The sequence below is a fragment of the Epinephelus moara genome, chromosome 6 (genome assembly GCF_006386435.1).
Source record: "Epinephelus moara isolate mb chromosome 6, YSFRI_EMoa_1.0, whole genome shotgun sequence".
In the NCBI taxonomy this organism is placed as follows: Eukaryota; Metazoa; Chordata; class Actinopteri; order Perciformes; family Serranidae; genus Epinephelus; species Epinephelus moara.
The window spans coordinates 24350641-24421120 of NC_065511.1; the positions used below are offsets into that span (position 1 = coordinate 24350641).

The following is a 70480-nucleotide window of genomic DNA, read 5'->3' on the forward strand; positions in this document are numbered from 1 at the left end:
ACACACAATCAGGCACAAACCCTGAGGTGGACAGACTTTCCTGTGTTTATGACAATGATTTTGTGCAAGATATGATGAGGCCAGCCAGAGCTCAGCAGTACCAGAACAATGCAACAGCCCCCCGAAGACAAGGCGAAATGCAGCTGCAGGCAAAGGTGCAGTAAATGCAACTAATAAAAAAATTATGTAGTGCTTCACAACAGACCGTCACTTGTATTGAGTATAAAACCCACGAACATACTATGTGTATAACAGACTGAGCCGGCATAGACCTTAACAGAAGGAACCAACTTCCAAATTAAATTTATAGCTTTTTGTGCCATTGTTTGTTTTCTCTCTACACATTGAGCATCATTTTCAAGCCATTTTCTGCAGTTGCTTTTATTGCGTAAGCCCTGACAAATAATCTTTTCCACAGAGTCTGGACTGCAGCGAGGATACCTATCTAAATTGCTGATAAGAGGACGCCTGCTGCTGCTCTCACAAAGTAGGCTCCTTGCAGTAGTTTCCCCACTTATGTGCAATGCATAAAGCAAACAAACAACCGCCACATTTATGTACTGCATTGTTTCCTTTTCTACAGTTTGTCAGACTTAAGCATGACTACTTATGTCCATGTATTTAGACTTTAATGTATTGACTTGAGTTTTGCAAAAGAACTTGAACACAGTGGTGCCTGTTACATCGACAGACATTGAGCTATCCATGTTTATTTCCTGTTGCAGTGATAACTGATACTAATGTGAATAGACTGACAGGAAGGAACTCAAAATTCAAGCTGCTCCCAAGCAACAGATAACAGATCTACTGTAGAGTTAGACTACATGTGCAGCTATTCTGTTGATGAAACCGCTGATGCCTGATATTGCTCTCTAGTATTGACGCCACACTGGACTTGAACTCAAGACGCACGTACTTACTTGAATGTCTATGTGGAGCAATAATTTGTTTATCCGAAATGATGACCTGTTCTCTGAGCTTGTGGCGTGGGCGTAACTTCAAATAAATGCAGGCTCATTGGTTGATGAAATCCAAACCTAATTATCATGTCAGAGTTTATTCCTGAAGAGATGTAGTGGGAGGAGGTCCTTCAGTTAGATGCCCATTATGAAAGTCAACACGAGTTCCAGTTTTGCATTTTAGTTCATATTAAACAATTGCTGACTGCTCATTGCTCCACACAGAGTGGGTGTCACACTTTTTACTCTCTACTTCCGGCTTATGACATTTTATATCAGCTCATCTTTGAACTCACAAGTAATAAACTGGTGATGAACTTTGCTGAAAGGCACAGGAAGGCAAACAACACGGAGCTCTAATATTTATTTTTTTGTTTTTTTTCTGAAAACATCAGCTCTTAGGTAAGTGAATATTTTTATTTGTCTAATCAAACATTACAGATCCTTTTTGCTGTTGAAATTCCACACCTGGTGTTTGGAGTCTGGCTCGTTTGTTTTGAAATCCTGTGTCATAAAAAGCCATTTATTAGCCAACTTTATTTATTTGCACATATGAAAGATAGCTGCAAACAAATGAGAAATTAACAGTATCTACAGATTACTAAGAGAAAGGTAAAGATGCTGATTTGACGTCTTCAGAATCTGTCATGTGTTTGACCAGATACCTTGAAAAAGTTGCTGATGCAGACAAACCTATAAATGCTGACACAAACTGATTATGTCGTTGATGTCTAGTGACTTTTACCTACAGAACTCACTGCCAGTTCATACCTCTCAATCAGTTGGGATTGACAGCAGGTCCCTGTTGTGTTTTTGCTGATGCGGCTGTTTACATTTAGGTGACTGGGACTTTAAAGGGGAACACCACCAAATTTCAGAATTCCAATATGTTATTTCCATGGCCTATCAATATTTGTGAACATTTGCTACTCTCTCTCAAAGCTCGAAACCAGAGAATTAAGTTTCAAACTTGTGATGTCATAGGGTACAAAGTCTGGAGCTGCTCCACAGTCAATGAATGGGAGCCTGATTCTGTGGACTCACAGAGTGTTTGTTTTCTTTTTCATACCCAAATGAGTACCCATTCATACACAAAATTCTACTGTAGTGTTCTCAGTCCTGAAACAGGAAATGTACCAATATAGGCAGATCTCCCCGTTCCTCTCAGTGATCATCGTTGCACACACAATATATGACAGTTTCTGCCCTTACTCCGAAAAAGACAGTATTCCTACTAAGGTGTTCACATGGCTAATGAAAGTGACTATTCCACTAATATTACTGTTTACATACAACCATGCATTCTCAAATGAATGTGCCCTACTGATATCCAAGTCTTTGATAATGTTTAATATGGGTGCGTTTCTTCTTCTGACCAAAAATGGGGGAGTTTCTTTAGGGCACTCACTTCTACACCATCTTCCAAACTGTTAGTGAGTTGGTTGGTTTGTGTACAATGCATCCATGACAATGCACAGAGCTGACTGTCAACAGGCAACAGGATGTGTTTTGCAAACTGCAATAAACACATCATTTGTGACGCATATTCTGAATGTGCTGTGTCCACAGAATGCTCCTAAAACCTGAGTAATACCGACGTGTCTCACATATCATAGTTGGAAAATGCTACATTCTGAATATGCTGTTTACATGACCCATATCAAATTCAGAATATTGTCATAATATTGTGATACTAGTATGCATGTAAATGTAGTCAGTGTCATCTATAACATCTCTCCCAATTTGTTGTTGAAGGAGCAGCTCAGGACTTTGCACCCAATGACGTTAAAACTTAGTACACTAGCTTTTGGATTTGGGAAAGAGTTGTTCATGTTTACCAAGAGTGTGGGGCTGTCTCAGACTTTAGGAATAACGTATGAATTTTAAAGTGGGTGTATTTCCCTTTAAGATAATGTGATCGCTCAAACATGTTCTATATTTTCCCATATTCTCTGTTTGTTATATATCAGAAACAAGCTGGGTGTTTATTTGGACCAAATCATGTACACAGACATAACCATAACCATTGTCCCTGCTATAAAAAGAATCTGTGATTTTTAACCACCTGTTTCTGTGACTTTGGAAAGTCTGACTGGTGTTTGTTTACTTCATTTGGTTTAGGTTAATAATGGAGCCAGCAGTGAGGAGTGAGGTCATTCTCTCAGTTTACATAATTTCCTTCCTCATAGGCCTGCCATCCAACCTCCTGTCTCTGTACGCCTTCAGCGTTAAGATCAACTCCAAGCCCCTGCCAACAGACATCCTGCTTCTCAACCTGACTGTCTCTGACCTGCTCTTTCTGATCATCCTTCCTCTCAAGATGTACGAGGCAGCGTCAGGCATGGAATGGCACTTGCCCAGCTTCCTGTGCTCCATCACCTCCTTCACCTTCTTCTCCACAATCTACACCAGCTCCTTGCTGCTGATGGCGGTCAGTGTGGTCCGCTACATCGGGGTAGCTTTCCCTGTCACTTATCACCAGCTGCTCAAACCTGTGTATGCAATAGTTACCAGTGCTGTTATTTGGTTGATCTCAGCAGCACACTGCAGCATCACTTTCATTATCCAGCACCACCCATCCCTGTCCAGCAAAAACTCCAGTGTGTGCTATGAGAACTTCACTGAGAAACAGCTGAAGGTCCTCCTCCCTGTTCGTTTAGAGTTTTTCTTCGTGCTGTGCCTCACACCTCTTCTGATCTGTGTTTACTGCTACATGCACTGCATCTTGATCTTGTACAGTCGCCCCAGGATATCCCGGATGCAGAAACAGAAGGCCATTGGTATGGCCATGGGGACTCTAGCTGTGTTTCTCATTTGTGTGCTGCCATACAATTTCTCCCATTTACTGGGTTACTTCATGAATGAGAGCCCAAAATGGAGGTACTACACTTTGCTACTCAGCACCTTCAACACCTGTATTGATCCCATTATCTTCTACTATTCCTCCTCCGCTTTCCACTGCAATAGTAAAAAGTCAATTTTCAGGAAGCACGTAGTCACTGTTCCAGGATTACAAAAGCAGCCCACGAGCTCTGGCTAAGTGTAAAATGCACTTTCTATACAAAATGTACATATATAGCATCAATGTTATTATTGTAATGTATATTATAGGTATTACTATAACTTTTCTTTTTTCATTATTATTTTTTTTGCACAGTCACTTGCACTAGATGTGCTCACTTTAATCCAGTGCTCATTTTTATTCACTGCTTATTATTATCCACTTCTCATCATTATTATTATTATTTATCGCCATTAATTGTATTTTGGTCCTTTATTTTGCATGCCTAGTTTTTAGTTTTAAATTTTTTGAGTTTAAATTTTAAAATTTTTAATCTGACTCTCTCTCCTTGACTGCTGTAACACTGGAATTTCTCAATTGTGGGATCAGTAAAGGTGTATCTTATCTTATCTTATCTTATCTTATTATATCAGATATATTTGTAATGCTGTACAGACTGATCTAATAGTTTAGTTCATTTGTAAAATAATGTCACACATCTGGGTTTTGCTGGTCACTGAGTAACAACATTTTTGTTGATCTTATCGTGCTCAAAGAGTCTGAACTGCTTTTCATACCAAACAACCATAGATCATTATATGACAAACCACAGGACATGTATGATGCATATGCAAAATTCCAAATTTTTATTATTTTACAGTAAGTTCTCTATTCTCTATTTTTGAGCGGGAATTGATATCCTGTGCAGCCTTGACACGTTATTTCCTGCTTACTTTAACGTGGGCCGGCCACTCTTCTGCACTCATGCATCCTGTAGGCACACATGTAGAATATACCTGCAGAACAAAACATAGGTCCTTTGGTGTTGAATTATCACAAAGGCTGTTTCTGTAGTACACAGACATGTAAAGTACAAGATAATGGCACAATGACAAACTATTGTACCTGTACAGTAAAAAAAGCGTTTGGATGGTAAGAGATATTTTTGAATTTTCTAGTGTAAATGTTACTGATGTGTGAGACTGAAAATATATAGTGGGCATCTTAATGAGTGCAAAGCTGATGGGACTGCAAGGATTTTCTGTAAATAAAATTTCAATAAAAGTACAATGTCCATGTTTTACAAGATTTGACAGCTGTTGTAAGCTGTTTTCCTCAGTTTGTGATAACTGTGTAACATTCATACAAGGACTCAAACTGATTCTGTTTACTATCAGCAAAAACATTATCACACCAAACTCTGCTGCACTCTTTTATTTGAACAAACCTGCAAAGAAGGTCATGAGCAGTGCCACCCAGCCTAGTATATAGGACCAAGAGAAGCGCCAGTCACCAAAGCGCTTGCCCAAGAAGTTCACAGTCACTCCAGTGTAAATGGCCATTGCAAGCAGAACAAAGAGAGCTGGCATGGAGGGCAGAGAATGATGCAAATTGAAATTAATATCTGTAATAGTAAAGGTCATCTTTGTTGGAAGTCATGATGGTATGGCTAGTTTCCATGGCAGGCCTGGTGAACTTTATCTAAGATTTTCATAACATGCAAAGTCATTAAATAAAAACCTCATTCATGGCGATGTGATGTCAAAAAACAGAATTAGTAGGACATAATTTGGTTACTGCATGACTCACTTGAAACAAAGAACATGATCCCAGCAGCAAATGAGCGGTTGAACCTCTCGAAAGCGGAGAAGTGGGCAAAGGAGAGGATTCCTGCGATGATGCCAGCAAAGCATGACATGGCAGAGAGGATCATGAAAGCACGAGTGGCATTCCAATAAGCTGAGGAGTAGAAAGATATGTGCAGAAAGATACATAAAAAATGTCAGTTTCATACTCAAATGCAATCAATATCAACTGAAAATGGGAATGAATCTACTTTCTAACATTTCTACCCACCCATTAAACATGAACTCAGACTTTTTATTCCACACAACTTTTGCCCTTGTTCCAGTTTACTGCAGGACTCACACAGCAGCAATCATTAACACTGCCAGGGCAGGCAACCATAAAACAGTGATGGTATGCCTATCATATTGATGTCATATCATGTCTAGCAACTGCCATCAACTGGTCACATTGCACAGGGAAGTGCATTTATTTAAGTACAGTTTGAGCTCCTTTGACTATTTTAATGCATTTTTCCATGTCATTTGAACTTCTTGACCATTTATATCACTTATGTTTATCTGGCAGCAGCAGTTACTGTACCAGTGAGATTGTACATGCACTGCTGTAACTTCCCACCACTATACATATGCTTATTTCAACAAGCAGCCAACCTTAGTTTCTTTAGAAATGTTCTTTTCAGACAGTGGGACAGCATTATATAAACTGTGTTTTCTGTATTTCTTTGCTCCAAAATTCCATGACACTTATTCCTGCGCAGAATGAAATAGTCGAGGAGGAAGAAGAAGAAGAGAAGATAAAGTTATGATAAATACTACTTACAGGTCGACACAATGTTTATTTAAAACTCTAAGAGAGACAAAATCTCGTAGTGTTTTACAGTTTACTTAAAGGTCCAGTGTGTAGGAAATAGCGGCATAGTTCACAGTTTACCAAGTGCTCAGAGAGAGGAACTCACAGGCTGCTGTTTAGGCAAATGTTAAGGTCACTAATTTTGGAGCTCTGTTACTGGTATGTTATCTATGAGTAATGCAGAAGTGCAGACTGACAGAGACAGAACAAAAGAGATAATATGTGGGCAGTGAGAACGCACAGTTCGCCACAGTTTCTGGTTTCACAATTAAAATTTAAAAGTGAAACCACAAGAAGCCTCAGTCCTTTTACGTGTAATTGCCCTGTTGTCCTGTTACATGTTTACTCTGTCATTTTTCATGTGAAGCTCTCTGTGCATGTACGGTTACTGTTATTACTATGTGGGTTTTATTAGGTGTCGTATTTTGCATGAATTATTGCATTCATTACCTTTTTTGAATGCTCATTCTGTCCTTCTCATGTGAAGCTCTCAGTATGTGTAATTTCCTCACTGTAAAGCGCCCTGTGCTGCATTTGTTGTATACAAAGTGCTAAACAAATTGAGGTTTAATAATATTATTATTGTTATTGTTGCTGTCATCACCTCCAGAAATTCATACTGTACCTCAAAAGCAAGGACAGATTTAAGACACCAGTGTGCTCAGATAGGTAGACATTGACTCTTGTGAGAGCTGCTGTGCCTCAGGGGAGACCCAAGGGAATATTTAAGGGTCCAAGAAGATATTTTCCAACTTACCAATGCTGTCGGTCTGCATGTAACACTTGCCAGACATGCAGTACCTCCACAGGCCCTGATGGGCAAAGCTGCCAGACAGACGGTACTGCATCCAGTAGTCTGTGGCTGTGGAGACCACCAGCAGGATGTTCCCCACGATGGCACAAAATAGGCCCCCTCCCATGAAGCTGTGCATCATGAGTGACACTATGACAGTGGTAAAGGCTTTATGCACTGTGCAAAAAGAGAGAGAAGATGGGAGTAAGTAATGATGTTAGTCATTTTATATAACAGGGTTTGTAGCTTTAGCTTTAATGTTAATAGGAAATGGTTTCAGGAGACAGGGATGGCCTGAAGGAATGGATGCAGACTGTACGCATCTAGAGGCTGCCAAATGCAGTCAGTCTGCTGTGATATAAGTCAGCATTGCCACAGGTAAAATGGGGGCTTATCTTTGAGCTACAGTTTGGGTGACATGATTTAAGTCTCTAACAAAGGGAAAACATTCATTTTCATTTCCTGTTTAGATTTACCCTGCAGCTCTGGGGGCTTAAAACAACACCCCCCCGGCACACATCTATTCTAACCATTGCTTCACCTCCTGACAACAGAGTTGAATTTATACCACTGCATTTCCTCAGAGACAGAGATGACTCCTTCCTGTAGACTATTGGTAAGAGGGCAAACAAAGTTGATTTTTTTTTTTGTAATATGAATGTGGGGTTGTCTGCAAGCAGCAACATTTGCAGTTTCTCATTCAAGGAAGATTCTGTCTGAGGCAACCAGAGGATGTTAGAGCTAGTCTATCTATGTATGCATGTCTCTTTGTCTTGACCACACAGTTAGCTGTGACAACACAGCACAGAACTGGTCATAAAGCTGCTGGCTTGGACAGAGGATTCATACCAACCACACTATAGCTCATAGCAACATGTGAACATGTTTTTAGTAGTCCTCACTTTAGTCAAACTAGCCACAAATATGTACATTTATCTCCTATACCGACCACATTAAACCCAAATCAGAAAATAGCCTAAGAGCACCGCAGTCAAGTCACACATAACTTACAATGCTGTGAAAGACGATGATACAAATAGAGCCTTGAATTAAATGTTAAACAAGGTTTTAAAATGAAAACAATGACGGTAGCTTACAAAAATATGTCCAACTAGTCCAACTCCACAAAGACACATAAACAGGTAAACTATGGATGGATTACTACATGTGCCTACTGGGCACAGGACCAGGGGCCCAGAGTGTCAGGGGGCCCCTTGGCCTTCACTAGCACAATTTAAAATGTCAAATTAACACAAACCTACCAGGAACAGAATCAAAACGACAAAACAAGACACAAAAATGATCTCAGAGACACAAAAAACCCACAAGAAAACACAAAGTGACCACAATGAGACACAGACCCACAAAAAGATGCATAACAACAATAAATAACTACAAACCACCACAAAGTCCTGTGTGCCTTGTTTCTGTGACGGACAGGTGGTGGGGGCCTTTGCATATCTGTGCCCAGGGGCCCATTGTCTCATAATCAGCCCATGGGTTAAACCCTGTTCCCCTATGCAGCTGCACACACTGTAATTATCCATGATCTGTGTTTTGTTGCCTTTTTTAAAAATATGACAACAGCAAATTAGCCAAAGGAGTCAGTATTTCACAGCAGATATCAAACATCTGTGTCAACCGGATCCATTTTGCTCTCAGCCATCAGTTACAACATACATCATACACACTCTTGGTGGACAGTCCAAACACCATAGACGTATCTGTATATATGAAAGGAACCAGATAAATCTTGAATCCAAGTTTGGCATAAAACCTTGCGAAAGGTATCATGTATTAATTAAAAAGAATTCATGGGTAGTCCTGTGATAATATAGATGTTGAACAAAACAACACATGGAACACACATTTATACAAAATAGGCATTTTGCATGTAAACGACGTGAGATAAAATCCTGAAAGTGTGTCACTACACATGTATAGGCCCTCCGAGCCCACCTGTGAGTCATACACCCATTGGCCGCCACGGCATTATATGCAGTCTTTATGATTTTTTTTACTCCAAATTGTCATTACCTAAGTGTCACCAGCAATTAACAAAAGACGCAACATCATCTTACCTGAATTCCTCAGGATAAATCAACCCTCTTAAGTATCAGTCTTTCCTCAGGGAAAGAGTGAGAGAGAGTGCAAGCCAGGAGTGAGCGAAACGTCAAAGAGGAAGCCCTAGGCTGAATTCCAAAAAGTTATCCCCTCCACTTTTCTGTCGATGGAGGCAAAATCCTTTAAAACAATCAGCACAGAACAAATGCACTTGAGCTGGTGGGCCAAAAGCCACGTGACTCTTTCACACTGAACTACATGGGAGTATTTTGGGGGGTCAGGGGACAGGGGAGGGGTGATGGCGTTGGATGGTGATGGGGGAGGGTCTGGGATACGAGGCCGCTACACTACAGTCCTTGTCTGTTGTTCTATGAGGCATTCTGGAACTGTGGATGTGCAAAGGCTTGCAGTACTGCTGTGGTCAATGGAACATGCTGAAGCGCACACTTTCTTTCAGTGTGGCTGGGGTGTGGTTATGGGGACACATACACGCTTAGAACGGACACATGACCAAAGAGCTGCTTAAAAAAAAAAAAAAAAAAAAAGTGACACACCGCATGCAGAGTTCGCTTTACATGTTCACTCTGAATATGTAATGACACTGTGGAAACACTGACAGTAAAAGACTGTCCAATTCTGCTAATACACATATACTGAAAAATTGTACAGCTGAAGTATTAACAATATTAGTGTTAGCAGTGACAACTATTGGCATGCATCAACATGATTCACATGGCCTGCATAGTGTTTCAAAACAGTCACAGCTGCTACAGTGACTGGGTTATTTAAGGTTATTCAAGTGAAATGAGCAGCTAATGGTCTGTGGTAATATCCAGGGAACACTGATAAATATCCTGCTTGATTTACTCACAAAATTAAGGCAACTTAAATTGTATTCATATGATTTAATGTGAAAAATAAATAAATAAATTGAAAAAAAATATTGAAATTGAATAGTTGGTGTGAAAACAACACAACTTATTGTACATAAAAAAAAATTTTTTAATTAATTTTATCATGTAGATCCAGAAAGGTCGAGCATTTAATGCATTAGTACTATATTCATATTTTATTATATTAGAATATATTTAATTATTTTTATTTTATCTTATTCAGTTAGTTTACTAATTTATATTTATTTATCAGTATTTATTTATTTTATTTTTTTATTAGTATTTATATCATAGTATTAGTATTACAGACTGCTTTGCAATGATTTTGCGATGTATTTCTTAAAGTGTAATTACTTGAGATGATAGTCCATTACACATTATTTGGAAAATGTATTACACCTCCAGTTTTTATTAAGATCTATCAAATATTTGCTACTATTACAACATATACTACTTTTGTGGTGCGGTCGTTTCTTGTTCATTAAAGGCAGATGACACCAAACTCTGATTTTAATCAATCAGTTATTCAGGAACTGTGGACACCTTGACCACTATCCATAGTCACTGATACACTCCTCAAGTTCCAGGGCTCAAACGGTCCAGCACAACCCACATCACTCACAGTTCCCTATCCTGCGGCTCCTCCCTCTTTGCAATTTTATTGGAACAGAGTGAATAAAACAGGATCATTGTTTGTTGTGTGAGTGTAAGGAGATTGTCTGGGTTTACATAAATACATATCATAAAGGGAAAACATGCACAGTGTGTTGTATTTTGAACAAATAACTCTGAAACTAGATAGAAACCAGCAGTAGTAACATCATCTTTTTGTAATTAATTGCCTAATTATTCTACATATGGGATTTCTCTAAGTAATTTGATTCATTTGACAATACAATAAACATATATACAACTCACCGGGATGAAAACACACCCTAAAATGTTATTTTTTAACTTAGACAAAATCAGCATTTTGTGTATTTAAACTGCACACAGCTGTTGGGGTGTTTATTTTGCAGTCACACTGTAGCAGTATCATACATTCTTATGTGGTATTGGCACAAGCCACCTCCTGTGAACCCCTTGACTTCCCCATTCATGTAATCAACATGCCATTTACAACAGTTCTTAAGTAATGATGCATTTTGACAACACAGCTACGCTCACATGTGGTTGATGTGTCATCGGTACATTATCTGTTCAGGCACAGCTATCATCAACACTTGCCTGTCTGTGATGCAAATACATGCTTATACCAACGTCATGATCTCCCAGGTTAATTTAACAGTTACCTTGAGTGTGCAGTGATGTTCAGATGACATTGGCCTCTCACCTGATGACCTCACTCGCCACAGACATGATGTTTATGGTACGATAACTGGGCATCTAAGACAGAGAGAAAGAGATGGACACTATAGTGTGTAAACCAGAAATTCCTTTACTTTAAAAGGATATTATTACCTTTACTGAACTGGGAAGTGCAACAACCTCGACGGCACTGAAGATGGGGGTGTCTCTTAGGTGTAAACATGTTGTTGTTGGCGTCGTACCATGTCAAATAAAGGGGAGTCATGGGTTTGGAAACAGCATCACTCAGTTTAAAGCATTCATAACTGACTATGATTTAGCACCATAATCAGCTGCTCTTCCTCATGGGTGTATTGCCAGTCCACCTCCTGGGCACTGCCGAGGTGCCCTTGAGCAAGGCACCGAACCCCCCAACCGCTCGGAGCGCCTGTCATGGGCAGCCCCACTCTGACATCTCTCCACTTAGTGCATGTATAGGTCCTGTTTGTGCATGTGTGTGTTTGGACCTGTGTGTAATTGACAACAGAGTGAAAAATTGAATTTCCCCTCGGGGATTAATAAAGTATATAAAATTAAAATTAAATTAAAAATTAAATTATTATAGTATGAGAGACATATGATGGAATTTTGATCTACTCTCAAATATCATGCTGCCAAAAGATGACAGCACCTTCAAACTGTGTGACCAGCATGATAGAAAGAGCTACACAAAATGGCCGCTATGTTACAACACTAACACAAGCTAATTTGTCATGTGAATTACACTCACTTGGGTGTGTATTTAAATGTGGAAACAGGCCATCAGCACCACATAAAACCTTCATTTAGGGAGTACTCACACTCTGCACTGCTGGCCCTGCCCAGGGTGTGGACTTATATGCAGGGTAAAATGTTTTCACTGAGATGTCAGATAGTGTATATGATGATGTGTACACTCTGGTTAGGAGCTGTGAGAAGTCCACCATTCGAATTGCTCCACAGGAAGCAGCTGGCAGGTGGTTTACCATCAGTGTTACAGGCTTGAGTAAGAACACATTTGCACTAAACTGAACCGCTGTCTGGTCCAGAGAGATGTAAAGAAGGCAGAAAAGGGGAATCTGAAATTAAAGAGAAAAAAGAGACATGGGTGATGTAATTGGGGGGACGTAAGTGTAACTGAGGTAAATGATCTTGTACCCAAGGTTAACCGTTCTGGCTGGCCTGACACTTCCTCTGAAATGTCACACTTTGACCAGTTAACACAAGCCCTTCTTCATTTCATCATGATGAGAGCTTCGTCTTCCTCAAATCGAGGTTAACACTTGGAGCTAAAGATGGAAATCTGACAACCCTTTTTTAACTGCATCTTTAGACAAAACCTATTGAAACTTTTTACAGTAAGTTCTTGGTAATAGGTTTCATTCCTGTATAATTTGTGTATTAAAAGACACCAACTGGGGCGACCTCTAGCCAACTAGTAGAGTGTGCGCCTCAGGCCTTTGCAGCGGCTGGGGTTCCAACCTGTGGCTCTTTGCTGCATGTCATCCTCCATCCTTTCCCATCCGTCTTTCACTGTACTGTCATTAAAGGGTGCACAAAAAATAATCTTAAAAAACAAAACAAAACACATATTAGTTTGGAAGTTATAGCAGGTCTATCCAGTCATGCGTTTTCATCTGGATCGCGGTTTTAGTCTTTACAGTGATGTGGCTGTTAGCTTGTTTTCATTCAGTTATGGTGGTGAACTAATATTAGCATGAGTAAAAGTCAATTAGATTAAAAACAAATGAAGCAAAAAATAGAAATGCAGGCAGACAAAGGCAGTAGCAGCAACGTCGTCAGCTCTAATTGTGATTATTATCATTTATATAAAAGTATTTTCACATTCCATTGTGCCAACAGCTTAAAATCTTCTTGTGATGGGACGTCTTCAGCACCGCACAATAGCACCATCTGCTGCACAAATATAAATATGACACACATCAGATTACCATGATGGAAACACCTGACAGCTATATGAATGTGTGTTTCCTCACAACAGACAACACATCAGGGTGATACACGTACTGCAACACTGACTCACAGTTTCCTGGGTGGCGTGCTGCTCTCCTCAGCGTGAGACCTGACCTTAAAGTCTGCCACCTTTCCATGATCCTCAGCAACAAACACGATGTTGGGAGGAGGTGTCACTTATCATCTACCTGCGCTGTGCTGTTCACCACTGCTTTCACTCTGTGTGAATTTAACTCTGCGGGAGGAAGGAGATAAGGAGCAGGAGTATTTGATCTCATGGGTAAACCTGACAGCACTTCCCTCTGTGGGCTCCCGACTGACTGGCATCACTGGTTTAGCTGTTGTTCCTGTATAAAATACTTAAGGATCATTATAATGCATGCAGCCTATGTTAGAGTAAAGGACTAACAAAAGGATTTCAAGCACTTACTGGTGTTCAAACAGAAAAGAGCAGTTCAGTGCAACCAACTGATTTTGTGTGCTGCTGCAGATAAATAAAGTAGCAGTAGTGAAGTGGCTTGAAATACAGATACCAAGGAACAAGGGGTAATCTACCGAGACCGTCTCAAGTCAGTCAGGTACCTGGCTCTGCGGAGTAACTCTCCTCTTGACACCTCCCACACCATCACTGCAAACTGAAAGAAAGCTGATGAAAGCACAAGCAAATGAAACAGAATGATGGAGTGGTGAGAAAACACAGTGTGGGGCTTATAATGAGCACAGCAGCATATTACGTCGCCGGAGAAAACAAAACGGATCTGACATCCTTACAAATGCTTTGTTATGCATCCACTAATGGCCAGGACTGAATGCATGCACAGCAGCAGATCACTGTCACAAACTATGTTGAACATAGCAAATATAAATATAATATAGTTACTAAGAAACTATTTTGCAACCAGGGAAAAATTTTGAGTGACAAGGACGTGAGATCGTCTGTGTAAAGCCCACAGCCATTATCTGTTCTACGACAGAAGCATAAACAGGTTACTAGTTACTTTTGTAATGTATTTGAAGTGCAAACATTTTCCATATTCTTCAGATTCAGTTGAATTTATAAGTTAATAACAATATAAAAAATAAGGTTACCTTGGCAGTTTCTCCTCTCAACACTTTCATGTGTCTTCCAACAGGCACTGAACTGTCAGGGACTGAATTAAAGAATAATCAGAACATTACAATAATAACTCAATATATGGAAACGAAACATCTCGGCAAAGTCAATGTGACCGTTGACTGAAAGGTCAATCAGCTGTCATCCCTGTCACTGTCTTTATACCGTTAGGAAACCATGCTGAGTACGTACGGCGCAGTCTTTCAATTATAATATATATTAGTATGATGCCCCATTGTAACATACATACATAATCAAACACAGATTGTGACAACTGACATATGGCAAAACTACACCTTGAAAACATGCAAAATATAACACATATATAAAATCCTGGTTCAAAAAAAGTTTTTTGTAAAATGTAAATAAAAACAGGATGCAATGATCTGCAAATCCTTTTTCACTTAAATTAAAAACAACGACCCCGATATTTAATGGTTAAACTAATAAACTTTGTTTTTTGTAAATATACACTCATTCTGTGTTTGATGCCTGCAACACGTTCCAAATAAATTGGGACAGATTCATGTTGCTGTCTCACTGACAGCAGGTGAATATGGACCAGTGCATTCACTCTGTCACTGCATCCAACAGGTCAGTGTGTGGATGCAAAACAACTTTCTCCAGCTAAATTCAGACAAGACTGAAGTCATCGTATTTGGTCCACAGAAACAAAGAGAAAGTGTCAGCAGAAATCAGGTTAGAAATCTCGGGGTAATAATGGACTCAGACTTGAACTTTAACAGCCACATCAAATCAATAACATCAGCAGCTTTTTACCATCTAAAAAACATTGCCAAAATCAAAGGTATAGTGTTTAAACCTGACTTGGAGAGACTTATCCATGCATTTGTCTCTAGTAGGTTAGACTACTGTAACGGCCTGCTCACTGGCCTCTCCAAACGGGCCGTAAGACAGCTGCAGTACATCCAGAATGCTGCTGCTCGGGTCCTGACCAGAACCAGGAAGTACGAGCACATTAGTCCTGTGCTCAGGTCTCTACACTGGCTTCCTGTGGCTCAGAGAATAGACTTTAAAGCAGCTCTGCTTGTGTACAAGTCTCTCCACGGCCTAGCACCAAAGTACATCTCTGACATGTTAGTGCCATATGAACCATCTCGGACTCTGAGGACCTCAGGGACCGGCCTCCTGCTGGTGCCCAGAGTCAGGACTAAACATGGGGAATCAGGATTCCAGTTTTATGCAGCTAAAATCTGGAACAGTCTTTCTGAAGATGTGAGACAGGCCTCTACTCTGACAATGTTCAAATCTAGGCTCAAAACAGCTCTATTTCACTGTGCATATGACTGAAAGGATCTTATCTGCACTCTTCTCTTTTAAAGTTCATTTTATAATGATTATTTATGTTTTTATTTTGTATTGTGATTTTAATGCATTTTCTTGTTCTGTAAAGCACTTTGAATTACTTTGTGTACGAATTGTGCTCTACAAATAAACTTGCCTTGCCTTGCCTTGACCTCTGTGTTATATCACCTTTTTTTTAACAACACTCAGAAAGTGTTTGGGAACTGAGGACATTGATTGTTGAAGTTTTGAAAATGAAATCGTTCATTCTTGCTTGATATATAATTTAAAAGAGAATCAATCATGCCATCATTGATCTTTGTATATAGAACACCAAATGTATTTTGTACGATGTTTACTCTGTAATGTTGTTGATGCTGTTGTTTTGTTTTTGATATTGTCTGTAATGTTTAGAATGTGTTTTATTGTCCTTTTAACTTCCTGCCCAGGGACCACAGATGCAAATTAGCTATTCAGCTAACTCTGGTATAGAACCTGTTCTGTACATGGTCCCTGTCAACTAAACCAATAAACTAAACTAAAACTAAACAGTAACTTAACAGTCAATCTTACAGTCTAACACTTCACATGCATTCTGTGTTTATTTACATTTTACAGCCTCCCAACTTTTCAATCAATTGTTTAATTGGCAGAATATAAACACTGTAAAAGCTTATTAAGTACAAATACCAGGGAGGTGGTTGTAATTGCGGCACAAATACAAACACTTCCTTGTTCATTCCATTTTATAAATACCATGAAATGTTTTACTTGATTAAAAAATGAAAGTTAATTGCAGCCCTAAATTGTTGTATACCAACAGATACTTCAGATCAGTCAATGTGTTGGTCATGAAGCAGAACATAATCTTTCATGCAACTAACCTAATGTTCCAACAGAATACTGAGTGAGCTAGGACAACAGTATGGTTGAAAAGTTATAATGAATTTGAAGGAAACAACTCAGTGGCGCCCCCAAGGGGAGCCATGGCAACCCTGGTACAACTGCTGGACCCCACTAGTGACAAAAGTTGTACATTGTCTTTAACAGGCAGTGGTGCACTCATTTTTTAAGGTAGCACTAAGGAAGTTGTATCTTGTGAAACTAGACAACGTAAGGCCTCCATTGGTGCCAACCATGGCTGAAGGGGGTTCATTATTACTCCAACTTTAGGCTAAATTTTGGCAAGGAAACAACTGGCATGGCGATTTTCAGTGGGGTCCCAGGTTCAAACCGGGAACTCTCTTGCTTTGAGGCGACAATGCTAACCAATGCACAACCGTGCCGCCCATAACAGAATTCCTGAAATTCTACTGCGGCTTTTTGGATTTTCAATTGCCCCATCTGGCCATACAGATTAAAAATTTCTGAGGGCTCCATTGCAACAGTAAGGCTTTCCTTGATATGTAACTAATTAAATTTATAGGCATTGCTTATACTTTGATTTATTGTGAATAAATACATTTACAAAATGGAGTTTTACATTGCAGATCAGGAAAGTGGTACAAGTAAATCTATAAAACCAATTCTTAGTTCAGTTAAAGTAATAATACAAATATAGAAAAAATCTCATACATTAAGACAAAACATAAAAATAAGGCATGCTATACAAAATTAATATATAAAGCAAATACAGGAGTTTAGACAGTTGTAGCAACTCTGACAGGTGGTGGAGGGACAAATGTGGGGAGAGGCACCGACTTTTCAGAGGGAGTCTGAAAGAAAACAAGACAGTTAATATCTAAACCAACAAAAGAAGCAACCTTAGATGTGTTTAATAGACAGACTACCACCTTAAATTTGTTGTAATCAGGGGGAGCCTTCCGCCCTGCCTTCAGCAGGTTATGAGGCACTATTTCTGTTTGGGTTGATATTGCCTGTGAGTCAAAAGAAAGACATTATAACAATCAGCCAAATCTACAGATGCAGAATTCATTGTGAAACACATTAATGAATGAATCTGATGTGTGATATGGAGAGTATGGTATGTATTGTATACTTCACAAGCTCCTCATCAACTGTAAATATCAACTAATCTGATGGCCAGTGAAGTGTTTTACCTTCTCAACTGCTCTGGACATTGGATATCTTGCCTGCTGATCTATGAAACACAGAAAAGTCAAAAACATTCACCACAGAGTGTTAAAAAAAGACTCATCATGTTAAAGGACTTGATTCAGACTCTTTGCTTATCAAACACCTACTTTTGTTCTTGTTCCAGTAGACACAGAAGCAGATGAAGACGATTAGCAGGATTAGAACGAGAAGACTGCAGGGGATTCCAGCTGCAATGCCAGCAATGGCAGGTCCACTCAGCCCGACACCTATTATCACCAGGACAAACAGTAAGCAACAATATTACCACTGCAGCACCATCACTGACCCTGTGATAAGAAATACACTGCTGTAACACACACACACACACCATCTGCCAATTTGCCGTACCTGGACCAATTCTGTGGACCTCAGATGGCGCTCCTTCAGTCATCAGAGCTCTGGGGATGATCCGAAACCAGTATGTCAAGTCGGGATCGAGGACAAAGATGTCTGCGCTCCTAGCAGAGCCAGGTTTCTGCTGGATGGTTTCAAATTTGTTTGAGCTGCCTTTAGTGTTGATGCCATTACCATGTTTGCTCAGGAGGTCTGGTCCTTTCTTTTGGACGTCAAACCCTTTACAAAAGCACATATATACTAGTGTCAATCAATCAAAGCACATAGTGGATCGTGTCTAGATGGTAACTTCAGATTTGCGATTCATCTCAAGTGATCATATAATCCCAAACCGCTATCTTTCCCTAAACTATTTGTACCCAAACCTAACCAGTCCGTAACCACAGCATTGTCGTATAAGTTTCGCAAATCTAGGGTTACCATTAAGCCATGACTTACATAGCGGTATCACATGTCAAGATTTCACTGATCCTTGTCACAGGCCTGTTTCAGCAGGAAAATCTGGCTGTCACTATGTACACACAAACCGACAGAGAAGACATAACAAAAACTGACATTTGCTTTTTCAATACTTTTGTCTTTAAAATGTTATATCCAAAAACACAGCACTGCTCAGTTAGAGCCTCGCATATTTCACAATATTTACACCCCTATCTTCTGTGTTGAGTTTCTGTTTTCAACACGGTGGAGTTCTGCTGAGATGTACAAATTCCCAACAAGACGGTCGTGTTTGTGCGTGTGGTGTTTAAAGATAGCCTTGTGAGAAATAAATCAAGCTGGGGCTTTTGCAGAGCTGCCTTTCTAGAGTTAATCACTGCTTTACCTGTAACAACAGAGGTGGGCGGGACCTCCCAGGTCAATGTGATGATGGTTCCATTGGGATTAGGGAACAAACTGGAATCTGAGATCGACGGTCCTGGAAAGAGAGGGATTGTGAGTGAGGGGGAGATCAAGAGAGGGCAGGAGAGGAGGGGGTGAGGGGATACCAAGACTGGAGAGCTTTGTTTAAAGGGAAAGAGCAATCTCAGGTATTACTTAGCTCTCTGTCTGAGGGCTCATTGTTCCCTTTGACTTCGGTAATGCTAGTGCTTGAAATTGGAGGCAAAGGACAAAACCCAAGTGCCGGAAAAATGTTGGCATTGTATGTTTTTGCAAACCACGGATATGTTACATTTGCACATTATTATGTGGCAGATATGTTGTAACTTAATGTGTCAGTAATCCTGTGGTTTACGTGGTAAGGTTGAGGCACAAAAACCATGGTCCGAGGTTAGGAAAAGATCATGCTTTGGCTTAAAATACCTCAATGTTGGTGCAGGTCACTAAAAAACACCCATGTTCATGGTTTGAAAATCTATCTATCTATCTATCTATCTATCTATCTATCTATCTACTGTGTCACTTTAGAAATGTTGATATTTTACTTGCTAAATGTGCAAATGTAACTTATCTTATCTACTAACTACAAGTGGCCAAAATGAGTTTCCTCCGTGGGGTGGCTGGACTCAGACTTAGAGATAGGGTAAGGAGCTCCGACATCCAGAGGGAGCTCAGAGTAGAGCCGCTGCTCCTTTCCATCAAAAGGGGTCAGTTGAGGTGGTTCGGGCATCTGATCAGGATGCCTCCTGTGCCCCAGGGCAGACCCAGAACATGCTGGAGAGGAGGGATTACATATCTCATCTGGCCTGGGAACGCCTTGGGGTCCCCCAGGAGCTGGAAAGTGTTGCTGAGGAGAGGGACGTCTGGGGTGCTTCGCTTACTTACTTTACACCCCTGCTTAATGTTGACAGTCGACCAACAAACCAAGAACAGCAACACTTTACCTATTAACTGAGTCACCCTCCTCTGGCTGCCCAGCGGGTTGCGGCAGGTACAAGTGTAGTTCTGGGGGGCAAAGTTGTTGACATTTTTATCCTGAATCTGGAGCTGTGTGGTGTCTCTGCTGATCTGGTACGTTGTCCCTTCGGTGACAGTCTCGTTGCCTTTAAGCCATGACACCACAGCCTTAGGCGAGGCCTCGCTGACACACTGGATAGTGACCACTATTTTGCCACTGGAGTCAACCGTGGTTCTCATGGATGGCAGGAACTTCACTGGACTACCTGGGGAAGATAAGGTTCTGGTTTAGGGTTGGCTTCTTAAGTCACACACACAAAGTGTTATTTTTGGAACAACAGATTGTTGTCTTGATAATCCATTAATAGTCTAACACTTACTTGCAGTAATATTGCAGTATTGTTTATTCTGTTCAGATAGGTGGTATGCAATGCATGTGACAGTTTTCCCGTCAAGATTATCAGAGGGGGTGACGGTCAGGTTGAAGTTTCCTGCTCCGCTGCTCGTGTTACTCAGTGCTGGGAAAGACAACTGGGCCTGTGGGGTTCCCCCCAGCCACCGACAGTGGTACTGCAGGTTGACGTTATTCACTGACTGCACAGAGCACATCGGACTGCCTTTTGGCCTCTCTGTCCACAGAGAAAATTGATCCGACATTATTAAAGTGAACCAAGCATTCATTCATGTTTGGATCTATATTTACAATGCATATGTAATTTAGACAGACATGTCAGATGAGAAACAAGGGCTAGTCAATGCTGTCCCAATTTACTTTTATTCAGTATATTTATACAACATGTCTTTATAGTTACAAAAATGGCAGCTCATAATTTGCATAGTTTTATTTTCACTTGAGGAAATAGAGGAGTTTTTGTGAACACAGCCCGTAGCTTTGGAAATCATTTCCTCCCAACATGCCAAAACCACTAGGCCTATCACGATTACTTTTCTTGGTGGACGATATATCATCCTACAAATAATTGTGATAAAGAATATTATCTTTATTATTACTATCAGTGTATGCCACTGACAAAGATAATTTCACAGCATAATAATGATTCATGCACACCCTTGAAAAGAACAGTCAACTTTCAATTCTTCAGAACATTCAGACATTGGAATTATGTGAAAGAAGTGTGTGTGTGTGTGTGTGTGTGTGTGTGTGTGTGTGTGTGGTTGCACAAATTATATTTTTTAAAGCTGATAAAGTCATCTGTAATTGTGGTAACAGGTCAGGCTGTTCTCACACACTGTTCGTACATATCCCTACGAAAGTAATGTACCACAATTCGTATATAACCCACGTAATCATGAGCCAGTAATTTGTGCACAACACATGTAATTGCGAAGGCTGCTATTACATGACCAATGTGCTGACTGGGATACAGAGGGAGGTGGTAAAAAGAGCAAAAGTCCATGTTGGGAGGCAGGTTGGGGTGGTAAATGGGCAACCCAGTCTCACTTCCAACTCATCAAATACCAACACTTGGTCAGTGGCCTGTCAGCATCAGACACAGATACACAGAGGTATCTTTAAACAGCGGTATAAGACACAGCAGGCAGCTGCCTTTGTTGACCCTCTGGGCAACTACCAGTGTATAAAGACCATGAAAGTCTACATAGGATGTGTATGTATGTGTGTTTACTCTGCTATCCTGTTAGCCAAAGTCTTGGTGACATTCTTATGCAAACAAACAACTAGGGGCAATAATATCACGCGATATATGGACATGGACGTGATCATTTTTGCTGGCTTTGATAAGCAGATAATGTAATTACTGTGACAGGCCTACCAACCACTAACTTCATCCAACCCAGAGACACCTCTGGTCTGTGCAATGCAAACATTGCTCAATAAATCTATTGAGGATCACAGTGTTGCCAAATCCATCTAAAGTTTCCCAGTTTTGTAAAAGTGCATACAACAATATCAAATGAGGAACAAGCAGAGACAAAAGATGTGTGAAAGCATCAGCAATGTAGAAAGTAATATCATTAACAGGTTCAAGCACATCTCTGAAATCAGAGCTCAGTCAAGTACTCACCAAATACTGTTAGACTGAAAGAAGTCGAGGATGTTGGCAGTCCAGACTTTGTCATTTCAACGGTGTACTCACTGGTATAGTCAAGTGTCACATTCACAAAGGTAAGGGATCCATCTGGCTCAATATCCAGCACCCCCCTATTGTTTTCAGCTATGACTGGAGGAGCACTGGAGTTAATAACCCATGTGGCGACAGGTAACCTTCCCATAAACCAGGCAACCACTGGGTCAGAGGCACCACTGAAGGACACAGCCAGAGTCACATTGCTGCCAAGTGGTGCATTCACAACAGTCGGGCCAACAGGAGACACCACCAGCTCAAAGTAGGCACCTGTCAGTGAAGAAGTAATCAGTTTACAGAGGACATATTAATCTATGATACTCAAAATCCTTGTTACAATGATGCAGTAAATGTTGATGGCAAGTGAATATCCTATGCTTATACTGTGTGTCTGTTCCTGCTAAAATAAGCATTAATATTACAGAAACAAAACAGAATTAATTAAAAGCCCCTTTCCTGCTCTTAAGGAAGAAGCACAACACAAAACTAACACCTGGAATTCAGTTTTAATCTTACCTTGAAAAGTAAAGCTCAGTAAAATGACGAGAAAAACTGCATTTAATCTACTAAATCCATCCGGCCACGTCATTTTATAAAAACAGGGCGACAGTGGAGTAGCTGACGGATTTAAGAGGACATGAAAATCTTTTTGAAGTTGTTTTTTGAGTCAAAAACCCAGAACATAAAAACAGAGGCGAAGAAATGTCCTCGGCGTCTTGGACAGCAGTGACTGAATCCTCTGTGTGTGTCAGCAGGGCGCGTGAGTGTCTCACCTGTGCTGAGTCAAAACCTTGATTGTGCACGTGAAGCCACGCCCCCACCTGGTTTCACATTACAGTGCCTGTCTTATTTCTGTTCCGTTAACAAGCCAATATATTTCAATTTAACGTGTCTCCTTTAACGTTATAGCACATTATGAAAACTGTATGGGGATTTATTTTTCTAAATTTAAGTATCAGATTTTGGAAACTTTTAGAAAGTCTAACATATTTAAAGAAATGTATTAATACAATGATTTCATTAAAATAACACTGGCATTGTCATTTCCATCACCATATGAGTTTTCCATCACGATGAATAAAGTGACAAATATGACTGTTGTGGAAATTACATTTAGCCTGGTGATGCGTCAGCTTGCTAATGTTCTTTTTAGCATTAGCATTAGCATTAGCATTAAATATACACAAAATACACAATATCAAATGTTTTTCTTACTATTTGTACACTGAAAATGAATATAAGCTGTTTGGAAACATATTCCTGATTTAACAAAAATGTACCTCTCTACTTATTACAGTTGCCACTATGCTAACTGTCCTCCAACCATGGGGCCTCCTGTCACATGACTATTGCTGTGGTCACCAAGTAGGCCCATACAAACTCAACAAATCCCCACAACTTCCTGAAACTTTTACATTTTGAACATCCATCCATTTTCTAGCTGCTTATCCTCTTGAGCGTTGCAGGGGGGGCTGGAGTCTATCCCAGCTGACATTGGGCGAGAGGCGGGCTACACCCTGGACAGGTCGCCAGAATATTGCATTGCTGACATGTAGAGACAGAAAACCATTCACACCTATGGACAATTTAGAGTCACCAATTAACCTATCCCCAATCTTTGGACTGTACCCGGAGAAAACCCACGCTGACATGGGGAGAACATGCAAACTCTGCACGGAAGGACTCCCCGCCTGGGATTGAACCAGGAACCCTCCTGTGAGGCGACAGTGCTAACCACCACACCACTGTGCCGCCACATTTTGAACAGTGTGGTGGAAATAACAATTACCCAAAGGGACAGGTGTTTTTTGGTGTGTGTGTGTCTGTGTGTGTGTCATGTAATTAAAATTGTGTCTGTGTGTGTGTGTCATGTCATTAAAATTGGTATTTATGTGTCATAATAGTATTTGAAAATAATATTAGATCAATATGAAATTCAAAATTAAGCAGGGTTGAATGTCCAAAGAAGATATAGCAAACACCACACAATGAAGGCCACTTTACATCATAACCTCCTGAGACCCAAACTTTTGTTTGGCATGCTTTTTTCTCCAAGCTATACAGGATCAGTAGGACCGTGTAAGTATAAAAACTAAAAGTTGTGAATGATAATAAAGTCCCAATATCCTCAAACGAGATGATAATAAAGTCCTAATGTCTTCAAACAAGTACTTCCTAATTAACAGTGTCTTAGCTTGTTACAGCTGCTAGAATAGGCCAAACTTGTTGCCATATCAAACTACAAACATTATTAATCATAAATAAACAAGTTTCAACCATAAAAAGTTGATCAGGTTTTGGACCTTGTTCACTTTTGTGTTGGGATTGGCTGCAGACTGACTTGGCAGAGATGGCTGCCATCTTATTTTTACAAAGATTAGTGTATTGTGCTCTTACTGCCACTAGATGGCACAAAAAGGTGTCCACGAATGAGGACAACAGGTCTAAGTTAAGTAGAATGAAGTATAAGGTCAAGTAAACCCTAGTCTCGCTCACCAGACTGGCTGGGCCGACTCTCACTTTAAGATTGGAGAAAAAAACGCCCTGGCTGCTTGTATTTCTTTCAACCAATCACAATAGTTCTGGGCGGTGCCACAGCAACGGTGCGCTTGCAAAAATATTGCCGGGGGGAAACAGGTTTTGGTGTAACACGCCCGCAAAAATATCGCCTACAGGACACGAACCATGACAAAAAAATGGCGACATCCCCGCAAGATCAAACACTGCAAAAGTTAGTAAAGGACGTTTGTCGACTATGACAACCGGAGGTGGTAGGGCGGGACTTCAGCGGGTGGCTCGTTCCGCCCAATGAGAGGCTGATCTATGCAGCGAACTTACGCCCACTCAGACTAAGTAAACCTTAAATGCGATGTCCTCATATGAGGACACAGGGTCTCAGGAGGATTTAAGTAATGACTGATCTGTTCTTTATTCATTTTTATTATTCTTTTGGTGTTAAGCAAGTGTGACAATAATAAAGGACAAGATTTTTTCTTTTTCTTTGCTGACAGGGCCACAAAAATCACAACAGTTGAAGACTCACTCATCTGCAATGCGGGCTCCATCTTGCTGGTACCCTCACCACAGCAGTCCATGTGACACACAGTAATGTGAGAAAGTAAACAAGTCCTGATTCTGTGCCGTGAGCTGCACATGTTCTCTTTTACACTCAGGTGTTTATTATCCATAAACCATCCATTCTCTCTGTGTGGGCTACAACTACCAGGGATTAATGCAGTATAATAAAAAGAAAAGCCTTGCCTGCAAAACATCCTCTCTTAATGTGTGGAGCCCCACAGTGTTTAATAATACATTTTGAAATTGATAACCACATGGATAAATACACATATGGTATGTAATATACCCATGACATTGAGAAATATTCCAGGAAATGTTTAAAACTCAGCTCATTATAATGAAATGTCATTTTATGCCATTTCTTTTTGAAATAAGACTGTAATTAATTCCAGCTGTTTTTATTTCAAAATTTCCATAATTTCACAGAATGATTTCACTTCTCATCATTTTCTTATAAATGACGGTTTAATTTAACAAATAAAACAAACTGAAAAGGGACTGTTGCTTTGGTTTAAATGAGCTGACATCTCCTAAAAAAAACTCAGCTACTGTGAAAAGACGCAGGGTGAAATAACATTTCATCATGATAGTCATGATATGATATGAATGTATATCATAGTTTCCATGGTTACATTTAGTATTGAGGGCTCTGTTTTCCTAGATGTTTAGTTTTGGTTGGAGCAGGTTATTTTGGAGGCCATTGTTTGTGGTGCTTGTATCTCTAACTGTTGATATCAGGCTAAATATTATGAACCCCCCTCATAATAGCTCAATATGATTCAACAGCAGCACAAACTAAAGCTTCCAAAAGGATCATACAGTTGAATCAATACCTCTCAAAAACTGAACATTATGACCTTCCTGAAATTAGGATTCATGGCAGGATTTCTGTGTTAGGTATAGTTAGGTGTACCTAATAAAGTGGCAACAAAGTGTTTCTCCAAGTATTGCTGCTTGATTCAATCATATAGTGCAGAAACTGGTTTCTGGCCAAATGCAATACAGCATGTTGCTTCAGAAATAATGCTTTAAATCCACCAGAGTGAAACATTTGATCCAATAAATCCCCCAGACTCAAACAAATATCCAACTTTTTTCATCAAAATCTGTTACCCATTCACAGGTGTTAATGATGTCAAGTTCAAAATTAAATGCCCAAAGAACAGTCACAGGTGTATTTAGATATGAAAAAGACTGGCTGCTTTATTGTCATGTAATGTCCTGTACAATCAACAGACAAATGAGGCGCTTATGGTAAAATTCAGATGTGTGATCGTCTTACTGAGAGACACTGTCGAAGCTGTCCTGAAACCCAGTCATAATTACACAAACTTATACAAATTACCAGCAGACTCGGCACTAATCTTGGAGGACATAATCACCCCAACATGTTTGGGTCCATATTTACATATATCATTTACAAAAACTGCACCTCTTAACACGTGTGACTACAGACAAGATTAAACAGCTGAGCCAGGTAACTGTTGGTGTAATGCCTCGTACTGGTGGTGTACTGTGTGATGCAAACAGCAGCATGAGTAGTGATTTCTGGGTTTAAATTATTGCATAAAGACAGTCTGTCTAAATCAGATTAGAAGCCTATAATACAGATGAGTGTAGGTTAAAACGCACATGAAAGACAAGATGATCCTTTTGGGGTTGTCTGCTGCAGGACAGTGTTTCTCAGTACTCCTCCTCCCCTGTCGATACCTCCATGCCTCAGAAGCCACAGTCTCAAACAGAGGGATTAGACCAACACATAAGCCAGTCCTCCGGGTGTGCTTATGCAGTACAGTCCAGTTATTCATTACAGAGTCCTGCAAGGAGAAAGAAAGAGTAGATAGATAATGTAATTCATGAGTTGCAATTAAAATCTTTTATCAGTTTAGCTTCCGTCACCACAGACACACAATACTCCTTGTCAAAGCAATTAATTAATTACATCTTTCATTACAAGAGGTAACTTTGCTGCATGCAGACACAAGATGGACACGTATTAAGCTATAATCAAGATGTAGCAACAGGTAGATCAAGAAGAAAACATTTTTGGTTTTACAGTGTTTTTCCTGCTCCTTATTCAGTAATGATTTGCTGCCCACTTTGGAAACAATGGCCTATTGCCCACCAAAAACATTAATATTATGTCTACTTAAAGGGACAGCTCACACAAAATTATATCATCTAACATGTGGTGCTGTTTATCAGTCTAGATTGTTTTCGTGTGAGTTGCTGTGTGTTGGCGATATCAGCCGTAGAGATGTCTGCCTTCTCTCCAGTATAATGGAACTAGATGGCACTCAGCTTGTGGTGCACCACTGAGCTAGCAAGTGCTACAGCACTGCCAAGGATGACACCATTAATGTTTACATCTTGTGCTGTCACAAACAAGAGCCTCTCATCCATGAACTGATGCACGCTTCCTTCTGCGCAGTGACTGATTGACAGTTGGCGGGTGTAGTTCAGTAGAAAGAAAATAGTTCCTACATGAAACTGCTCACAACAAGGTCTGTGGATTATCTTGAGTAACCAGGTCATGATTTCTAGAAAGAGACATTGCTGTTGAGTTTTTCAAATGTATTTTTTTTTGGTGTGTTCAACAGCACAAGCTCAGAGCCATCCAGTCCCATTATATTCGAGGCAGAGGCAGACATCTCTATGGCTGTGATATATCCAATACTCAGCAACTCACACCAAAACAATCTAGTTTGATAAATAGCACTACAGGTAAGAGGAAAAATATGTGTTTTTTTATTATAGGGTGAACTGTCCCTTTAATTCTATGATGTGAACTATGGCATTTAAAGGTTGCTACAAAAATTGTACAAGATGAACTAAGAGCACGTTGCAGAGGGCCTAAATATTATCTCATATAATTGGCTGCCATTAAAGCTGTAACAATAAGTTGATTGATTGATTAGTCAATTGAGGGAAAATTAATCAACTTTTTTGACACTGGGAGCACCCACATGGCTCAGAGGTAAAGGTAAACATTATCTGGTCCCAGCTTCTCTAACATGATAAGGCTTTGCTTCTGTATACTTGTATATTATATATTCATGGTTTTTGGACCCTTGGTGGGACAAAACAGTCCATCTGAAGACATCACTTTGGGCTCTGAAAACTAGTGATGGACATTTTCCACTTTTTCTTGAACAATTTAGACTATTCCTTCAATCAATTAAAAAAAATCACAGGCTAAGTTAGTTTTAGTCCTAGCTCATGTTATATCTTTAGATATTATTAAAAATGCTTTGATACTGAATCTGTGGGAGCCTTGCTGAAGATGTGTATTTAGTTAGTTATAATAATATAGTGTCAGGTCAGGCTCTCCATTGGTGGATACTGTGATACTCACCCTTCTGCCAAGTTCTGCGCTCCTCTGCTCCTGCTCCTAAAGCCTCTATACCATCCCTGTCTCCTTAAGTTTGCCCACTAGGTCTTCCACCGTCTCCACCTTCACTCCAGCCTGTCTCTGCGGGGGCTCATCCACTCTCAACACCTCCAACCGTGACGTGATGTCCACCCCCAAGTCTGCAGGGTTCACATTAGCGATCTTCTTCTTCTTGGCTTTCTGAAAGTAGGAAAAGCAGCAGCAAATCTAATTTCATTCCTGAAAACAAGAGTATTTAACACCTTCTTGCCTCTTGTTTTACTAACCACATGTCCCTGCTACCTACCATGATGTTGGGCAGGGTGGCATATCTGGGGGTGTTTAGTCGAAGGTCTGCGGTAAGCACTGCTGGTGTGTTGATCTTAATAGTTTCCAGGCCGCCATCGATTTCTCTCACCACTTTCAGTTTGTCTCCTTCCAGTGACACCTCTGATGCAAAGGTACCCTGTGATATGAAGACACAGTACAAATACACAAAATAAATACAAAAAAAAATGAACAACTATTGTCAAAATGGTCCATCTAGAAACATCTATCTATCTTTGCAGCTGGCAGCCAAATATGGAATGAGGTTATTTGAGTTCATGAGACAGTCAGCGTGCCCTATCTGCTGGTTACACTGTGTAACTACACGTTATTTATAACTAATCCAGGGTAACTGTGTTTTAACAATGAACTATTGACTGTAAAAGGTCAGGTGGTTGGGATGATAAGAACTGTAAATCAGGGGTAACTTTGGATATTAGCTGATTAAAATGTCTTTACACTATAATCTGTGCCTCACACTGCTTTAACTGTACACTGTGCTACAACATGTTAACAAAGTGCCCCATCTACTGGCCAGCCAGTGGAACTTCACCTCAGCTGTCCTCGCAGCCTTTGACCTGCTGTGTTGGTCTGTGCAGGATCACTGTAGCTCTTACTGACTCAATCTAGTCTCTGCTAACTTTGATAAGACAGTCTGTACAGGGACATAGCCTCATATCAGCACTGCTATGTCACACATTCAACACTTGTAAAGACAAACAGAGAAAATAGAAACTGAGGTAGTCTAACTTGCAGTAATCACATGGGAGTCAGACCATTTTTTAGATCATAACAGGCTGATTTTGGGTCAGGTTGGCTAAGAATAACTGCGTTAGAGTTTGGACTCACCTGAGGCCAGTCCAGTAAGGCTGCAGTCATCTGGCCGGTCTGATTGCAGTCATCATCGATGGCCTGTGAGAGCAATGCAAGTTATTAAATGAAGGTAAGAGTGGTGCACAACAAGGTTATTATAGTCAACTAAAAAAAACAGAAAAATAGACCTAAAACTAAGTCAACACGCAGGAGGAGGCATTGGTGCATATGTTTATTGAGACCAAGATGTCTACATGACTGTGAGTCTATTGCCCTCACAAAATGTTTGTATTGTAATACCTTTTCCGAACTAAATCCTGGCCTTGACATATATTGAACATTGAATTTCCCCTCACGGGGATTAATAAAGTAAATAAACTTAAACTTAAAAAAAATACCCTCCATATTAAAAGAACAAACAAACAAACAAACTAAAACGAATACTGAAGCTGATGAAAACCAAACTAAAACTAAAAAACTTTAACCAACAAAAACTAAACTAAAATGAGAAAAACCCACTCTGGAAACTAACTCAATTGAAAAATTTTTTTAAAAAAAATAAAAACATTGGAAAAATACAAAACTATAATAACTTTTATACCTGTTTGCCGAGGATGACGAGTTGAGCATCCTCCTTCTTGGCCAAAGCAGCCATGATCTTGGAGACCTGCAGGGGTCCCAGGGTTTCATAGTCCTTCCCGGTCACCTGCACGTGAATGCCACGGTCTGCTCCCATGGCGAGGGCGGTACGGATGGTCTCCTAAGTGACGGAGAAAATAAGTGTTTTAACGGAGAATTAGAATAATTAAAATTTGTCACCAAACACAGAAAGATTAAACCAAAATGTGGCAGAAGATCTCAATATCACATTTATCTCCATATTCATAAAAGCCACAATAGCTACTTTTTAACGATCTAAAACACAGAGAAATGTATCTGAATAAGCAGAGTGATTTTTATCCAGTTGCACTTTATAATTATGCAAGGTATGATCAGTGATTTTCAATGACACTCAAATTGTTGATGTATCATTCATCAGTATTTGTGACATTATATCAACACTTAATTACAGCATGATTCAGTAATTCAAGAGAAAGCTGAAACCCAGCAAAAACCTACAAGACAGTGAAAGCATTACAAAGAGCTCCTCCAAACGTGGGCAACCTGCCACACCACCCTGCATGTCTCCAGGACATGTGTTAACAAGGCAGGAGTGCATAGTCTGGCCCCATCTCACCCACCTGTGCTTGCTGTGGCCCGCAGCTGACAGCCACTACCTCCTTAATGAGCTTCTTCTCCTTCATCTTGACCGCCTCCTCCACAGCGATCTCACAGAAGGGGTTCATTGAGTGCTTAACGCCATCCGTCACCACGCTGGTGTTGTCCGGCTTCACACGAATCTGAGGAGGAAGAAGGCCGCGGGACAGAGTCAGGCCACAACGGGGGTGCCAGATGACAAACAGTCCAGATAGCCTGGATTCTAGGGCAAACTGTCAGACACGATGACGGACTCACACAGGAAGTGAGCTAGCAATACATGTAGTGATGCATGTTTTAACAGGAGCCCTGTAGTAATTACGTCTTCATTTTGGAATTAGCTCTCGTCTCCTCTTTTATTGCTCTGCATTGCTTTACTACTGGAAAATTATAGAGAAGAACTTCCCCTAAAGGTTTTAAACATAATGTGGAAAAAAGTCTGGAGTTACAAAACAAATGGTTCTATGGGGTCATACACTATATGGACACCCATAGTATGTAGATGTTTTATTCCAAAGCTATGGGCATTAATGTGCTGCTACAACAGCCAATGCTTTCTCTGGAAAGGCTTTCCACAAGATTTTGGAACCTGGCTGAAGGGATTTGATCCCATTCAGTCACAAGAGCAAAAGGACGTCTCATGATAAGGCCTGGCTCATGTTCCAATATAGGCCAAAGGTATTTAATGTGGTTGAGGTCAGAACTCTGTGTCAAGTTCTTCCACACCAAACTATAAAAAAAGCATTTCTTTATGGAAGTGGCTTTGTTTTTGGGGGCACTGTCATTAAAATCAGAAGTGGGACTCACTATAGGATCCAAGATACTATATTATCATGACACTTAAGTCACAATACAATATTGTTGCGATTATGTTGCGATACGCTGAGTATTGTGATAAAATATATTGTGATATATTGCAATTCATTACCATTTTTCAACTGTAAATTATGTCCCCTAAGGAAAAATTTGTAAAGTTTATCTTATTAGATAAAACAGATGTTGACAGTTTGTTCATCTCCCTTCAGCCATTTTCTTTCTGCAGCAAAATGTATCTAGTGGACTGAAAAAGTAATTTATCATATTTTTCTAGTAGGCTACCTAAAGTTTGATTCGTATATGTAATATTAATAATTCATATAATAAAGAAATCGATACTTCGCACTATGTGACGATACAATATTGCCACACAAAAATATCACTGTATCGATTTTGTCTACACCTAGTTGACATAGGATAGGGTCTTCCCTAAAATGAAACATACCATTGTCTGTCTATTAGCATTGCATGCTGTAGCTTTAAGATTTTCCTGAAACAGAGCTGAGACCTGTGGCCAAAAAAACAGCTGCTAACCAAAAGAACACAAACGTATATGGGTATGGGTGCCTGTCCATATGGTGTACCTGTATCATAATAACTTCACATATTATATAACTTTACATATGCAGAATACTCACAGTTTCATTTATCTACTAATGCAGCAACTGAGCCAGATCAGTATGCAAAACATAATACTGAGAGTACAGATAATCAACACTTCATGACAATAAATGGCACAACATCACAAATGATATGATGAGAACTCAATCTGACAACACAGCTTACATGTCAAGCAAACAATTTCCTGATTTATTACACTTTAATAATTTGCCTGATAATGTTGGGAGCAGAGGAAAGCTACAGATGTGTCAGTATTGTGCACCAACACTGTGCAGATCCTGCTGGGAGCAGCTGGAGCAGGAGAGTTCCTGCTGTGACATGAAACAGCTGCAAACAGATATTGATTGTGGTGTTGTACTTTAGGAGCCATTATCCCTGCTACAGAATATTACAGTATATTAAGATAACAATAAATATGTGACTGCACTGTACACCATTGCCTTACAAACTCATTTAAATGGTGAAAAACTGAGGCCATCATCAGCCAGACATGAGGTTACACAACTTGAAAACAGCAGCCTTACAGCTGTTCAGGTAACGAGCAAGGAAGTCATACATTGCAGCGTTGCTAATAATACTCTGAATTAAACATCGTTGCACATTCTGTATATTGCCCTCATGAGTTTAACTGCAGTCTGAATGGTTCACTTTATCTGTCAAATATTAACAGTTAGCTGTGTTTCCTTAGCTCCTGTGCCACAGCAGCCAGCTGGCGTATGCAGGCTAACGTTAGCTAGCAGAACACAGAAAGTCAAGTGAGTGAGCACAGGTAAAAAATATTTTAAAACATAAATAAACTCGTTGTAACAGTAGAAAGAAGTTACCTTTACAGCGTAGTCAATGACACGCTTAACACCGACGAGGACACGACCAGACATTATTGCTGAAACTGTGCAGTGGCAGACAGCTAAAGTACCAGTGTCACCGCAGTGAACCTTCACCCAAGGAGTAGGTCGGAATTATTTTAGGGTGACAACAGGGGAGGGAGTTTAGGGGACCGCCTCCCATTCCAGCCAATGAGAAGCAGATATAAGTGGACGCTCTCCTCACCGATTGGTTGAGATGTTCTTGAAGCCGTTGTTAAATTCAACTGTAAAGTCAGTGCTGCGGTTTCAATGAGTGAAAGACTAAACCTTATTTAGGGATTCTGGAAAAGTGAGTTAAATCGCTTCAAACTCCCTCTGTTGATTGCCTGATTATTTAAACTGCTCAAATTTAGAGAATTGCCAAAAATCAACCGTGAATTATGCAGTGCTCCTCTTATCTGCGTGGTAAACAAAACCCGAAGAAGAAACGTTCCGCTTTATGTGTGGCAAAGGTCACGGCAAACGGTGGAGAGACACCATGAGGGTCAAGTGGCCTTAAAACGATACATGACGAGTTACACATAAACATGACTTGGTGACGTAAGATCTAATTTTATAATTTTATGATTATGATAATGTGTTTTCATGTAAGAACACATTTTTGCCTTGCTCTTGTTACGCTTCCTATCTCACGTGATTTCTTAAAGTTAAATTGATTGCTTCTACCTATGTTTTTTGTATTTTTGTACTTTTCTTCCATATATCATAATACAATTTCAAATTAAGGACAAGGGGGCAACAATCTGAAATTACAGTAATGTCTCATTTAAGGGCAAGGCAAGTTTAAATATATAGCACAATGCAGCAACAAGGCAATCCAAAGTACTTTACATAAAACATGAAAAGCACAGAAACAAAATCGTAAAAGAAACACATTATAAAAGGACATTAAAATGCAATTAAAAATGCCATTACAAAGCTAGAGAACAGAAAATAAAAATTAAAACAAGACAATAAAAGTTACAATGCAGTATAAGAAATTAATAAATATTTGATATAATAAAAGGCAGTGGCAAACAGAAAAGTCTTCAGCCTTGATGCAGCAGACCTGCAGTTTTCTGGGAGTTTGTTTCAGATGTGTGGTGCATTAAAAACTAAATGCTGCGTCCCCGTGTTTAGTCTTGACTCTGTGGACACAAAGCACACATGTCCCAGATGACCTGAGAGGTCTCAGTGGTTCATAGTGTAGCAGAAGATCAGAAATGTAGCCAGAGCTCCGACCTGGAGTGATGTGCTCTACTCTCTGGATCTTAGTGAGGACTCGAGCAACAGCGTTCTGATTCAGGTGCAGATGTCTGATTGATTTTTTAGGGGGACCAGTAAAGTCAAGTTTTTCCCAAATCCTGCTGAGACATAAGTCCTTGCATCCTTGATATATTCTTAAGGTGATAGTAGGCTGACTTTGAAACTGTCTCAGTGTGGCTATTGAAATTCAGGTATGAGCCCATGACTTCAACAAGATTTGTGGCTTAGCCTTTGATTTTAACATTGCCATTAAAACTGAGCGCTGACATAAGAAGAGAATAAAGAATAGTGGTTAATTTCCAGTGTAGTGGGTGCATCTAGGTAAAACTAATGAAAGGTCAAACACAAGAGCCCTGCAGTAAGTCTTACCTTCATGAATGTTCAGGTTTGTTGAAACTGTCTTTAAGATATGTTGATTAAAATCAATAGCTGAATGGTGGCTGGAGTTTAGGTGCCTATGAATTGCAACACTAAGTATACAGAGTGGTGTTTCCAATATTCAGTCTACCCTCACTTATATAAATAGGGTAGACAAAATATTACAACCACACCTCATTATATAATTGATCAACACCACCAATTACCATCTCCAATATGACCATAATGTTGAATCAAAAAAAGCTTCACCACTTCTTAACAGTTTGGCTGTTTTAATTTTAGCAAGGTGTACCTATAATAGCACGTGTGCAACTTTAATAAAGTAAAGTAGCTTAAATCCCTCAGCAAACCCCTGCTGAAGCATCGTTAAACATGACACTTTACATACACTTTGCTGTTTAAGTCTTAAGATAAGATAGATACACCTTCAGGCTTCGTTCCCTCCCTGCACCATTGATGTTAATGTGTGCTAAATAAATAAACCTAAACCTAAAACCTTTATTGATTGATTGGTGCAGTAATACATACAGATAAGTAGCCCATAGAAAGTAAGAGAAATAAATAGTGATAAAAGGCAAATAAAATTAGATAGTAGTAGATGATATGATTTGATAAAGTAATGGTGGTGTTTGTCTGTATTAATATAATGCAAAAGTCTTTGTAACATATTAACATAAAATAGTATAATATGGTACATTATGATGTAATAAAGGATATGAGACAAAGTATAAGGTGAAGTGTAGTAGTACAGTCTAACATAATATACAGTACAGTACAACAATATAAAATAGAAGCGTTAGTGTTACGCAGGATTTATACTTGTGCGTCAGCTCTATGCAGAGCCTACGCCATAGCCTCTGCACGTGGCCTATGCCATTGTGAGCAATTATACTTGTGCATGGTGTGTCTGTCACTCTGTAGTTACACCTCCAGAACACTAGACTGTGGCGGGGTTTCTGTGAAGTGCTGTAAACTTTAGCCGATTCAAAACAAGCCAAAACACACATTAAACATGGCTTAATAGACACAATTTCAAACACAAGTACACAAATTAGCATTCACAGACAAAGCGCTTGTCTTTTGCTGGACACATTTCCCCCACAAATACAACATGCTAATGTTTTTAGCACAAGCATTTTGCATTGTATAAATTAGCTTAGTGGCTAGCCGACTTTTCCTCTATTCATATGAAGCCAGGGACAACAGCAACACCTAACAAATGTAATTTTACAAAATTTGGCTTCATTACAATTCACAAGGTTCACTGACAAAACAATTGTCTTATACTGGACACGTTTTCCAACCAAATATAACATGCTAACGTTATTAGCACAAGCCTATGGCATTTTACATTGTATAAATTAGCCTAACAATGAGCAGAGATTTCCTCTGCTTGAAGCCAGAATAAATCACACACAAGACTTGAAATGCTATTTTGTGGAGGCATTATTGTCTTCACAATTTAATGTTTCTTATATTTGAAATTACGGTAAATAAAAGCTTAGTTTCCACTGAGGGAAATGGTTTCAGCTTACAGAAATAGACAGGAGATCTGGATAAATAATGAACCTAATACTATTTTTTTTTTAAGTTACAAAGTAATGGCCATAGAGTGATACAAATAGATGAAATTATTTTTGCAGTGTTAAAATAACCAGAAGGAACACTTTTAACATTTAAATAGTCATAGACACACTGTACTTTGCAGGGCAACTTTTTATTCTCTGGGGATCAATAATGATTATTTTTATGTGTCATAGCTTATAAAAGTTTCTTATGATGCTTGTAAAATTCTGGGCCAGGCCATTAAACCACATTTTATCTCTTAAAGTTATTTTGGTAACATGTATGTTACTCAGAGGACAATAACAAATCATTCAGTTAATCGCTTTGTTTTGTTTTTCCCACTTCCTCTTCAGCTGACCATATCTGATTGCAGATATGAATTCAGCTGGTGATATTTCCCACTATCATAATCACAGGGGGCAGATACAGTTGTTTTGAGCGTTTTAACAGTGATCTCCGGGGATCTGTAAATCCTCCGCCGCGACAGCTGATTCGGAGTCAGCTCGGGTCACACAGCGGCAGCAGCAGCAGCGGCCTCCATTTTAACTTCGACACCGAGCCATACCTCACGTGTCCTGGGCTGTCTCTCTCACATGACCCGAGTGTTTGTTCCCGTGATCAGCACTTCCATCTCCGTCTGTGACACCGAATATCACTTTTTATTCCAACCCTGATGGATATGCTCGAACAGAGTCTGGACAGCGCAAGGTAACTGAGAGTCGGCCAAAATGGCTAACTGACACAAGCTAGCTACAGGATGCTATTTCGGATAGCTAGTTTACTACGCTAACCGAGGCCTGACCTAAAAAAAACTGTTGTCAAAACGAATACAAGCTAAAGAGTGTAGTTAAGTTAGAAAGAGAAGTGGTGGACGTTGCAAGCTAGTTGTTTAACCAGCTGTTTTCTACAGAGGGCCATTGTCCAGTTGTGAAAAACATATCACGATTAGCTAATAACAGTGCTAAGTTAGCTTAAAGCTAGGTTTTAAACACAACAAACTGTGTTGTCAGACAGTGAAGGTAACCTGAGGGCAGAAACAATGTTGTGTTTTTCATTGCGATCAGCTGTTGGTTGTCTGGCGTCTTGCACAAGTTTGATTCCACCTATGGCAAAGTTTAGGGCCAGTAAATGTATTTGAATACTGAACATTAGCTGGTTGCGTTAAGTTTTATTTTGTTTCTCTGGTTTGCAGCCAAGAAAAGCAAGAAGAAGAGGTTGTCCAGGCATCTGAAGGTAAGCACTTATTCACCAAGCTGTCATTGGCAACATCTGGCACCTGCACAGCTGTGAGGTGTATATTTTGTATTACAGACAAAAACATATAATGTAATCACTACAACCATAAGTCCATTATTCCATTAGTGGATATAGAAAATAAAAATTTCAATCATTGATTAATTGTTTTAGTTTTTGTTTACTGGTTTCATGCTTCCTAAAAGTGAGAATTTGATGCTTTTCTTTGTCACACATTATAATAAACTGAAAAGCTTTGGATTTTTGGGCTGCTAGTGGAATAAAACACATCATTTGAAAATGCCCATTGGGCTGTGGGAATCACATTTTACTGACAAAACTATTAATCGAGAGATCGTTAGCTGCAGCCCTATTATAACAGATGGTTCCTAACAAGGTGTGTAACAATATATAGCATGCACTTCATTGTCTGTGTAATGGGGGTGCCACTAACGATTATTTTCATTGTCGACTAATCTGTCGATTATTTCTTCGATTAAAATTACGTCATCTAATGTCTTGTTTCATACTCACGCCAAAGGGTTTTAGTTCACTGTCACGGGAGAGTGTGTAAAGCTGCCAATATCTGAACGTAAGAAGCTGCAGTAAGGGTATTTTGGGGTACTTTTATAGTACTTTTCTATGAAAAATGACTCAAACCGATTAGTCGACTACTAAAATAGTCACCGATTATTTTAATAGTCGATTAGTCATCGATTAGTCGACTAATTGTGGCAGCCCTACTGTGTAAACTGCAGCATGCAGCGGTGTTGCTTTATCCAGCTGAACTCAGGGCAAAGAAGCTGTCTGTGTTAGTTTTCCGTCTTCTACATTCTCACAGCTCTCCTTTTCTGTTTTCTCCCCCCCCGAGACGGAACAGGAGAAGAGCAGACAGCTGTTACGATAGCCAGCGTTCAGCAGGCTGCAGCATTTGGAGACCATAACATACAATATCAGTTTCGCACCGAGGGTGGTCAGGTAAGTAGCTACTGGATGGAATTATGGCACTACTTATGATCGTTGTTTTTTACTGCCAATTTCAGAAAGGCATTAAGTGCCCCTAATGGCATATGGGCTCGGAAATTTTAGGGTAATATTGCATCTGTTCAGCAGTCACGATGGAAAACAGAACACTTTAGAATTACTTTAGATGTCAGGTTGGATAAACTTCAAGGGCTGGTTGCGCAGAGACATAATTAGCAATTGAAAGAGCTTCACATTATATATTGATGGGTGTGGTTGAATGGATTTGGTCACGTGCATAGAGCAACGTGACAAGATCGCTAATATGATTGTCTGTAAACAGCATTTCACCCCACATGTACACTTTGATTCAGGCTTTTGTCATACTGAGTGTTTTGGTGTATGTGCTGTCACCACACAGAGAGAAATACCTGAGTTCCTCTTCCAAACAGTCCTCTCTGCGCCAGGTAGTGTTTTGTGTTATGTTATTGTGTATTCTCCTGATGCCACGGCTCCCTCCTCTGTTGCAAAGACAAGTCAGGAGGACAGCAGGCCCTTAATTGCCTGAAGGTATGAATGTGTGGCTTTCTTTTTCTGGTCCCATGATTGACTGGTGACTTTTGTATAGAGTGTCTCCTTGACACTAATGTGGCATTCCCTCCAATGGTGACCAGTGATGGACAATGGGACATTCATTCCGTAAATAAAGTGGAAAAAGTAAAAGTGTGATATTGAAACTAGTGTGTCCTTATTGGGATGATTTACACTGTGGGGAATTAAGTCAGTGATCCATGTGGCTCATTTGGCATAAACAAGACTAGTGTGAGCGATCATGTGATTCCAGTCTGGTCTGGGATTGGCACGGGGCCGCTGTCACATGTCAGTCAGGAGGAGAGTCACATGACAGAGGGATACAAATACTGATTCTTTGAATAAACAAGCTCATTTTGACTTGACTGTGACTTGTTTTCAAAATTGAATCAGGCACATTCTGAAGCATAAGCAAATTGAGAGGGATACGATATGCTTATGCTTCAGAATGTGCCTGAAGTGAGATCAATGCTCTGCTACGATAAGGACTATCAGACACTAGGCTTGGCTGAACTGGAGCAGTAGATATGTTAAACAAATCTACAAGCCAGGTAAGGTTTGGATTTGGACACTGTATACCTGTCATAGGGATGGAAAGAACAACTGTTTGCTTGGTTTGTTTTATTCTTATTCTCTCTCTTATCTGTGTTTCTCTCTCCATCTTGCAGGTGACGTATCGTGTTGTTCAGGTTACTGACCAGCACCTAGAGGGAAGAGATGAAGGGGGAGGAGCAGTGAGTGTCGTCTCTACAGCAGCCTTCACTGGGGCCCCTCAGGCTGTAGCTCAGGTACCAAAATCTCCACCTTTTTTTATTAACGAAAGAAAACCCACTAATCATATGGACTGGTTTTGAAGACTAACTGCATGCTTTAGCCTTTGAGTAATGCCAATTTTAAAGGTTCAGCATGGGTCATTCAGAGCATTAGTGTAGCAGCAAACCACCTTTTGCTATGTAAAGATCAAGAGTGCTGCAGAGATTAGGTTTCTTGTACGCCGAGGCAGAAGTTAGTGACACACTGTTTCTCTTGTCAAAAAGCCAATGGGATTTTTCCACTGGATTTTGGATTATTGCAGAAAATTAGCTCTGTGGCAAACACAAGTTTATGATACTTACATATTTTGTTCAGTAAGTAAATTCACAAATTAGAACCACTCATGGTTTTTGAAACGTAAATGCAATCGCCAGAAGTGGAGAACTAGGCTATAAATTAACTATACTACAGTCGCATGACTTAACATCGCTGCTATAACATGACTATAAAGTCGTGCTTGGCATGCTGATATTCTGTAGTCTCATTTAGCCACTGTAAGCAACCGCCTTTTTAAAGACACCTTAAAGCATCAACATTCACGAGGGAGGAATTTACTTACATACTTAATGTTGTAGAACAAAACTTGAAAATCTCCATAGTGGAGTCATGGCGTCCTGAGCAGAGAATGAAGTCACACAAATTCCATTGTGTTGTAGTTCAGGCTTCTCTATGGTTTGTGGTGCATGTTAGTGCTTGAGCGTATCGCACTGGCTAGCTCATTGCTGCCGCTTTGCACTGTCCTCATTCGGTGGTTACTGCTGATAATGGCACGGTGTTGTCATGGAAGCGTAGTGCCCACCTTCCAGTTTTGCCCCGGTTAACACTGTTAGCTCAGTCAGCAATGTTGTTGTTGTTTAGTGCTGTTTATTGAGTCAGTTAGCTGCTAGCCGCTAGCTAAGCCACCTCCATGTTGAGAAGCTTATCCAGACAACTCATATGCTCTAACTTTTACTTAGAGTCCCTTAAAAGAATAAGGCTGGTGATATTTCAGCTGTTATTACTCCAGCAGTCTACAAAAGAAATTAAAACCAACAACAGAATCATCCTCCTAAAAAGTATTGCTCAGGTAGACAAATAATGGTGTCGCTCATGCCATAAAACCCAAGGCCACCCAAACACTATTAAAACAAATGAAAGAGACGTGCTACCAGTGATCTGGGTGACATTTTCCTTTGTTGTGATTAAAGCTGCAGGTGTAGGTACCTCTTTTTAGCTCTTCAAACTCGCTAAGCAGTATAAAGAGTAAAGTGTGTGTCTGAGCATGACGTCTGCCCAATGAAAAGCTTCTAATTGAGATTAATGATGCAGTTGCAGAATTATTTCATGAAAACGCACTGTGGCAATGTTCATGGTCAAATTCAGAACATGTTTTTGGTCAAAAACAAAAATTTCCCTACAAGAACATATCAGATTTGTTTTCATATGCAATACACTGATGGCTTCACTGACCTTGCTATTGTCTGTGCTAACAAGATCACTCCTACCTCTTTTTCCTCCCGCTATCCCAGCTGTCAAACTGCACTGTGTCTTGCTTGGGGGTCTAGAGGGGATACCGGTATTGAGTCTGACAGAGACTGAGGTGTGCATTCACCTGCTGTGACTGCTCCATTGCTACTTGTTCAAGCCTCTCCTCTGTCCCTCTCTCTTATCTGTCACAGGCTGTGATCCAAAACCCTTTCAGTAATGGAGGAAGCCCAGCAGGAGAGGCGGTGGGAGGGGAGACTCGCTTCGCTTACTTCCCCGCAACCGCGGTGAGCGACGGGACTGTGTCTGTGCAGGCCGCCACGGACCCCACACTCACACAGGCGGGGGGTGAGTCAGTTCTCACACTTAATTTGGGCTGAAGCTTACGACAGTGTCACTGAAAATAATGGCTAAATTAGCCCTGCAGTAAACAGCAGTGTCTTGAGGAGTGAGAGAACAGCAGCTCTTTTTTTAGTGGTTGTAAATGAACCAAAATCCCCTCAGCTTTGGCTGAAGAGAAAGAAAACAGGACCGTTTAAAGCACTATAGATTGCAAATAATGTTGCGCTTTTTGCTGAATGCTGTCATTGAAATATCTTTTGTGATACACGTGGACATAGAATTTTCTTCAACAATGCTTCAGCATTTTTGAAAACTTTTAATTGAGGGCTGTTTGGATTCTGTTCACTACGTTTTTGCTCCCTCTTGAGCAATGAAAGATTTTCTGTCATACACACCCAGCAAGGTAGTCTGTTCAATACAAGATTCCCGGAACAGTAATATGTCAGATACATTTATTTGCATCCTATAATAGTTGAATATTATCAGTCAGTTATTACACTAATCATATTTACTATGTGCTTCAAGTCACATGTCCACCCATTCTGCTACTCTTCCTTTTAACTGCCATATGTCGTAGTCTGGCTGTACTAAGTGTCCTTGCGGTTTCATGGTGGTGATCCAGACGTGGCTGGTGGACTGTCAATGAGGGTGGTCAGGGCTTGGTCGACCTGCAGAGCGGGACGCAGCCTCCCGGCTCTGTTACACACAGGCAGCATCTGCTTGTTCTGGCATATTGTTGCCTAGACAGTGTTTATGGGAGGACCTTGTAATTAATCACCCAGTGTTTCTGCTGGTGTCTGTGCTTTCTGCCGCGCTGTTGGCCTGAACTAGCGCCTCGCACAGGCATGAAACCGTGACCAAGACGAGACTTCCACCTGCATCTTAAGACCCCATTCTGATCCACTCTGGTCTGATGTTGTATTTGAGTCATTTCATCCAAAAATAGAGAGATATGCTTGCGGGCATAATGTGTGTTTGTAAGATTAGGGAAACCAGAAAAATATTCACATGTTACAAGCTGGAATCAGAGATTCCACACAACTGTCCCCCTGTCCTCTACCTCCAAAACTGGTCTGCTGTCAGGTCACAGGTAGACTTACTCAGTTTGCGTCTGAACACCTGGTCGAGTGTGGCTAGACGAGGCTGGCTGCTAGCGCTAGCATCAGAGGCTGTGCTAGCTCGGACCCCCAGGTTCAGGGCTAAATGCTTTGTATTGAGGTGATATTTCGGGCTTCAAGTTCTCCGTTTTTTTTTAATGTAAATGTTTCATTCACGGGGCCAAGCGGCATCATCTCGTGTGCCTACATCATGTGACAAAGCCACTGTGGTCTTCAAAACAGAGAATATTTGGCAGTTTTGCTTGAAAATGATGAATGAATTATCAAAATAGTTGATTCGTCGACAGACAGAAAATGAGCCAAGTCATCACAGCTCTAGGCGAGGCATAGTAGAGCTCATCAGTAAACAAATGTAGCCTATAATAGCTAATAAACATTTTGTTATGTTCCCTGAATCTTTGGGTTTTGATAGGCTCCCCTAAAGAAGCTTTTGTTGCATTTCATTCATCACTGACAAGTTGCTTATCAGGCTAATGCAGCACATCCACACACCCTGCCTGTTTCTTTCTGTCTTTGTCTCACCGAGCGTGCGTTGTATGCCTAGTGTGTGTCCTACTTCTATCACATGATGCACATTTAGAGAAGTCACATGCCCCGAAGACCATTTAGCAATGTCACTTGACACACCTCAGTTATAACTCGTATGATACACACTAGGTGCAGCAGCACAAAACGCAAAAACAGCTGTGTTTGGGCACTTGTGTTTTTCTTGTTTCGGGTGTTGTGAGCGTCTGCCTGGTGATGCCACAGAAAGGGAATAAGACCATCAGGTTTCTTTGCTGTGGGTAATAGCTTAAGCCAGGGCCTCGCAGGGGGAAGTGGGCTGCTGTCTCTCTTTTCTGTGAGCCTGGGGCACTTTAAGCAGGCATGACATACTGGCTGAGAAGTACACTGAAGGGTGGAGGTGGAGAGTGCTTTACAAGCTGCCATCTCCTATGAGGTGAGGGATAGTGGAGGTTAGTGCATGGGGCTCTGGCAATGAACCACATTCTGGCAAGGCTGAATCCAGGGATGCGAAGTACTTGACCTTTCTACGGGGTGTCAAAATGTCCATGAGCAAGCATCACAGTTTTTGGTTTTCACTTTTTTGCAACAGTATTTTTCCACTACAAAATATCCTCTTTACAAAACAGGAGCAATTTCATTAAGGCTGACCTGGATTTTATGTCACCACGAATCGACAAGATGACACTGTAAACCCAGTTTTCACAAAATTAGGTCGCAGAAAGTGAAGAGCAAAAAGCAGATAAAATGTCAAAGAGCTGCTGTTTTGGCACAGGCAGAGTTTATGCTAGACTTTTTTATGACAACCATTAATATTTTAGAATCCAGGACATATAGAACAACTATCAGACAAATGTTTTTAAAAAAGCCACATTATCGCCTACATTTGAACAACAACAAAACATAGAAAACACGAATGCTATGATCCTGTTTGCATTCTAAGCCCGTCAAAATAAATACCTTGAAAATAAGATAAGTATAAGCCTAACAGAAGAAGCGGTCTGTTGAACAGAGTGAATAATTGGGACTCAGTAAAGGACACGCCAGGTGTCACTGTAAAGTCCTCCGTGATAACATCCAGGGAATCACCAAGCCGTCTGGCTCACCGTAGTGAAGTGAAGCGTATCTCCGGTCTGATCTACGAGGAGACTGGCGGTGTGTTGAAGGTCTTCCTGGAGAATGTGATCTGTGATACTGTCACCTGAACCGAGCACGCTAAGAGGAAGACTGTGACTGCCATGGTTGGGGTGTATGCCCTGAGGAGGCAGGGACGCACTCTGTATAGCTTCGTTGGAGAAATAGATCTGCCCTTTATTAAAACCCTGAAAAGTGATCTGTATAATATAGGTTTATATTTAAGTTGTCTCGACAACATTTCTCATAGGTCACACATCTTAGGCTATTCATTAATTCATTCATTCATTTTCCATAACTGCTTATCCTGTAAGGGGTCGCGAGGGGGCTGGAGCCTATCCCAGATGACAGAGGCCAGGACAGGTCGCCAGATTATCACAGGGCTGACACATAGAGACACAACCATTCACGCTCACATTCACACCTACCGCCAATTTAGAGTCACTAATTAACCTGCATGTCTTTGGACTGTGGGAGGAAGCCGGAGTACCCCGAGACAACCCACGCTGACACGGGAGGAACATGCAAACTCCCACCCCAGGAACCCACTTGTTGTGAGGCGACAATGCTAACTACTGCACCAACCTCGTAGCTATTTAATACGCTATTAAGGAATTTGCTGATTTATTTGACATATTATAAACCAGACATTTTGGTTGTTGATATCTTCATCTACCCACCAACTACTCTTGATACAGACAAAAAGCCGGCATATGCTGGAAACGTAAACACAGGCACAGGAGTCTTGCATCATACGTTTTGTTTGGAAAAGGTATTAACTATACATGTAGACTGTTGGGACTGAAAATATTCTCTTTCGAGTTATGTATTCCCCAAGATTGTGGCATGATGTCCACAACTTGATGTCCAATATTTAACACAATGTGTCAAGGAGTTACATGTCTTGTTGTCTGGTCTTGCCAGGGATGGTTTTGCTTGAAGGGACCTTAATTTGGGGGTTGATGATGATTTTTTTTTGTCTGGCTGCCCACAGGAACAAAATAAGGTGTTGAGGCCTCATAGCAGTGCTGAAAGGAATAGTGTCTGTATGCCTTGCAGTGAAGTGTGTGCATTTTTCTGTCAAAACAGTAAATTATAGATTTTGTTGTGAATGTCTGGGGAGCTGAGAAAAGGAAGGCTTGATGGTTTTTCTGTCTACATGTTGATTTTACATAAGAGGGCTTCCAGCAGTTTTGTATTTCTCATAAGTGTTGTTTTGTGTGTGTGCCCGTGAGGATTTGGGGTGTGATGAGCCTTTTTTTTTTTTTTACAGAGTAAACACTCTTATTTGTTGTGAGATATTTCTTTAGAGCTACAGGAGTGAGTCTTGTATACCATGTTGCCCCGCTGTCTTTTTCCTCACTGCTAACTGATGACTCCCATGCCTTCCACAGGTCAGTTTTATGTGATGATGACCCCCCCTGATGTCATTCAGACAGGCACACCACGAACCATCGCCCCACGCACACAGCCCTACCCTGCGTGAGTATCAGCTCTCTCAGTTGCTGTCTGGGAGAAGGAGACAACATTGATATTGCAGTCTGGGTCGCAGCTATTTCTGAAAACAAACTAACTGCCGGTCAGTTCTTGTAAAACACTGTTGTTATCTTCCATGGAAATGCCACGCGAAATAGGCCATTTAGTGGTTTTAGCAGACAAGTTGAGAATTGCTTGAAGGGGAATCTTGGTTGGGTTTTAAAAGTGGGCAGATTGCTCTTAAATGTGTAGTGTTCAGAGCAATTCACAGCTATTATTACATTTGACTTTAGGTTTGATATTTTAACTATTTTGCAAGAATAAAGCACATTTGAGTTTGTGACGCTGCAGAAAAAATCTTCTCAAGCATGACACTGACTTAATTCAGTTGAGATATATAGCAGTTCACATGTTGAGTGGACGAAGCATGCTGCATTCACACACACTGCTGTTCAAAAGTTTGGAATCACCTGCCGGAAAAGCTTGATTGAATACAGTGAGATGGCCGAGAGGATTCCTCTGTATCTGTGAATGGTCTTTGATGCTTTTAGGTTGTAGAAAGTCCTCTTTACAAATAGATGTTTTTTTGGTATGAAGGGTTTGTTCTGTACATAGAGAAAAAAAAATAGTGTTCTGCAGTTCAGCCAGACTGACAAGGTCAGAGAGACAAAGACACCTCTGAGCAACAGTTTAATAAAAGTAGAAGAAAGCAGCACATTGGTAAAAGAAACTGGAAGGCATCAAAATGTGTGCGAATTTAACAGGTTCCCGTTAAAGTGTCAAATGCACAATAATGCCTCTAACAAGCTGGAATTAACAGGCAGCATGTTGTTTTAGGGAAGCTATTCTTCAAACGTCCAAACAGAAATAGAAGGTTAGTGTAGCACTGTTGGAATTGGATCAGGTATCATCAACTGAACTGAGAAATCACATTTCAAACCTATTCAGTCTCACCTCCGTGTAGACTGCAGAGGGCCCAAAAAAATGGCTTCCACAATATTTAGAGCTCAATTACACTGTTGTGGTTCAATAATGAGCGAGGGTCACTTGCACTTTTCTGAACTGGAGTGGGAGTGAGTAACTGCACCAAGCCAAGGAGTTCAAGTATCTCAGGGTCTTGTTCAGGAGCGAGGGTAAAATGGAGTGTGAGAAGGACAGACGGTGCGGTGCGGCATCAGCAGTGATGCAGGCAGGACAATGGACTGTTGTGATGAAGAGGGAGCTGAACAGGAAGGCAGAGCTCTGCATTTACTGGTCAATCTACATCCCAACCCTCACCTATGGTCATGAGCTCTGGGTAGTGACTGAAAGAATGAGATCATCTATACAAGCAGCTGAGGGATAGGAGATGAGACATCCGGAGGGAGCTCGGAGTAGAGCCGCTGCTCCTTCATGTCGAAAGGGCGTCAGTTGAGGTGGTTTGGGCATCTGATCAGGATGCCTCCTGGGTGCCTCCTGTTTTTCTGGACATGTCCAACTGAACGGAGGCTCAGGGTTAGACCCAGAACACTCCCCCTCCTGGGGAACACCCCCCCAGGAGGAGCTGAAAGTTGTTGCTTGGGAGAGAGACTAATCAGTTACGATTAGTCTTGTTTTAGGGCTAAAACTATGCCAAGTGTAAATGATACATTTGGTGTCTGAATTATCTTGTTTTATTTCTGTTGAAATAGCCGTTATTGAAGGGAAGAAGGAAAACATCAATGTGATAGGTGATTCCAAACTTCTGAACAGCAGTGTATATTTAAATGCTAATGCAGGAGGAGGCGGTGGAAGTGGATGGAGTTAAATTGCTGGGAAACAGGCAGTGATGTGGTGTTAAGCAGGGGTGTATGCAGAAATAAAGCTGTTGAAATGGACCGCATAGTTGTTTGAGATCGATCAGGTCGATCCATGATTGGATGTTATACGGACACGTGGCCATAAACCCACTTCCATGCTTATTTGAAGGACCATGAGGCTCAGTTAATGCAGGATGAAATGCTACAGTAGTTGTGGTCTTTAAGTTTTACATCCTACTGTCTCTGCCCAGCGACCCTCTCTCATCTCTTTCCTGAGTGTGCTGTGAAGCTTGATTTTATTTTATCAAGAGTCTGTATTTTATTTAAGCACATCCTGGCTTTTCTCCTTCTCCTCCAAAATCTTCTTATGTTGTTTATCCCTAAAAATTCACACCATGCATCATTATAATCATGCATCAAAAGACCAAGACTCTCTCCGACTGTTAGCCACATGCTGGTGATTGCTGTTATTAAGACAATCAGCAGGCTCACGTGAGCGAAGATAAACTGAGTTGTCGTTTTAATTGCTTGATACCAGCCTTATTTGGCCTACGATAGATAGTTATTTAGAAAAAGGAGTTGCAGCAAGCTTTATTCTAGATGTAGAGTTCATGTTAGTGCCAAAAACGAATTGACACATGAGCTGCAGTGCTAATGAATGCAGTTAAGGTTTGGTTTTCCTTTGTTTGGTAAAAGCCAAAGCACAGCAGTCTGCTCATTAGGTCATCCAAAATGAACACATGACCCATTATCAAATTGAGTTAGCACTGACCTCAGTGAATATCCCTCCACTCCACCAGGCCTATACTTAACCTTTAACATGTGAGACTGACTGCATTATACTTATTTAGCTGCAGCACCTCAATGGAGTGACCACCAGTTGTTTTAGGACACTGCATATTAACACTGTTGTTGAAGGGCCAGGCGATTAATTTAATTTTATTCTAAATTAAAATTTTGTCTTCCAACAATAATGAAAACAAGATATCAAGATACAGAGAAAATTATTATTTTGCAGCATTCTGTCATAACACTGTTTGTCTTGTGTTATAAATCCACCCTTTTCCTTCACAGTGGTGCACTCAGCGTTGGCAATTGGCGACTTTCTCGCCATATTAAGCGACTTTTCAGACCCTCTTAATGACGTTATTTGAAAAAAGTGAATAGCAACAAATTAGCAATTTATTCAGACCACCAGGAAAAAAGCAAGACGTATATTCAGATATATTGTTGTTCATTTCCATGCGTGCTGCTCAGAGTAATTGCGATCCACTGCTCTTCTGCCAACTGCACAGGGTCTCCCACTCCCCACTCTGCTTTTTACATCTTTTAAATTAGTTTTCAATGTGATTATATTTAGTTTATCCATCCACTGGAAATGGTATACTATGCAGGATTGTTGGTTAACTTTTTTGAACATGCTCCCCAGTGAAAGTGGAAATAAAAGCAACATTTCTTTAAGCCACCAGCATGGGACTGATTTTGGCGCTTTGGTTCTCTTGCTTGCTCCTGTGGCTCTCTCCCTCTCACAGACACACACACACACACACACACACACACACAGACCACTCTCTCCTATCTGATTTCATTGTATCTTCAGGTCTCCAGACTGCGACCATTCAGTCGCGTTTTGCGACCATCAAGCACCAGTGTGACTTGAGGGTATTTTTAATATATGACCCGAAGAGCCGTTTAACCTATGCTAACTACTAACATCTAACTGTTGACTAGATGCTTCAAGTTTACAGCAAAAACATCAACACTTCAGCCCGAGAGGAGCTGTGTGCTTCAGAATAAAAGCACCAATGGTTCTGCTTTGCTGTATTTCACTATAAGAGTACTTTATTTAACCTGCGCTTTTTCTTGAGTATCATATGACAAAGCAGTCCTCGAGCACACTGCCATCTCGTTCTCCAAAGTATTTTCTTTAACTTTATTTTAACAGTACTTAATTCAACCTAATTATTTAACAGTAGCTACTTCATTTAACTTCATCGTAACTGTAGTTCATTTGGTAGTTTAGTATTATAGAAGTCTACAGCAGTTTAGAGGAGGTTTTAAAATACCGAGATAAATATTGTGTATCGAGATATAGGCTAAAATATTGCAATATTAATGTTAGGCCATATCGCCCAGCCCGGACTTAGAGGGATTATTTCTGTTTAAGTCTGTACATTGACTTTTAGGGAAATGCTGCATAATATATATTTTAAAAGAGTTTTTTTTTTTTTTTTAAGTTCAATGAATGCATAATGTTTTCAAAGTCGATGAGTAATCATGTTAAATAGTCATGGTCTCAGTTTTGTTTGTTTACCTCCTCTTTATGGTAGTTATTAAAAAAACATGCACACAAACAAACAGGAGACAGACTCCAAACTTCTAATGCCTCTGCCATTCATTAATCATTTGTTGGTTTGGGTAAAACAGAATGTGATTCAACAACAAGGAAGTTGACTGCTTCTGTGATTTTCAAGAACTTTAGATTTCTCAAAGATTTAAGCTCCTTTGTTGTGGGCAGCATTTCAGGGAGTTGTAGATCCGCCTTAAATTTGGCAGCCGCTCTGCTGCTTTTGATGTTGCTTGATATTCACCACGTACAACAGACTGCTCTCCAGTCAAGAGTAAGGAACGAGCTTTGTTGCGGTGTATGTCTTGCATCGCCAATGCCATGTGTTGAAATACAAAGTGAATTGTTTTTTCATCTCTCGCAATGCCTATCTGCCATGTGTTTGTTTCTATTTATTTCCTCTGACATGAATAATTTATGATCTTTGACACAAGCCTCAGAGTTATATTTAGGTGTAAACTAATGAACAGTGACATTGCCGTTGACATGTGAGTAAAATGAATGAAAATTTCCCACCCTATCTGCCGTTCGCAGAGATGAAAACGAGCTGCTGCAGCATGAAGGTTTAAACTGGTGAGGACAGTTTCCACATTTCTCTCACACTCCTTGTTTTTTTTTCTTAAACAGCAAATGAACCAATCAAATTAGATCACAAGAAGAGAGAAGAAGCACACAAACCTCTGCCCTCCTCTCCTCTCCTCTCCACCCCTCCCTCTCATAAGTCCCTGGTGATTCTCCCCGCTCTTGATGTGTGAGACACAGATGTAGCGTTTCTTCAGCGCTGACCCCGATCCATTGTTGTTAGTTGTGCTTGTGGCAAACTTGTTTCTCCATTAGGACTTAAAAAATTAGGTCATTGTTCTCCAACTGGAAACAAATGACTTGCTCCTCACTTTTATTTTAGTATCAATTTCAAAGTGTCCTCTGTAGTAGTTGTGTGAGTTTTGTTCTTGTGTAGCCTAGTTTTGAATTAGTTACTTACAGTATTTGAGGTTTTTCTTGTGAGCTCATGAAAGGTGTGATGTTTTTGTAGATGTGACAGGAATACTGGGACAAATGGAGCCAATGACAGCCAGGTGTTGTCATGTTCACTAAAGCTCATCTTTGTCCATATCATCCAATAAGAGAATATCAAGCCCAAGCTGCAGTCACTTGTATCTCAATGTACATTAACCCAACTCACTATGTTTGTGTGCACAAAATATTCCAGTTTTTGCCTTATTCCGAAAACGACAATATTCCTACGAAGCTGTTTACATGCCTAATAAAAAAAGAATATTCCACTCACGTTCCTGTTAAATGCAGCCGTGCATCTGATTAACTTGCCCTAACATGTCGTCTATCCCGTCGAAATATGGGAAAGTGGAACGACTGTCGCATGTGCCAGGAAGTTTTCTACTGGTGCAAACACAGTCTTCCTCTGTCATTCCTTCAGCCACCTTCTTGAAAAGGTCAGCGTTGTAATATCAGCACATTCATAATGTTAAAAAGTAAGTGTGTTTCCCTCCTGGCGAGAGATGTGGGCTTTTCTTTTGGGCATGCATCTTTACCTCAGCCTTGCAAACTGTTGGTTTGTGTACAGTGTATCCATGACAACGCACAAAGCTGACCGTAAACAGGCAAAAGACTGTTTGTGTAAAAGCCCCAATGAGACGCATATTGCAAATGTGCTGTATACATGTCCAAAGTACGCTTGTAAAACCCGAATAATTCCGGCATATCCCATGTCTTGATCGTAAAACTCTACATTCGGAACATCCAAACAGAATATGTTGCTGATATGATCTGTATCAAATTCAGAATATTGTCATATTCGGAATAATAGTGGAATATTAGCGTACATGTAAACGTACCCAGAGTCCAGTCCCTGGCTTGGTGTAATACTGCAGGCTAATGACAGGGGAGGGCAGGACTGACAATTGCATTTCTCTTTCAAGGATCAATATAAGACGACACAAATTTAGTTCTCCTCTACATCTGCGCCTCAAATTATATGGATAAAGCACTTTGGTAGCGGAGTTGTGTACTGCTCATTTTCTGGATTTCTTCGACAACAATAACTCCCAGGAGCGCTCAGATGAGGTGCGCCTCTATAACTTGTTAAAGGGAGCGGGGAAAGGCGTTCCTCTAGGCCTCTACATTTAGTTATTCATACAGTCATCTATATATTTTTTTAACACTCTGCCTAAGAGTACTGTTGGGATGAATCCATTATACAGCTGAAATCCCATTAAGATGCGTTGAGATACAAGAGGGAGACTGCAGTTTGGCTTGGCTGACTATCTCAAACAGAGATATCAGCAGTCGAGTTGTGTTGATGGGTCGCACATTCACTGCAGTTAGAATAAAGATGCGTTGTAGAGGCACAGACGAGGAACAAGTGTGACCTTACAGGACATTTTAACCTTAAGCAGAATCGTGGCCAGTAAACAATTGTTGCATTATTTTTCATACTGTGTTTTCTTTTGCAGAGAAATCTTTTGTCTGCACTGAGTGAAACATTAATTGTTGCATTAGTGAGACAGAAACATGGTGAAGACATTCAGTAGACTGCCTACATGATTATATATGTGTTATTGGGCTGTTCATGCTGGAGTGGGTGGTTGGATAAGTCTCCCTGTCACGTCTCAGGGACTTAATTAACAGAATACCTACGGGACGACACAGACAAGAGACAGTTGTGTCATTAGCTGTAAGCCCAGACTCCAATAGACAGCATCTGTTTTTTAACAGTGTTGTAATTTTACAGCACAATAAAGCAGAAAGCTCCCTTTGGGTCACACCTGGAAAGAGGACAGTGAACAAGAATAAGGCTGGATGGGTCTCAGTACTCCAGTCAAAGCAGAAAGGCTGCAGGCCAGGGGGTTTCAGGGCCGCATATTCAACGTCATATGTCTGTGCATCTTTCAGTATTTCTACCAAAGGCGCTACACAACTTCTGAGGCTCCTTTTTAAATGGTAGCGGCAAGGGCTGTGATTACAAAAGGCCTGAATTTAAAGATAACGGTGAATAATAGTTTTCAATAGGCGCAGGATTAGGTGAATTTGGGGGATTGGATTGGATTTGTGCCTGAATGTAGGGTAGCCAGAGATGGGAGATATTGTAGTGTGTGTGAAAAGTGTTTTATTTCCTGTCTGTCTGCAGGAAAATGGATGGACCGCGAACACCGAGAGATGAAAGGAGGAGAGCGCAACATAATGAAGGTGGGTAATTAGCTACGACTGTGGCTTTTGATTTCATCAGACAGTGCAGCACAATGCAGCGTGGTGCCTAAATGGAGCATTTTTTTTTTGTTGAAAGAAAATCACCAAGCCCTGTCAAAATATTCTATTAAGAATGGATAACAACATGTGTTTGTGGTGCAGCCACTAGAGGGTGCTGTGCAGCTGTAAGAGTCGGGCAGGATTTGGCGCTTGTAGTGCACCCACTGAAATGACAAGAGGTAGAAAATGAAAACTGGTTCTTAGACCTCTTCTACTCCCTCCATCTGTACAGTTGACCCATTTTTGTCTTTTTCTTTAGGAGGAACAAGCAGGTCAGCAGAAAATGCCACATAGAAGCAGTATACATCTAAAAGTTGTGAACTTTAAGATTAACTTATTCAGACATTTAAAGTTTAGTGTATAGGGGTTTAGAAAGTTATTATGAAGTATATGACAGCCTTTCTCAGGCTCACTTATGTCTCATAAGTTGTTGCAGCAATTTTTAGATCGCTAAAGGTTGATAAAAATGGTCAAAAATCCCTCCAAACTATCACACTAAGACACCAAGACCTTGAGGAACACCATAGAAAACCCATGCTGTTACTTGGCATCAAAAACTTTTGACGTTTGAAAAGTTCAGCGAGAACTGCACTTTTCAGAGATTGGATGGCGAGCACTTTTGTTCTTGAAACTGCAGAGAATCCCTTATTATCAATAAACCGATAAAAAGCTATTCAATCTCAGAATTGCTGAGGTCTCTAGTTCGTGGTTTTAAAGTTTTAATGAGGCTGTGTTTATCCTAGAGGTCACAACAGGTCATTTTATACAGTGATGTCCAACAGAAAAAAGTCTAGCTACAGATAAATGGCTACTAGGGGGGCGAACATCATTAAACATGAGTGAAATTGGCCTCATTGAATTGACAAGAGTCTAAGCTTTCCAGTCATACCCAATTTATGTAATTCCAAGACTGTTTGGGGACCCAGTATGCAGAAATATTCAATACAACTGGCAAAAATAACACATTTGTTCTGCATAAGATAAACGGCATGTTTTTACATAAAACTGCATGAGACTAGCATAAAGTGGGCATGTCTGTAAAGGGGAGACTCGAGGTTATCCATAGAACCCCCCTTCCTGACAAGCTAGCATGATCGCTACAGCCTTTGAAAGACGCTAGCGTCGGCCAAGGAAGTCCTTGAGGAGTGAAAGAGGTCAAACCAAAATTAGCCGTGCTTGTATTGATATGTATTTTATCTTTCTATTTAACATTCCATCAGTGGAGAGGCGGCGAAGAGACAAGATCAACAACTGGATCGTCACGCTTTCCAAGATCATCCCAGACTGCAACATGGACAGCACCAAGACTGGAGCAGTACGCAGTCTCACTTGCCTCTGCACTATTTCTAACTTTTCACTGACGTTTCCGTCCTCAGTGTTTACCAATCATCTCTGTCTCCCAGAGCAAAGGAGGCATCCTGTCCAAAGCGTGCGACTACATCCGAGAGCTGAGGCAAAACAACCAGCGACTGCAGGAGAGTCTGAAGGAGGTGGAGAGGATACAAGTGGACAATGAGTTGTGCAGGCAGCAGGTATGAATGTCAGCTTGTGCTCTTGCCAACAAAAACTGGCATCAAGTGAAGTCTCCTGGACTTCAATAATGTGTAAAGGAGGTCTATGAATGATAATGTCAGAATCTTCCTTTGAGGCGGTTGGGTTTAGCAGATAAATAGTCACAAATAATGAGGTGGCCATAGTGGGCTGCATATGCGTCTGTGAAGATTGCCACTGCATTGAATACATTACTTTGCTTTGGAGTGCATTGCAACATCCTTTCACTTAAGTCTCAGAAGCATGAAATCCACCTAGCCCCATATGCATCTTCATTTCTCCAAAACAAACCCTCGGAGACTTCAGCCTGTGTAGCAGATCATCAAGGCTTGACAAAGAGGATCAAAAAGCGTTTGCGCTTATATAATGAGAAGTGTTACCTGAAATCAGCGCTTTGAGAGACTGTGGGAATAGTATACACAGGGGTTGTGTGAGAACTAACTGCATGCTAATGCACTCAAAGTATTGTGAAATCTTGCAGCTCTGAGGCTGCCACATCTCCCCATTGAATCCCAGGCCTGCAAGGCTCTCGGCAATATATTCTTATTCTGATGCTCAAAGCTCAATATCCTTTCCCCAGTCCCTCGGTGGGGAGGCAGCGAATTCGGGATTCACCCAAGGGAAATGTAGCGGAGATGACATACCTCAAGATTTGATAATCCAGTTGGTTGTGGACAGGGCTGTCTTTGAAAAGGCTGCACATACTACTCTTTAATCCCAGGGATTGAATAGCCCTGTGTGTACATTACACACAGCCAGCACTCACAGCCTTCAAACGAAAAAGTTTGGTCTGTAAACTTGGAGCTATATTTAGCTGTCACGGGGATGAAGGTGTTGATAATGAGATTTTTTTCTTTTTTTGTTCTTTGTTCTTAAGATTGAAGAACTGAAGAATGAGAATGCTTTGCTCCGAGCGCAACTCCAGCAGCACGGCATTGAGATGGTTGGAGAGACACCGCCGCAGTGAAGCGGAGACGGAAAGGATGGGGTGGGGCGCCATCACTCAGACACACAACCGGCACGGTGGAAAAGAAGGCGAGATGACGGAGAGAAAAATGGACATGCGAAGAATCTCTTTCTTTTTAGTGAACGCATCCTTCCCTGGGTTCACAGGTCGCGAACTCTTCACCGGCCAATTGGCTGTACTTGACTGTTTCAACCCTATTGAGATAACCACCCGTTAAAACTCAGTAGAAATGTGCTCCAAGAAAAGCTGTCCACTCACCGCCATCAGAGTGCTTTACTAGCACTAGTTATGACAGAGAACGTGCTGAACTCCTCACTTGTTTTGTATTTATGTAGCCTCACTCATGGACTATGATGTGTGTTGTTTAATTTTGTTTCCTGTCAGTGTATTTTCCCCCAAATTATGGGTTTTGACTTAGTTCATGCTTTTATTCTGTTTGTGTTTTTGAGTTCTGTATTCATATGTTGTTTTTAGCTGCTGTAATTTATTAGTCCGCTTGCTGACGGAAGCCTTGATGGAGACCAGTTACATTGACACTCATGCACCCCCTAGAGCAACAGATTGAATTTTAAGTACGAAAACATCAAAGTATGCAAAACATTAAGATTTTACAGAGAGAAATAATGTGACACATGCAGCTTACCTAGACCCAAAGAGAAACCAGGCGCTGTGCTGGCCTGTGCTTCTGGGCTGATTTATGTAAATAAGACTTCTCATGTTTTAACACAGATGTTAATACAGAATGTTAGAGCAGATTATCTCTGGGAGTAAACAATCAATAACTCATTATGTTCATGCTGGCCCTTTGTCATAATAATTACCATAAAGTGTGTGCAATCTTGGAGCTTAATTTGAGAAAAGAAAAAGTGGTATACTTGAATTGTTGGGCATTTGCTTAACCAGAAAAAATAACTCCAATGTCAAGAAAAATTACTTTAAATTGCAAATTTGAATGTACGAGTGTGGACAAACCCAGCGCGCTTGATTGTGGACTGGTGAGGGGTGTGGTGCAAATTCCAACTTTTGCCAAACTATATATAGATACAGTGGGTTTTATTTTTATCTTTTGTTCATGTGTGATTTACCGGTGTCTCGATACGTGTAAGAATAATTCCCACATGTTTCATTTCAAGCTGTTTGCTCTATTTTGGTATTGCAACACTTCAAATGCAGCTCGACGCACAAGGGGGGGAGGCACCCTGGAGAGCGGCACTCAAAGACTCTCTGCTCACTATGGAAAAGGAGTACACAGAAATCCTGTGTTGCACTTCTTAGCTGAGCACAAGGCGTTCTCCACGAAATGAAGGAATAGTTTGGAAGTGGGGAAACTTGGAAATGATCTCACATATTACTCCACCCACTCAGGCGAACAATAAGTAAACTGTAATTGGTTGTACAAACAGCAAAAGCCAATATTAACATTGTTGATGATTTTGTGAATGAATATACATGATGTATTTTTGTTATGCTTCGGGCGATGTGAGTGAAAGTGGAAGAGAGATATCAAGCTTTGGAGCCACTTATTAGAGCACGATTGCTTCTCCCTGTGTCAACAGCTCAGGATCCAGCAAAGCAAAACCAACACTCAGACCCCTGGCAAAATCACGCAGACTATCACATTTTAATATCTCAGACTCTGCAAGTTAACAGCTTTTGCTTTGGAAGTGCTGTTCTGCCACTACTGCTAGATTCAAACCTGATATGGATAGTGCAAGTGTCTGATCTATCAAACGAGGCTCCTAGCTAAAGTTGAATGATAGATGTTTTGCAGTAGAAATTTTTTACACCTCAGTGAGAGCAGAGCAGAGAATGTGAATGTGAAGACATGAATAATGCTTTGGAAGAAGGATGTTCACAAATGAAAGGTCACTCGTGGCTAATTCTTTTCTTTTTTTTTCTTCTTCCTTGCGTTTCTTTTTTGAAATGGCAAAAGAAAGAAAAAAGACTCATTTTCTCTCTGTAGCAGCCTCACTGTTCTCAGGTTAGATTTTAAGGCATCTTTTCTAAGTAAAATGGTGGAAAATAAAACTTTCACTAGCTGATAACCTTTATGGGCTTTGGCTGTGGCTTGTTGTCTTTCTGCAGGTCTTGGACATATACACACATAAATACTTTATTACTTATTTCAAGTTGGTTTTTAGTCCCTCGTGTTTTTCCATCTGTTGGTTTGCAGGATATCTTAAAGTGACAGTGTACCCCCAAATCAAAAATACATATTTTTGCTCTTACCTGTAGTGCTGGTCATCAATCTAGATTGTTTTGTTCCCTGAGTGTTGAAGATATCTCCACATTGGGTATCTCTAACACTCGGCGACTCACACCAAAACAAGCTAGATTGATAAATAGCACTACAGGTAAGGCGAAAAATGTGCTTTTGATTGTGCAAACTGTCCCTTTAAACATTGTGATGGGTTTGACCGAAATTTGACTTCTGATCTGTGCCACATAAAAGCAAAACTCATATTCTGCTTGCTCTTGATTTTTGATAAATGCTTAAGTAGCTCTCACCTATCTCCACCTAAACAAATGTCATCTTGATGTCTTAGTTCTATTCGACACATTTCATTTCATCTTCTTGATTTTGGAGTTAAACTCTCCCTTCAAGATGCAAAAACTCAGCTAATCTGCTTCATCAGGACTGTGTGGGTGCGGTTTGACCAGATTTGATTAACAGTCCGGCAACATAAAGCAAACAACTCACCAACTGTCACCAGAGATTGAGTCAAATAATGCCAAATCCTGACTGGTGTACAGAGATTTGTGGCACTGCCATTCTCTAATAGAGCCAATAGAGAAGAACACAGATGAAAGCACTGTCAAAACAACCCAAACTGTTCCAAAAAAAAACCGAAAAAAGTGGTTATGTAGGACTCCAAATGATCACTTTTATTTGTTACATGTATTCGTATAAAGTACAATTCCAGTGAAATGTAATTCCACCAGTTCCATCCCTTATCGTGAGAGACTGATTGAGAAAATAGGTTTTCAGTCTTTGAAGCTGGGCTCGGCAGAAATCTGGACAAGGGAAAAAATGTGAGGAACAGCAGGATTTGAAGTTTCACATTCCTCCTGTAGCTTTCACCTCTCTGTCCTAAGCCCCTCCTACCAGATGACCATGTGCATTTGCACGCATGCATTGATTTATTTAATCTTATTTCATTGTAGAGATACCCACAGCGCTTCTACTCATTCCTCCTCGCCCTGCTCCCTGTCTCTGTTTATCAGACCAACAATGAGACATAATTAGCCAGCTAGCCACCCCATGGTCCCCCCACCTCACCCCCCGCCACTGTGGACGTCTTCTCCAGCAGGAGAGCAGGCAGCGACCCGGGAGATGGACTTTTAGCCTACAGCAGTAGCAGCGCCAGGTCTAACCTGTGCAAAGGCAGCAACAGAAAGTTTGCTAATCCAGTGGGGGAGTCTGGGTTGGATTCTGGTTGCTGCAGCTGCTGACTGGGGTCCGTCTCTGGAGCTGCTGCCCTCTTTTCTCCCAGCAAGGTGGTCTGTAGGAGCAAGGAATGAGGCAGAGAACACACTGTGTGATTAGAGGCTCTAGCTAACGTTAGCTGCATGAACGTGAACTTGAAGCCGCAGCCGTGAGCTTTTAGCTCTAGTTGGCAGGGGGCTACACTGTTAGCAACACATAATCTCCATCTCTGAAGCACTTCACCAATATTGACACGTGTTTTGTTGTGTTCATCATCACACTCGATGAGTCTGTCTTCCTTCTTCATTTTTTTTGCAGTGTAGGCAGTTGTTGCCTGTGCTGCAATAGCAAACGGACTCTCCACCATTGAGTGAGGTTTTCACTGAAGGGAAGTGCTTATACATCTGCATTTATAGAGCAGCTAATTGGAGTGTCCTTTCTCTGAAGTGAGCTGTGATTGATTGAAGTCGACATAGGCCAGATTTTCCAAAGCCTGAAACCAGAGCCAAGAGGAAGTGCATAAGTCTAGTTTTCTCTCTAGTTTTTGCACAATAATGCGAGAATTAAACTTCCTAAAATAATTCCTGAAAACACGCACATTTACTGTTGGTGAGGCCTATTTGAGATCAGCTGATTTACACATCTACGCTGAAGAATCTTAAAAAAAGATGGACTTTTCATCCACAGATTATGCTACAGAAACATTTAACAATTTACCACTGGTCAAAGCTCTAATGTTCCTGGACATGGTGGGTTGATATTCTCTAAAAATGCTCAGTCAATACTCACTACTTTAATGCAGTTCCAAATGGAGGTATGGACGTGACACTTAAAGAAATGCTCAGTTTTTAAAATAAGATGTTTGGAGGATTATGCATCCTCGGGGAAAATATGCACCCTCCGCGTACTCGCAAGTTCATCTAATCGATTGATCAACACACTGGTAAAATTGAAACCAGTCAGTAGTTAGAACACACAGAGGGCACCTTGGGTGAGGAAGATCAATGGTGGATAAAAGGCACATCTAAGCCCTCAGTGAGATTGAGTTTGACTTCACAGGTCAAGGCTTTTAAGCATCATTCTGCTGTTCTTAAGAAGGGAGCAGCCATGACTTGGATAATCTTTTAAGTGCAGACAGAGGTGCTGCACACGCCCAAACAGTACGACTATTTATAACATACAGACTCATTATCTATCAGTATCCATTAGGCTGACATTTTGTGTTAAATTTGCCACGGTTCTGTCTTGCGGCCCCCCCTCCAGTGTCTCCAGGCTTGTCAGCTGCCATTCAAACACACACAGCTAGCCAGGCAGGCGTCTGTGTGTCCCTGTCTCTGTTTGAAGTGGCTGATCTCTGATCCCACGTACCTCTCTGATTAGGACATACTGTCTGTCTGTCTCTTTCACCTCAAACCTGTAAAAGCTCTCTGAAGAGAACCATGCAGAGTTGAAATGAAGTTGGTTTGGGAAGGAAATCTAAAAATGGCACACAGACATGTTGGTTTCATCTCTAACAAATGTAAAAAGATGTGAGTACCAGGGAATGTCACTTTTACCTCTCGGTGGAGATAATTCACTAACAATTAATTGATGTCTTAATTGGAAAAGGAAAGTGTCTCCCTGCTTTGAGCAATAAATTGTTATTGCTGAAATTATATTTAATGGATTTGAAATGGTGACTCATATCTGGTCAGTGTTGAGGAAATGCATGTTTTGCCTGGAGGGTAGGACAAAGCCACCTGCTGTAAAATCCTTTATGTGAAGTGGAAAAGACTCTTTTAAATTTGTGTTTAGGCACCTCTACAAAAAGCACATGGTTGACTGATTTTCATTGAACCCGTGCTGGCCAACACGTTCTGCTGGAAAGCTACACTTTCATGTCCTGCAGGCTTGTCTTACCTTTGTGCTTTTTGAGCTACAGGAGCACTCTGTCAGGAGCACGCATTGTCCACCGCCTCAGCCTGTTTCACATACCCTCTCTCGGAAGGTTGTTATTTGTCGAAAAATGGCTGACAGAAAGAGTCTTATTCCGTCTGACATACAATGCTCCTCATACCTTGTATACCACGCTGACTCTCATCTTTTTTGGGCCTACATTAATAACTACACAGCATCTGTCTCGCTCATAATAGTAGTATCAGGTATGTATTCTGCTGCTGTCAAGAGATGGGGGATTGGAGTGAGCTCACATTTTTCTGCTTTTTTTTTAAGCAGCCATGGTGTTGGATTCCAAAGTATTTTGATCAAACTGACAGGAAAATTCTGTTCGCATAATGTGGAAAGACATGTTTAACTTCAAATTGGGAGCATGCCGTTAATAAATACAAAGAAACAGATGGGAGTGTAGTTTATGAAATTAATGTTCAAGGGTTTAAGGGTGTAGGTTTTTTTTCCATCATTTCCAACATTTGGGGGCGGACACATATTAATAAGAGTGTTGTCTGGGGATCCTGCCCTGAGAAATGATGAGCCCCAAACACTTAATTTTCTGCATTCTGCTGATTTTTTATGCACCAATGTGTGTGCCTTTTCTGCATCAACTATTGGTTTAAATGTCATGGTACTTTCTGCTTCAACCATGCAGTTGCTCCATCTCATTGCTGTTTTATGGCAGAATGTAACCGTTGAGTGTGCATACTGACACCATCCACATTATCAGAGGCATTGTCACAACTATGAGTCGCATTCTAGCTTGTCCTACTTTCATGTTTTTATCAGCGGGGACAAATGCACGTGTTCTAAATACTGAGAAAACAGTGGACATAAAGGGTTGTGCCAAGCTGTCACCACAATTTATCAACTTTACAGGGAGGAAAAACTTCATGTAAAGAAGCAGAAATCAGCGCTGGACTGGAGGATCTATGGCCTTGATTCAACAGTGTCATGTGCACTGATCAAACTGACCTACAAATGGGAAAAGACAGGAGGAGCCACTGAAAATGTAGTCTCTTACACAGACGCCGATAACGTCAGCACGCTGGCTGACTCTGTCGTCTGTGGACATTCCCATAGGAAAGTTGTAATAGAACTAGTGCTGGCTCCCAGCGGCAGTGATGTGATTGGATCCAAATCTGTGTACTTGCGTACTTCCTCGACCAACGGCTGATTAGCTTTGCCTTACACCCGCCTACACCGGAATTGCTGTTCCCCGAATTGTCGTCCGTAGTACAACAGAAAAGGAAGTGTCCAGTGCATCGATTTCATTTGATTCAGCTATATTGCAGAGCTGCAACGTCTCTGTTACATGTAACACACGTGCCGCACCTATGGCAACGCCGTCACGTGGTCTGGATATCCCCGCCCATTTCTATTACAAAACGAAAGACGAATGTCCCCAGGCTCCGAAGTAAGGGAGGCTGGTCATGCGAGACTCCTGAAAATGTCACTGTCTGTTCATTATTGTTTAGGATGTCCTAATCACGACCAGGAATGTCAGAGACTGTTTTTATTATCAATTTAATTCACTCTGTGACAGTGGTGCCCACAAGAGCAGGGCCATGGCCACCCTAATACAATTGCTACCCCCCTGGCGAAAATACTTGAAGGCCAACATTAATGTCTTTAAGAGGCAGTGGTGTGCTTATTTTAAATTCTAGGTAGCGTAACTAAGTGAGGGTGGTGGTATCCTGTGGAACTAGACAACCTAAGGCATCTGTTGGCATACTGTGTCATAAAAGGGGCTAAATAATGCTCCAAAAAGTTAGGCTACATTTTGTCAAGGGTAAAACTGGCACGGCCATTTTCACAGGGGTCCTTTGAACTCTCCCTTCATGATATCTGAAAAAAAATGGGTTGTATAGGTAACAATGAGTCTCCCCCATACTTGAGAAGGTCTGTTCCCAGTAAGTGTTTTGTTCCTTACAATTAATGTGCTCCTCCAAATTAAAGGTTTACCACCTGACATGTATACACAGATGCACATTAAAACAGGGTTGTTGTGCAACTTAAAATGTTAACTGTATCCATATTAGTCTATGCAAATCAGATAATTAGCAACATTAAGTGTAAAATATTAAACCAAAATATATCTGTATGCAATTTCTTAACTCTGCATATTGATATACTGTTCAACTAGCCTATAGGCCCGTTTCCACTGAAGAAGTTCCTGGTACTATTTGGGGGGCAGGAACTACTACAGGAACGTCCTCTCGCTCGGCCCTCTCAACCGCCGTGTCTCCACTGAGAGAGCGGAGTAGGAGGAAGGTTCCTGTAAAGTTCCGGGCTCTGGATGTGACGTAATCGTTGCGCGACCATTTACCGGGGCGACGTAGGGACGCCGTTAGCTGATAGCCCTTAGCGGTGTCTGTAATAACTCACTAAATGGCCCGTGAAAAAAAAAAAAAATTTCCAGCGGATGTCTTAGTTACAACATGATTGAGCTATCTGGAGTAGTTTCATGTCGTATCCGACAACGGGAGGCTTTTAACAGATGACGTCCTGATGTTAGCTTTGCTGCTGCTGTTAGCTGTCCCTGTCAGCTGATGCTTTCTAGACATCGTGATTTCCCAAAACTGAATAAATACCACACATAGCAACACAAAACTGCTTTGCTAGCTCAATCATGTTGTAACTAAGATATCCGCTGGAAAGAATATTTTTTTCACGGGCCATTTAGTGAGTTTTTTTTACATGGCGGCGGAAGCTATATGAACGAGCTAACCCTCGTCTGCTGAGTTTTAAAAATGCCGGCTATTTTGTTGCTTTCTGTTGACGTCACATCCCTCCTTGAGTATATCCAATCAGCACCAAGTAATCCCCAAGCCCCAGCCGGGAGTCTTTCGGGGCCGTTCTGAGTACCTACCCCGAAGCAGGGACTTGTTTAGCCCCCGTAAAAGTTCCGGAACTCTGTCCTTCGGGTGTGGTTCCTGCGGTGGAGACACGCACCAACGGCCCCAGCCCCGTAAAATTACCCCGAAGTTCCTGCGGTGGAAACGGGCCTAATATATTTCAACAACTCAATCAAACGCTGGTGTGCCGCCCCAACATTTTCAGTGGCCCCATCTGACCACCCCGATGAAAAATTTCTGTGGGCACCACTGCTCAGTGAGGCCTGGTCAACACAACAAGACCATCACAAAACGATCAGACAGCTGACAAAATATCAACATGTTGTAACTGCTTTTCAGGCAGTAAAATATCATGCAAAGCAGCAAAAAACAAACCAAAACACACGACTACAAGACCATGGTTTAAATCATATTTATGATTAGAGCCTCTCAGCAGACAACACCATGTGTGCTTTCACACTGAGATGATGATGCATTACCCCATCGCAAAAGGTGCATTAGACTCATATTTCAGCTTTAAGTCCCACATCAAGAGAATGAACAATTCTCTCTGAAATATTGCCATGGCACGGCAGCAAGAGGACAGAAAGCTAATTTCTGCTTTATGCCACAATCTGAAGCACACTTTTATGCACTTTTTCCCAGCCAATGTAAAATGTGTGCTGTGAGACCTCTACTCCAAAACTAAAAGGAGCACAAAACATCACATTGGTTTCAACTAACAGCACCAACTCCCTGTGACCATCTGTTTTGTGACTGTATAAAAATCTCTAAATGGATTTTTTTCCTCTGTAAATTTTCCCAACTTTTTCCCTATTTTTTATGTTCCCATATCAAAGAGTCAACCTCTGAGCATTTCTGGGTGTCAGCTGAAAAACATTTAACAGCTTTAAACCAGTATTTTGCACTGTGATCTCCATTTAGTGTTTTTATGGGCGTTTTTATGCCTTTAGAAATGTCGACAATAAAGAGATGACAGGAAACATGGAGGGAGAGGAGGAGAATGAAACAAGGGTCCCCTTTCAGACTTGAACAATACTTGTCTATATTGCCCTATGTGGTCTCGGGTCTAAAAACATTTATGATTTACTTGTAGGTTATGAAGCAACCAGACCCCTCAGGTCATCTGGGATGGGTTTACTTAGCGTGGCCAGGCTCAAAACCAAGCAAGGTGAAGCAGCGTTTATGCTCCCCACCTGTGGAACCAGCTCATGAGGTCTGCTGAAACTGTTAACTTACACAAACCAGGGCTTGAAACTTTATTGTTCACTGTGGCTTTCCAAAAACATACTTTTTCTTTAATCTGCAACCATTTATTTGCTTGCTTTTGCTTGTTTGATTCATCTATTCATTGTCTTTTGAATGCAGTTTTAATGTTTTCTTGAAGTATTATATTAAATGTATTACTATTAGATTACATTTAATCTGAATGGTGCTTTATAAATAAACTTGCCTTACCTTTATTGTAACTTTTATTGTTGTCTGTATTTCTTTTGACTCTCTGTAATATAAACCACTTTGAGCTACATTCTTTTAAATAAAATATTTGCTTTGCATTATGACCGACATTGTTGGAAGTTCCAGTAATATTTTGTAACATGCTTCATATTCCAAACAGACTGGGGAATTCCCCACAGTCACCTTTCTCATCATGTAGACACCTATTGGCCTGCGCTTCATACTGCCCCCTGAGTCCAACGCTGAGACAGTCAGTTAGATAGATAGACACTGATTAGATAGATAGATGACTGGAGGCCATGACTATCACTAGGTTTTCATTTTATTTACAAAGTGTGACCTGTGCTGTGAGGTGAGATATGAACCCACAGTTGGTCTGGCTGTGTTTTGGGGGTGAGGAGTGTTGTGTTTGGTGTGTTTGGCAGCACACAGGCCGACAGAAGATGAGTTGAATGTCAGGAGCGTCCTGCAGCTCCATTTAAAGCAGGTATGGACAGAAAGGAGAAGGGGAAAAGGGGGTGAGAAGTGTACGATAGGAAGGAACAGAGGACGGTGACGCAACAGGGACAGACGGGGGCAATGCCCTCAACCAGGAGAAAAAGGTAGAGTGGCGCCTGCTGAGGTGAATTTGTCCGCCGTGCTGGTGCCTGGCTTTGTTTGGCCAGAAGATTCCGACTGATAGCCTCGGTGGCTGATAGGAGACACGCGTGCTCGGGGAAAACACAGGCCAAACCACACACGCTTGGAAAACCCAGATCTATACGCTCTTTTTAACTGTTTCTTCTGTGAACTTGTGTCTTTTTTCTTCTCTCGTATGCTCACACACCCCCAGTGAACCTGGATAATATTTTTGTGTCCTGCTACAGCCAACTGGTGTCATAGTCAGATTCCTCAGGAGCTGAGTCATGCCTAGCGAGGCATGGCAAACAAAATGACATGTGTTCATCATGAGTGGACGTGATGTGCTAGTTCAAGGAGTGGACTGGAGCCCACTTCTGTCCGTCAGACACACAGAAACATACACACACAGAATGCTATGCATAAACTACAGATAATGTACCGCTCTGCCGTCACATTAGACAAGCATGGGCAGATTCCAACTGATGTGGAGCCATTCATGGTTGTATTTGTTGACATTGATGTTGTGGTCACCCAAAGCAAGCACGTGGGCCAGAGAGGTTATCAGTGAACGAGACAGACTGACGCAGGGGTCCCGCGACATGTTGTTTCCCTAATTGACTCAGCACAGGCAATTTGGAGAGACTTTGAAGGTATAATGAGAATTCAAATGGCCCTGTGATTTTATCAGCGTGCACAGCCCACTGTTTATCAGTTTGTACCTTTATTTTGCCTTTTTTTGTTATTTCATTTCCACCGTTATTGATTTTTGTATTTATTCACAGCCTGATGTTGTTGTGGAGTAGTTTTCTTACCCTGACAGGCTAATTAATCTTAAGGTGTTTATCACCGCCTCAGTGATAAGGGGAAAAATGATTCTTACAATTTTAGGGTTATGGTTTTCCTATGCAATTGTTAACAATCTGGGTTAATATTATGATGTCATTGTCATTAAATTCACACTGCTGTAATTTCACACTGCTTCAAATATTTATTAAACCCATCAATTGTTAACATGCTGCGTGCCAGGAAATTACTAATGGCGTTTTAATGAAACAATAGCAGCTGTCTTTTGCCATTTTGTGTGTTATTTATTTTAGGTATATTGGAATATGCACCATAAAGAACGACAGACTGTGTCATGCACATGAAGGCATGATATACAATAGATGTGTTGTGGGGTTTAACACCTGGAGCCATGCAACTGATCACAGTCCAGATATAATAAACCACATCAGATCACATTACATTCATCTTTAACTAATGCATATTGAAACACCTTGACTCTCAAATAGAGGATTTTAATCCTGGCTACTATTCGGCTGCTCTCAAAGGGATTTAATTTGGTTCAACTGCAGGTTCCTGTGTATTATGCAAAAACGGAATGTGTTGAAAATGAGGGGCTAATTATTCCATTTGAGAGGTTGTAATTACATCCTTTAGACTGAGCAATGGATATTCCAAAGTGGCTCCCTCTCCTTAGTGAAGGATTTCCTGGGTCGAAACAAGTGCGGCTCAGTCAGCCGTGCAATAGATTGACCCATGCGGTCCTTGGCTTTTGCCGTGGGAATCTCCAGCACTTTTTCCAGTTTGTTCTGGGAAAAAAAAAGTCACATTTTTAAACGAATCTCCACGAGCATGAAGCTCTGCGTCAATACAGAATACATATTGCTCTCATATAATGTAAAAAATGATGGTCTCCAGCAGCGGCGGCAGCAGCTTGTTCATGTGTGGAATTATGTGTTCTGTCTGCGGAAAGTAATTTCATTTAAAAGTTCATAGTTGATTTGATACTGCTGAACAGAGAACTGGGCCCACAATCAAAAATAGATCAGAGGATTTCCCCCCAGAGTTGCAGCACTACGGAGAGGAGAAAGGAGGAGGTCAAAACTTCCCCAGTGGAGTTAGGTAACTGCTGCCAGGAATGGGCTGGGCCTGCTGGAGCGATGAAGCAACACTGAACCCTCGTGTATAAATACCAGAAAGCTCTGCATGCTCAACCATCAGACAGTGGAAGGACTCTAAAGAGCTGACAGAAGTCACCAAAAGATCTAAAGAAATCCACTTGCCCAGACAATCACCATCCATCACTGGAGCTGAAGAATAAACTGAAGATATTGTGGTGCTCTTCGGTGGCCCGACACCCATGAGAAAGGAGACCCATCAACTCTAATCTTCGCAGGATTTAATAACTAAACCGTTTAAACCTCCACCAAAATGAAGGCATTCAGCATTGCAGTTGCAGTGACACTCGTGCTCGCCTTTATTTGCATTCTGGAGAGCTCTGCCGTCCCATTCACCGGGGTAAGGATTTGACTTAAACTCACTTCATTTGCTTATTAGCTATAAATGTTTTGTCACGATGCTAAGATGTGGCTCCTAAATGTGCATAATTCATTAACAGGTGCAAGAGCTGGAGGAGGCAGCGAGCAATGACACTCCAGTTGCGGCATATCAAGAAATGTCAATGGAATCGAGGATGGTATGTTCAATTGACTGAATGAATTAAGCCAATTACTGTGAGCAAATTAAAATTTAAGTGGATGTGTTTTCCCCATGGAGTGCCCTGGTGCTCTTTCCACACAAGGAGAGGATGAAATGCTGGAGATGAACCCCTTTGCTCATGTCTCTTGTCTTTCACGCAGATGCCAGATCACGTCAGGCAGAAGCGCCAGAGCCACCTCTCCTTGTGCCGCTGGTGCTGCAACTGCTGCAGAGGCAACAAGGGCTGCGGCTTCTGCTGCAAGTTCTGAAGATTCCCGCAACAACAACAACCAAAGAAATATTAATTTATTACTCTTTTTTTTAGTACTCTTTTCTTGACCTCTTTCTCCAATGCAGTCTTTGTTCTACACTGTTTTGTTTTTATGATTCATAGAGGAGCACTGGAAAAAAATGAAGCTGTTCCTTATATTTATTTTGTATGTTTTAATACTTTCACCCTGTAAGTCCTTTTTGTAAGCTCAATGATATGTAAATTAGTTTCTAAAAATAATCCAGATGTGACCGTTTCTTCATCTAAATTGAGTCTAACAAGTTAATATTTGGTGCTGAATAAATAATGAACATTTGAAGCAACTGCAAAAGTGTTTTTTGTTGTTAATAAGGAGATGTTTAACAGCAGAGGATCTTTGCTGAATAGGTCTTCACTGAATACACAAGCATCATGATCATCGGGGAATGTGTTAAATATTATACCTGCACAGTTTGTGTGATAAAAGGAAGATATTAGGTGATAATTGTGACTGTTATTGTTGTAGGATTTGGTCTTGTTACTTGTGCTCAGTGATGTGAATGCAGCAGTTTTACATCTCCAGATGCTACACTGTGTTATCCAAGTCAAGTCAAGTCAAGTTCATTTATAAAAACACATTTAAACAATGACTTCTGACCAAAGTGCTTTACAAAGAGATCAAATAAAAACAGGCATGAATTAGAGAATACAAGTAAGTTAATAAAATGCATTCAATATCTTGATAAAATAATGACACAAAGACGGCACTGCACAAACAAACAAACAAATGTCGTCATAATGACAATGAAAAGGCAAAAGAGAAGAGACGCATTTTAAAGGTATCAATGGAGGGAGAATATGTAATTGTTAGTGGGAGCCTCTTCCACAATTAGGGCCAACAACTGACCACATTAAAATTTAATATCACTTTAAATAGACGACACAATAAATATCAAGAGTCCAACCATCATTATGTATAACTTTCATATACTCCATCACCCTACTTTACATAATAATGATTTAACTAATATACAGTTTCTGAAGCATCAACATTTATTGTCAGTTCCTTCTAGGAAGTTCTACCTCTTTTGATAGGGCTCTTTTTCTTGCATGATTATGTAACTGTAAATACTGTAAACATTATATTTTGGGGTTACTTTTATTACTTATTTATAAATGGGTACATTATTTATATTTAAGTAGCAATAGATTCAGCAATATTTAGTTACTGGTAAATAATTATTTCATTGTCATTTATAGTATTTTGTATATTGTTTCATTTATATTTTCATATGCGATGTTTAAGTGGAGTCA

General features: G+C 40.7%; 6 protein-coding genes across 9 annotated transcripts; 3 read left to right on the plus strand and 3 right to left on the minus strand.

Moving 5' to 3' along the window:
- The first annotated feature begins 1189 nt into the window (after positions 1 to 1189).
- Positions 1190 to 4452, plus strand: LOC126392496 (free fatty acid receptor 2-like). Its single transcript, XM_050047909.1, has 2 exons — positions 1190 to 1361; positions 3081 to 4452. The coding sequence occupies exon 2, from the start codon at positions 3088 to 3090 to the stop codon at positions 3997 to 3999; it is 912 nt and encodes a 303-aa protein (XP_049903866.1). The 5' UTR covers positions 1190 to 1361; positions 3081 to 3087; the 3' UTR covers positions 4000 to 4452.
- A 132-nt stretch (positions 4453 to 4584) lies between these two features.
- On the minus strand, positions 4585 to 9487 carry lim2.5 (lens intrinsic membrane protein 2.5). Of its 2 annotated transcripts, none has more exons than XM_050047910.1 (5): positions 9274 to 9487; positions 7157 to 7369; positions 5551 to 5700; positions 5189 to 5323; positions 4585 to 4757 (listed from the first exon to the last, which is right to left on the minus strand). In XM_050047910.1, the coding sequence occupies exons 2-5, from the start codon at positions 7332 to 7334 to the stop codon at positions 4696 to 4698; spliced, it is 525 nt and encodes a 174-aa protein (XP_049903867.1). In that variant the 5' UTR covers positions 7335 to 7369; positions 9274 to 9487; the 3' UTR covers positions 4585 to 4695. The 2 variants fall into 2 exon arrangements, with proteins under 2 accessions (XP_049903867.1, XP_049903868.1); XM_050047911.1 differs by lacking the exon at positions 9274 to 9487 and adding an exon at positions 9152 to 9172.
- A 7450-nt stretch (positions 9488 to 16937) lies between these two features.
- On the minus strand, positions 16938 to 24516 carry vsig10l (V-set and immunoglobulin domain containing 10 like). Its single transcript, XM_050046460.1, has 10 exons — positions 22777 to 24516; positions 22201 to 22530; positions 20536 to 20784; positions 20143 to 20421; positions 19143 to 19235; positions 18314 to 18538; positions 18073 to 18192; positions 17929 to 17969; positions 17662 to 17745; positions 16938 to 17583 (listed from the first exon to the last, which is right to left on the minus strand). Exons 1-10 carry the CDS (start codon positions 22847 to 22849, stop codon positions 17509 to 17511), a joined length of 1569 nt encoding a protein of 522 aa, XP_049902417.1. The 5' UTR covers positions 22850 to 24516; the 3' UTR covers positions 16938 to 17508.
- A 1999-nt stretch (positions 24517 to 26515) lies between these two features.
- etfb (electron transfer flavoprotein subunit beta) lies at positions 26516 to 33527 on the minus strand. Its single transcript, XM_050046461.1, has 7 exons — positions 33367 to 33527; positions 31090 to 31248; positions 30450 to 30608; positions 29885 to 29947; positions 29016 to 29174; positions 28694 to 28909; positions 26516 to 27155 (listed from the first exon to the last, which is right to left on the minus strand). The coding sequence occupies exons 1-6, from the start codon at positions 33418 to 33420 to the stop codon at positions 28739 to 28741; spliced, it is 765 nt and encodes a 254-aa protein (XP_049902418.1). The 5' UTR covers positions 33421 to 33527; the 3' UTR covers positions 26516 to 27155; positions 28694 to 28738.
- Positions 33528 to 37008: 3481 nt separating this feature from the next.
- LOC126391456 (upstream stimulatory factor 2) lies at positions 37009 to 58270 on the plus strand. 3 transcript variants are annotated; one of them, XM_050046243.1, is made up of 11 exons: positions 37009 to 37305; positions 37790 to 37830; positions 38702 to 38808; positions 40053 to 40172; positions 41856 to 42009; positions 46154 to 46241; positions 50895 to 50933; positions 53506 to 53564; positions 54845 to 54939; positions 55028 to 55156; positions 56053 to 58270. In XM_050046243.1, the coding sequence occupies exons 1-11, from the start codon at positions 37271 to 37273 to the stop codon at positions 56140 to 56142; spliced, it is 957 nt and encodes a 318-aa protein (XP_049902200.1). In that variant the 5' UTR covers positions 37009 to 37270; the 3' UTR covers positions 56143 to 58270. The 3 variants fall into 3 exon arrangements, with proteins under 3 accessions (XP_049902200.1, XP_049902201.1, XP_049902202.1); XM_050046244.1 differs by lacking the exon at positions 50895 to 50933 and having other exon boundaries at positions 37014 to 37305; XM_050046245.1 differs by lacking the exons at positions 37009 to 37305; positions 37790 to 37830; positions 38702 to 38808 and adding an exon at positions 39773 to 39935.
- A 10155-nt stretch (positions 58271 to 68425) lies between these two features.
- On the plus strand, positions 68426 to 69510 carry hamp (hepcidin antimicrobial peptide). Its single transcript, XM_050047293.1, has 3 exons — positions 68426 to 68736; positions 68837 to 68914; positions 69078 to 69510. Exons 1-3 carry the CDS (start codon positions 68650 to 68652, stop codon positions 69183 to 69185), a joined length of 273 nt encoding a protein of 90 aa, XP_049903250.1. The 5' UTR covers positions 68426 to 68649; the 3' UTR covers positions 69186 to 69510.
- The last annotated feature ends 970 nt before the right edge of the window (positions 69511 to 70480 follow it).

Bases quoted from the DNA above. Each gene is read 5' to 3' on its own strand.
- LOC126392496 (XM_050047909.1), top strand. From the start codon at position 3,088: ATGGAGCCAGCAGTGAGGAGTGAGGTCATTCTCTCAGTTTACATAATT.
- lim2.5 (XM_050047910.1), bottom strand. From the start codon at position 7,334: ATGATGCACAGCTTCATGGGAGGGGGCCTATTTTGTGCCATCGTGGGG. The intron at 5,324-5,550 runs GTGAGTCATGCA...CCTCCATGCCAG, and splicing joins GATCATGTTCTTTGTTTCAA to CTCTCTTTGTTCTGCTTGCA. The intron at 4,758-5,188 runs GTTTGTTCAAAT...TTTGTTCTGCAG, and splicing joins GCTCATGACCTTCTTTGCAG to GTATATTCTACATGTGTGCC.
- vsig10l (XM_050046460.1), bottom strand. From the start codon at position 22,849: ATGACGTGGCCGGATGGATTTAGTAGATTAAATGCAGTTTTTCTCGTC. The intron at 19,236-20,142 runs GTAAAGTGTTGC...CTCTCTTTCCAG, and splicing joins GAGGGTGACTCAGTTAATAG to GACCGTCGATCTCAGATTCC. The intron at 17,970-18,072 runs GTAGGTGTTTGA...TGTGTTTCATAG, and splicing joins CTACTGGAACAAGAACAAAA to ATCAGCAGGCAAGATATCCA.
- etfb (XM_050046461.1), bottom strand. From the start codon at position 33,420: ATGTCTGGTCGTGTCCTCGTCGGTGTTAAGCGTGTCATTGACTACGCT. The intron at 30,609-31,089 runs GTGGGTGAGATG...TCCGTCACTTAG, and splicing joins GCGGGCCACAGCAAGCACAG to GAGACCATCCGTACCGCCCT. The intron at 28,910-29,015 runs GTAGGTAGCAGG...TCCTACTTTCAG, and splicing joins CCACCCTGCCCAACATCATG to AAAGCCAAGAAGAAGAAGAT.
- LOC126391456 (XM_050046243.1), top strand. From the start codon at position 37,271: ATGGATATGCTCGAACAGAGTCTGGACAGCGCAAG. The intron at 37,306-37,789 runs GTAACTGAGAGT...TCTGGTTTGCAG, and splicing joins CAGAGTCTGGACAGCGCAAG to CCAAGAAAAGCAAGAAGAAG. The intron at 42,010-46,153 runs GTGAGTCAGTTC...TGCCTTCCACAG, and splicing joins CACACTCACACAGGCGGGGG to GTCAGTTTTATGTGATGATG.
- hamp (XM_050047293.1), top strand. From the start codon at position 68,650: ATGAAGGCATTCAGCATTGCAGTTGCAGTGACACTCGTGCTCGCCTTT. The intron at 68,737-68,836 runs GTAAGGATTTGA...ATTCATTAACAG, and splicing joins CTGCCGTCCCATTCACCGGG to GTGCAAGAGCTGGAGGAGGC. The intron at 68,915-69,077 runs GTATGTTCAATT...TCTTTCACGCAG, and splicing joins TGTCAATGGAATCGAGGATG to ATGCCAGATCACGTCAGGCA.